Consider the following 72,089-nt stretch of genomic DNA (forward strand, 5'->3'; position numbering starts at 1 on the left):
GCTAAAGCTTGTTAGTAGAGTTTAAAAAAAGTACAAATTAATCATACAATATATATATATATATATATATATATATATATATATATATATATATATATATATATATATATATATATATATATATATATATATATATATATATATATATATATATATATATATATATATATATATATATATATATATATATATATATATATATATATATATATATATATATATATATATATATATATATATAGCATATTGCATAAGTCATGCATGTCTAATATCTCCTTACAGTTGATCCATTCTCCCCGCAAACATCTTAGCTAATCCCTAACAAAGACATATACGTCGTCCATTAAACAATCTTCCATTGATACCTTACCTCATATTTCATTCATTTCATCCCATGCGGGAAAATTTCTTGGATATTCTAATATTTAATCCTCTCATACCTCGAATGTTTGAAACTTGCTATTATTCATACATTTAGGTATGAGAATATTAAATAGGGGCAGTTGTCATCCCCCGAAAGTTTCCCTCCCCTTTTCATATTCTATCTAACTTTTGGTTTATGATTCCATCTATATATTCATGACATCATAGTACATTCATTTTCATTGAGAAACTCAAAATCATATATTCAAGGGCCTTGATTACACAAAGCATAAAAGAGAATCTGAGTCCCCAAGCTAGGGTTCATTGTGATGACCATGCTTGTATTGGAACTCTTCATCTTATAGGTATTCATTATGGAGCATATGGGAAACCCTAATTCATTGGTATTAGATTGCAAGCATCATCAAGGTCATTCAGTCCCCAAAACCCTAACTTACAGTTGTGGCCCTATCATTTCATTTATGGGTGCATTCAAGATTGAAGATCTTCTGGGTCCTTCGGTCATTGATAGGGGATTCATTGGTTTGATTAACAATTCATCAAATCATACTTGTTTATGGTCATATTTCCTTGATTAAGTGCATTCAGTCAAAGTTTTACATGTCCATGTCATTGCTTGATTGGAGTTTATTGGTTCAAGATCAATTCAATAGCACAAGTCATTTGGTTTAAGGGCATTGTGGTCCACATTCAAAGTCTATTTCATCAAGTCATTATTCGTTCCATTCATTCCAGTAAGCCATGTGTTATGTCATTTCATTTCATTTCAAAACACGTCAATACCATTCATTTCAAAACATGTCAATACCATTCATTTCATCATAAAGTATCATTACATATCATTACAATTACATCACAATTGTCCATAATAGATTACACAAAAATACACATTTTTACCTAAGTTGACTTTTGGTCAACTATTGACTTTTTGGTCAACCAATTGACCAAAGTCAACTAATGCACTTTGACCATCCTAAAACCTAATGTCCATTTTTCACTTGAATGTTTCACTTGGTCTTGCCATGATCCAAAACCTCACCATCTTTCTTCAAGTGCAAGTCCCCTTTTCTCATGCCTTGTTCCATCATTCCTTCATGTTTCCATATCCTACAAAAACCAACCAAACCATCATGTTAACAAGTTACAATTCCAACCAATATTACCGTTCATCACATATCAACCATATCCTACAAAGCCATGCCAAGCAATGCATTATCAAGTATTCTTTCACATAGCAAATAACATATATTCATCATCCATGGTAACATTGTCACTATTGCTAAAGATTCAAGCAACGCTTCAACAGCCCATGGCATATCATGTACCAAACAACTAGCACTACAAACCATTCCAAGCACTACAAACCATTCCAAACATTTCAAAATAGCAAAGCATCAAACAATAAGCATGCATGCCATTTAGCCCCAATTCCACAAGATTAAACCATTATTTCAATCCACTTGAATTCATATAACATACATATCATATTCAACTATCCATATCCATAACATAACCGATAGTCTAGTTTCCTAACAGAAGAACTTAGATTCAATTTTAGTAGTTCCTGATTTTGCAGTCATTAATCTTAACAGTGTGAACAAAAAGTTAACAGGGCAATTGATTCTAACTGAACTAACATGTTAGTTTCATAGCAGACTTAACTTCATCTCATAATACAATTAACAAAAACGTGTTGATTGCTAACTTGTAAAAGATTTTCAGTTAACATCTCATAACTTGCTAACATCTAACAGATTAACTTAGATCTAACTAACTTTCTATTAACTAAACCCTAAACTCACATTATCAACTATCTAACAGGAATTTAACTCATAACTGGTTTCTAACATAACTTTAAACACTCACTAACACTTTCTTTTTAACTGAATCACAACTAACAGAGATGTTAACAGAAAATCTAACTGCTAACCGAACTTAGCTAACAAGGATCTAAGAGCGCTAAATCTCTGTTATGTCATAGCCTCTATATAAACATCATTTATCTTCATTTTAGAGAGGGAACTATTTTCACCAATATTCACAATCATCACTCAATCATCACATATTCATTCCCAAAATTCACTCAAGCACTCAACCTCAATCTCACTCATTCTCACCACGAGTCCCTCTTCACTCTTCGATGCTCTCACTGTGTAACAAGAATCATAAAGCTCAGAAGAACAGAGAAGAAGAAGAGAGTAAGTAGAAAGGAAATCAAAACTTATGTGGTTGGAAGTGTAATTCTTATTGCATCTACGTCCTTAAGTCGCTCAAGTAAGTTCATTAAACCTTCTGATTCGCTTCAATTGTCATTACCAGATGATTGTTTAGAGGCGGAGGAGAATTAAACCTATGGCTATGGATCGAGATTGGGCTTTATTGAGATTTAATTTATGATTTATGATTTAGGGTTCTTGAGGTAAACACTTCAGTTTAGACATTAGGGTTCGAATTAGTAGAAATTGAGACAGAATCTGTGTAGAGGATATTGAGAGGAAGAGTTTGATTGTTAGAATTTTTATTTATGGAAATCTTCGCCGCCGAGGGAGCCTGTGGCGCGGCGGAGATGGTGAACTAAGGTGAGAGAGAGGAGATGTGTTTGCTTTTCATGGTCTGAGTTCTTTTGAAGTGATATTCCACATGCATTGAATATGATCCATTAATTGTCAATAAATTGGATTATTCACGTGCATTTAATACATTTATCACGCATATGTTTCACCTATTTGATTCTCCAGGCTAAGTCACCCACACATGGCCATGTCATCTCCTTTATCCACTTCTCAATTGCCTTATGAATTTTGATTGGGCTTTGGTAACCAAGGCCCATGCGCCATTTGCTGCATTGCACCTTTTTTTTTTTAATTCTGCCCCTTTTATTTATTGTTTCTTTCTTGATTTCTTTTTGCATTTTTTTCATAATATTTTTGTGCTATTTTTGTCATTAAGTCTACTATAATTAGGTTATTTTTACCATGGAAATTATAATTTGATTTGAGTATTATGTTATTAATTTCACTTAGACTTTTGTTGATTTTAACTCACACTTTTATTGAGAATTTTACTTTTTACATGATTGTTCATAATTGATCACCTTTGATTTTAATTGTCCATTTGGTCATTAATTCATGTTTAGATAATTTTTTATAATTAGATTTAATATCCATTTAATTCTTAATGTGGTTTGTGATTATTTTATGGAAATTGAAAATGTCATTTCAATTTATATGATGTATGCCTTGTGTAAGTCATTCCATTTTCTATCATATGATTAACCTTCCTTTAGTTGATTAATCCATTTCCATTTGAATTGATTAAGGTCATTGAACATGTTTACGTCTGATGCTTCATTCTCATTTGCTTTATTTCATATTAACTCCATATGTTTGTATGTTTACATGACTTTGAGACTTCAAGTATGGATCCAAGTTACTTTCTCCATCATGATCCCTAGTCATTCATTTGTCTTGTATTGTTCTATGACGTCATGCTACTTGATTGTTTTAGGCATGATGCTTGGGTTGTAATTTGTTTAGTTTCCATTCCTTACCTTTTGTATTGTGTGGGTCACATGTCTCCCCTTCCCATGCAAGTGTAATAATTTAGGTTTACTATTCTTTATAGCTTTCCATGCATGCTAACTAAAAAGATAAAACCAAACAATAAAAAAAAACTTTTTAAAAGACAAAAAAGCACACTTGATCCAACGTCAAGTGTTTTCCAAATCAAATTCAATTCATAATAACGCGAGTGTTTGATCTAACGTCAAGTACCTCATTCCGTTATCCATATCATTCTCATACCATCTCTTCTCAATTTACTTCTATCTCTACCTCCATTCTTTACATATTTTTTCACAATAAATTCCAAACATTTCATCTAATGTCAAGTGCCTTTTCCAAATATTTTCTCAATAAATTGGAATGCAAAAATGGGGTGGACGTACTTGTACACAATATTCACGTACTTGGGTTGTCGGTCGTACCTAGCTTGTGGTCTGATGCTTGACTTCCTCCTCAAAACATCTAACAATAAAACAAGTTCAATCTGGTGCTCTAAGAGAGAAAAAGAGTGGTTAAGATGCCACTGTCTTCTCAACTCCCAATTATTCTAATTGTTGGCCATACTTAGCCAAGGGTTAGATACTTGTCTCCCTCTAAGTACCAATGATTAAAATTGACAAATCCTTTCACAAATCAACACTTCTTTTGGATGAAAAAGAGTGGTTAGGATGCCACTGCCCTCTCAACTCTCAAGTATTCAGATTGTTGGTTATACTTAGCCAAGGGTTAGATGCTTGTCTCAAAGTTTAAAATTAACCCCAACCAATCAAATCATTTTATGCCTTAGGGTATCTTTCAAAACCTTTTCAAAAAAAGCGTGTTACGTTCGTTTTACCGTGAACGAAGCTTAAGCCTCCATGCGTGAGCAAGTAATGTTTAACTGTTAGAATGTGATCCAAGCGCATCCATTCCATCGCAAAACAAACAAACACTTAAAGCTCTCGTTCTCGAGCATACAGGCAAGTTGACTATAGAACACAAACATCAACATTGTTCATAAAAACAACCAAACAAATACTTTGTTTTATGAGCAGAACTACGGAGCTCTGACTTCCTTATTGCACGAATGAGGATACGTAGGCACAAAGGCTCAAATCCTTGGCGAGCACACTAGTTTAAAACTTATTTTCTTTTACCATCTTATTCTTATCTCATTAACTGATAGCAAGTAACATTCAGATAAACAACGTTCATACACATTGATACAAGTTGGTGGTTCTTATCGAGTACGATGGATGTGAGAGATGCTAATACCTTCCCCTTGTATAACCTACTTCTGAATCCGCTCTTGGTTGCGAAGACCATTCTCTTTGGGGTTTCTTGCTATTTCCCTTTCCTTTGGAATAAATAAAATATGGTGGTCACTTTGTATTTTTCGTGGTGTGACACCACCACTCAAATGTTGACATGCGTACTTGCTCTCCCACTATACACAGACAATTGGGAATGTTTGTTTTACTGGAAAGGAATTTAAAAAACCATTGGAAAGGGACCACATAACGCATGATGAGAGGGAATGGAGTCTCCACTGATGCACAAAAGAACAAAACCATATCAACTTTCAAAGTATTTGCTCACCCTAAAAAAGGCCCCTCCTAAAGTGACTTGTAAAAGAAAAAAGAAAAAAATGATTTATGGTTTTACCATCCGAAATGGTGACCTTGCTACATTTTTTCTTCCCTTAACAAACTCCCCTTTCACTCTTCTTCGTCTCCATGCACGACCACTGAACTTTCTTCATTTCTTCACCCATAATCTCCAAATACTTCCTTTTCCTCAGCTCAAATACAACTTCACTAAAACCTTCCTCAAAACCTCCACCAAGTTTACTCATCACTTTTGATATGAACCTTTCTACATAAGACACTCCCAGATCAACACCTACCCTTTACATTCCATTCAACCATGAACCACCATCAAGCCGGTTTCAACCTTACAACACTCTCCCACAACTTAGAATTTCACATCGTTCATTATAACACGTTGATTTACCACCGTGTTTCCCACCATTAATCACCAAAATTAAACACCATGAAATAACACCACACACACTTTCATCTCACCACTATAAATTAACAAGAAAATCATGATAATTATCATACCATCATCATAACCTCAAAACCCCAACCTTCCTCCACCGAAATCACACGATAATCACCAAATCATTACGAACCACAATGATTCGTAACCACCATTTTTTATTTATGATATTGAAAGAGACAGTGAGGATATGAACTGAAGCAGATCGAGAGTGGGAGGGAAGCCTTGTTTTGTTTAATTTTTGTTTGTTTCTGTAGAGCATATAACATGAAAGAGATGAATAGGGTGTGTATCCTACTGCTACTGTTATGTTTTTATTTTTTTGATTTTCCATTTATTTCCATGTGTTTTTTATATATACTTATTCAATGCCATTATTTGAGAGATAAAGGTACATGAGGGAGTGGTTAAGGCTTACGTCTCCTACCCTTATGTCCCGTGTTCAATTCATTGTGCCCTTTTTTATGTTATTTTTGTTGTTTTATTTCCTTTTCTATTTTTCAATGTTTTTCTATATATATATATATATATATATATATATATATATATATATATATATTTATCATGGCTTTATTATATTAGATAGAGGACCAGGGGGAGGGGTTAAGGCTCACGCCTCCCAACCCCCATGTATTGAGTTCAACCCTTGCTCCCCCAATTTTCTCATTTTGTGCTTCTTTTTCCATTTTTTCTACCTTTGTTTTTGTTTTTGTTTCTTTTACTTTTTTTAACCATAAATTGTCATTTTATTTTTATAATTTTGTAACATGTATTTCGTGCTATTGAGAACACATTTACAATTGTATTTTTGTATTTTTTTTCATTCTTTTATTCCGATTACGATTCATTGTAATTATGCAAAAATTGATGATTAATAAAATGTGATACTTGTGGATTTAGTTCCATTTTCTTTGATCCATTTCATTGCTAAACATCGAATTTTAATCTGTGGAACATTTTCATATCGTTATGCCGTCGATTTTTTATCGATACATTGATTGTATTTCGCCATGTTATGACCCTTCGCATACAATGTCTCCTTTGTTATCAATACACACAAATCGGCCTTAAGCACATTACCTAGGTTTTTTGCTTGCATTTCTCAATTTTCATTTTCCTTGCACGCCCTTGCATTATGTGAATCGATTCGCATCCTTGCATCACGATCTGAATCCGTGCATGTTTTATTTCTAGTTTTTTTTTATTTAATTATTATGAACACGTGTTTGTATATATGACTTGTGTGTTGCTATCTCTAATGCACATGGCTTACTCTTGAGCTTCCTTACAATGAGAATATTTTCTTGTGAACTTACACTCATTTACTTACATTTGTTGATTGAGTTTTGATTTAATTATTTCATTATCTCATATCCCATTTGACAAAATGTACCCCTATTCCCATGACGTGTAATATTTTTTATCGCTTTATTTCTTTATTTGATTGCTTGTTTAACTAGTTCTAACACAAGAATAAAATCAACCTCTTCCTTAAAAAAGAACAAAAATAAAAACTCGATCCAACATCGATTATTTTCTCAAATAACAATTCAATCATTTCCAACCTACCATTTCAATCCATTTAAATCCATTCCAACTTTCTCAACCATTTCGTTCAAACTCTTTTGTAGTCGCTCTTCAAATGCTTGATCCAACGTCAAACCATTTTCACAATAAAAATCAAAAGAACTTAATGCTTATTTAACACTTTTCAATAAAGATGGAAACGGAACGGGGTGGATACTACGAGCTCCTGAGACTAATATTCGAGATAGATATCTCACCCATCTTAGCTCTCACCATCATTAAAAACCTTTAATGCGATTCTTTCAAACCTTTTCTTAATCAAATCATGAAACAGCTAAAATATCCAAACTTTTTGCAAATAAGATGGAAAAGGAACGTGGTAGATACCACGAGCTCCAGAGACTAAGATTCAAGATGGATATCTCGCATATTCTAGTTCTCACCATTACCCAGAACACATACAACCAATCAAACTCTTTTCTCGCCGTCGTGTGATTGATCCTTAAACCCTTTTTCTTAAACGAAAGGTACCTTGTCTCGAGACGATGAAAAACAATGTCTCATCCACTTGAACGTGTGAGTAGGATTGCAATGTTTCTCACAAATGTTGATTTGTAAATCCATTCGGCCATGATGCAAACGTCCCCTTCTCCACTTGTTTTGGGTAGCCAACAATGTTTTCGTCAATTGACACAAAGTAGCTTTCTCTAAACTCGACCAAAAAACAAACATTTACTACTCAGAACTATGTAAGCCTTGAGTTCTCTATTGCACCCGGATATACGTAGGAGCAGGATTTGTAAATCTTGTCAGGTCCATTAATAAAAAATTTAGGTTAACTTCCATTTCCTTCGCATATTAATAAAAAATCCAAAAACATTTTCCCTTCTCTTTTGATTATATTCTTATTTCCCTCTTAATAACTCAAGAAGCCTATTATTTATAAGCTAACTCTAACACACACAACTAACCTAGCGGTTTCCGTTGAGTACAACGGACGTGAAGGGTGCTAATACCTTCCCCTTGCGTAATCGACTCCCGAACTCTGATTTGGTTGCGATGACCAACATCATTGTCGTTCTTTCTTGGATTTTATTGATATTTCCCATTTCCTTTTGAGGAATAAATAAAGTTTGGTGGCGACTCTGTTTAGTCCATCATGCGAGCGTGCAATTACGCTTTGTTAAGTTGTGTTCTTATTTTTTTTGAGGTGCAACACATGTTAACATATTATATCTATTACGCGAGCGGGTATAGAGATATATGAAAGTTTCCGGAAGGCACTTCTGCGAGGGCCACTATATAGGACATCTTATCTAAGGCACAAAATACCTTGCAGTACACAAGGCAAAAAAAGAACAAGGGGTTAGATATACCCAATAGTTCGTTTTTACTTCTATTTTGATAATATTTGTATTGTGGTTTATAATTTTCCAACTATGATGTTTGATCATGAATTTTGGATTGATTCTAATATGTGGATTAAAATACATCAGTGTATGGTTTAATTAATAATAAATTTATTTTGGTAATATACTTTGTATAAATGGCGTATAATATACTTTGGATATACTTTGTACAAATCTTTCTATAACAAGAGGCTTGGTAAATATATCAGCCCATTGATGACCAGTATCAATGAATTGTATATTTATCACACCTTTTTGAACATAGTCTCTAAACAAATGATGTTTTATTTCAGTGTGTTTGGTTCTTGAATATTGAATAAGATTTTTTGTCAAATAAATCGCAGCAGTATTATCACAATAAATTGGAATACTGCTTCCACAAATTTGATAGTCTTCTAATTGATATTTCATCCATAGTAGTTTTGTGCGACAACTTAGAACTGAGATGTATTATGCTTATGTTGTAGACAAATCAATAATTGCATGTGTTTTACTAGTCCAGGATATAAGGTTTTCACCTATTAATTGACAGTTTCCACTAGTGGATTTCCTCTCAATTCTATCCTCAGCATAGTTAGTATCACATAATCCAACTAGCTTATAATCTAGGGATTTTTTTTATAAATTAGTCCTAGATTAGTAGTTCCTTTTACATATCTAAAGATTCTCTTAACAATAGTTAAATAAGTCTCTCTATGATCTGACATGAATCTTGCACATAGACATACACTAAATAAAACAATAGGTCTAGAAGTTATTAAGTAAATTAAAGAACCTATAATACCTTTGTACATCTTCTGACACACTTTGGTTCTACTTTCCTCTTTGCTTAGACTGCAGGTAGGATGCAAAGGAGTAGTCATGATCTTGAAATCATCTAGCTTGAATTTTTTCAGAAGCTCCTTTGGGTACTTAGTTTGATGAACATATACTTCATTCTTGCATTGGTTGATTTGAATTCCAAGGAAAAACTTCAGCTTTCCCATCATACTCATTTCAAATTCGGCCTGCATTGACTCAGAAAATTCTTTGCAAAGAGTAACATTAGTAGAACTGAAAATGGTATCATCAATATATACATGGACAATTAAGATGTCATTTTAAAGTTTTTTTCTAAAGAGTGTAGTGTCAACTTGTCCTTTTTGAAAACCATTTTCTAATAGGAAATTACTTAGTCTCTCATACCAATGGGAGCTTGTTTGATGCCATAAAGTGATTTCTTAAGTTTAAAAACATGTTCTAAGTGGATTGAATCCTCAAACCCAAATGGTTGTTTGACATACACTTCTTCAGAAATAACACCAATTAAAAATGCACTCTTAACATCCATTTTATATGAAGTGATATTATGATTAAAATCATAGGATAAAAGTAATTTGATTGGATCTAACCTTGCAACAAGTACAAAGGTTTCAGAGGAAACAATACCTTCTTGCTAACTGTAGGCTTAAGCTACAAGTCTAACTTTATTCCTTACCACTCCACCTTGCTCATTAAGCTTATTTACAAAGACCCATTTTGTTCTAATAATGTTATTCAGATGAGGTTTGGGTACCATATCCCAAACATTATTTCTTTGAAACTGATCCAACTCTTCTTACATTGTCATAATCCAGCCATCATCAAATAGTGATTCATCAACAAAAGTAGGTTCAATCATAGAAATAAGTTATAACATTGTGTGTTCATCTCTGAATGTAGGTCTTCTCTTCAAAGGACTATCTTTATTTACAATGTTTAACTCTTTTGGATGTGAAAACTTGTACTTGAAGGTCTTTTGGGATTGTTGATCGCTCGACTGTGTGAGTCGAGAATGGGATACAAACTGCAAGTGCACAGTTCTATCGCGTAGTTTTAAAAGATATCGATCCCACAGGGACTTATGAATCGATATACCGTTATCTAAGGTTACTACGTAAAGCTAAGGTGAAAAATGTTTGATTGTTTGGGGAAAAACTAAAAGCTAAACTAAGATCTAGATTAAATATTAATAAAACGGATATCGGTATGTAGTTCGTCAAAACTAGGGAATCAAGTCTTTGTCGGTTTCTTGGTTCTAAAATAAATCGTTTCAGTTAACTTTATTGGTTAAAGGTTTTATCTCAAACTCTCGCTCTGTTGAATAAACCATGATTTTATATTAATGTAGCTGTCACTTATAATTAAGTCAAAAACCATATTTTGAAAGCAATAAAGTTGCAGAAACTCTTTTTAAGAAAACACTGACCGTTTTAAACACCCTTATCTCAAACTCTCGCTCTGTTGACTCAGGTTATACAATTAAATCCAAATGCTTAACTCTCGTCCTCACATTCAATCTTTAAAAATACTTTTTGGAAAAGGTCAGCATTTAATTAACTCTAAAACTTGCTCTCGCCCTGATCTAGAATTAATGCCTAACTTACACTGTCCAGTTAAAACCTCAAACTCTCGCTCTATTGATTTTAACTTCTTTATGTCCTTTACTTTTGTAAAAAATCTTGTTATTAAACCTGTAAGTTGAGACCGTAAAAAGATTGATTTCAATTTTAAGTTTAAATAGACCGACTCAGTCTTGATCCCTTATTCTGCTTACTTTACATACCGATATCTAGGCGAATTAGCCAGACATGCTAAATAAACAAGAATACATATCATGCATAAACAGACTCATTCCAGGCAGATAATATAGATAAATAATAAAACAAAATATTAAATAATGATTAAAGAACCTGAATGCGTAATACAATAGTCTTGAACACTCCACCACAAGCCGGTAGGATTTGTTCTTTGATTCTTCAATTAAACAATAAATTAAACCAAGGAAATAAAACTAGAATCTAACGTAAGGTTAGATCCGATAAAAAGTTGCACAATAGTTTCCGGTGTAGAAACTATTATGCGAAAAATATCTAAATGCTAAAAAGGGAAAGGTAAATTGCAAGGGAAAAAGAATGTAGAACTTGCAAAAGAAATAAATAAACAATGTTAAGTTGCTGGAAAAGAAAAAAATAAGCAAAAGCGTAAAAAGAAAGAAAATTGGCAAAGCTTCGGCAATGTGAGCGTGGAAAAAAACCGAGGAACCCTTTTAGGTTTTTGAAGTAGCTATTTATATTGGTGCTGGCAACTGCTTTTCGTTTCCCAAGGTCTTCAACGTGGCTAAATGCACGGCGTGGATATAGGACACAAACTCCTCAACGTCTCTTCAAGTTTTCTGAGGGCGTTACTTGCGCCAAAAAAGTAGTGGAACGGTGTGACGCTCGTCACACCATGTGTGACGTCCGTCACAAGGTTGTTTTGCGTGACGCTCGTCACACACCCTGTGACGTCCGTCACAGGCACAACATTGGTGACTTGTGCGCTTTGGGCTGGGCTTTGGCATTTGGTTCCTTTTCTCTCCTTTTTGCACCTCCTTTTCTTCCATTTTCACTTGTTCTTCAAAATAGACTACCTGAGACAAATAGGAAGAAAATACCACGTAATATCTCATAAAATGCAGTAAACCGAAATAAATAGTCATAGAATTTAATGGAATTAAGTCCTAAAATATGATATAGTTTCGTGTTATCAAAGTCCCCCATACTTAGATCTTTGCTTGTCCTCAAGCAAAATTCAGCATAGAAATCGTTTTCAAAAATTTAGCCAGGCGAAGTTTCAAAACACACATCAATTCGTAATAGGTTGCAAGTGGATTTTGTTTAGAAGCAGCTTGAGTTTAATCTTGGCATCAACAACTACCGTTACAACTTAGATAACCCTATCTTATGCAAATCAGTTCAAGTAACGCCATTATAGCTATCCTAGTTCCTTTACTTTTATTTCACCCGCTTTCATTCTAGCGAAATCACATTAAGCCCTTTATCTTTTCGCGCACATAGTGGAGTAACCGGTTAGTGATTATGATCCGCTTTTAGCTAGAAGTTCTGGTACATAAGTCGGATAACTTCGTTATTCAGTCCATTGCAAATTGTGGGGGATCGAACCGTAGTCCGCCCTACCGAGTTCAGTACCAGATACCTACTGAACCAACTCATAATGGATCTTTCATATTGTGTTTTTGCATGATCTGCAACCTTTAGATTAAATGATCTGGTAAGGATCACCTAATTTAATCAGTGCATTTCCTGATATATTCATATATTTTATGTTACTTTGGGGATCATTCACTTATATTCATCGGCTCTCCACGTAGTTTGCTATTAAGATGGTGCTGACTTCTCGTATAAACTACTCGAGGTTATTATAAAACTAAAAGTTCGAGGAATCGGTATAATAGGTACTTATCCTGATCTAGCATGTTGAGGTTCTCAGAGCGTTGTTATGGTAATGATTTTTTTTTTTGTCTTGATTTCACTCAAGTTTTATAAAGTAAGCAACCTTTATACTTATTGGGTGTGTTAAAAATTTTTTTTTTTTATGGCTCAAGAAAATTGAGGGGAATAGATAATAGAAATTTTTCACATTAGGGACTTAACTTAAAATAAATCTATATTATAATTTTTTTTTTTTTTTCAGATAATAAGAAAGGGAAATAACAATGAAAGGGAAGGTAACATACTTGAAAAATGGAAATGGAAGTAACAAGTTTTCCCCCCCATACTTAAATTAAACATTGTCCCCAATGTTTTAAGGAAATGAAATACAATATGGAAAGGAAAAAGAAACTACAACTAAGGTTGTCTTCCGCCTCTGGTTCTTGGACCTGGTGATCTCTGACGTAAGTCTAAGTTGTCGAACCTGCTAAACAACTCAGTAAACCGCTGGTCGGTTATAGCATTCCTAGCATCCTGTTGCAGTTGCATTTGACGCATCATCTGCAGCATTTCGACATTCTGTGCCTGCATACCATCGATAGCATCCATAATGTCGTCGTTGGTTGCAGGCCTTCTTCGTCGACGACGTTGGGAGGATGGGCCGGTTGCATTACTGGAAGGGTTGAGCGGGACTGACTGTTGTGTAGGCGGATGATCACCTTGTTCCATTTCTTCGAACTCATCTGTTTGCGGGTTTGTTTGTGAAGGCTCGGTGGTTTCAGGAGCGTTTAGATCGTAGAGGTGGCGGTCGGGGTTTGTGACATCAGTGAGGGCAGTATTTGGTAGAACCACGCTTGGGACTGCCTGGTTGTTCACCATAAGATAATATCCTCCGCCTACTCTGTTCTTAATCAAGCGGCTGGATCGACAGTAGCTGATATCCATAGATAGGTGAGGTAGGGATTCTAAAGTTTGGAGTTTATCCCCTAGGTTTAGGCCAAGTGCTATGGTGGTGATTAATCCACCAATTATAAAAGGTTGCCTGCCTCTAGCACATAAGGTGCGGATATGATGAAAGAGAAAGGAGGCGGCGTTTACCTGAGTATCTGGTTCGAAGACGCACTGGAGGAAAAATAGTTCCTTTGAGTTGACCTTGCTGTTGTTTGGCCTTCCAAAAATTGTGTTTTGCAAAATGCGGATAAAGTACCGGATAGTGGGGTTATGTATATGGGAGAGAAGGAGCTCTTCCCAGTTGTAGGTATCTATACCGGAGATTTTCTTAAAAAGGCCAAAAACGCCAACTGTGTTCCAGTTTGAGGTTGGAGGGATTCTGGCGTGCAGCAAACCTTCTGTGGGAAATTGTAGCATGGTACTCAATTGGTTTTGGGTTAAGGAGTACTCGGTGTTGAACATCCGGAAGGTTGCGGTACCGGTTAGAAATTCGTCTTCACCGGCGGGGGTGGTGTAGTCGTATGAACTTAAGAATTCTAAGGTTAGGGATGGGTAGGTGGGTTGATTATGAGTGCAAAGGAAGGTTAGGTTGGCTTGACGGAGCATCCATTCGATACCTTGGAGTAGGCCTAATTGTTGTAAACAGGTTAAATCGGGGTACCTGGTGGAAGCGACGCCTCGCTGTTGGAAACGCTCGAATTGCTCCCTCTGATAATTGTCATCTACGGATCGGAAGATGATATTTCCGAAATTCTGATTTCCCGCCATTGTGATGAATTTTGAAGGGGTGATTTGGAAAGAAAAAAAAAGAAATGTATTTGATAGGAGAGAATTGTTTTGTGGTGAATGAAGGAAGGTTTGGTGGGTATTTATAGGAGGAGAATTTGGAAGGTGGAAAGAAAAAGTGGTTGAAGAGTAATTAAGTGTGGTTAAATGAAAAATGAATGGGGAAGGTAAAAAGTTAAAGGTGTAACGTTCGTCTCCAACGGCTCCTTAACGTTCACTAGTCTGAGGAGTGTTACGCTCGTCACAGGGGTGTGACGCTCGTAACAGGCAATAGGCATGCCGTCCGTCACAAGATGTGTGACGCTCGTCACACATTCCTTTTTGGAAAGGCCTCAGTAGCGCTTCACAGAATTACTTTGGTTGGTGAATTTATTAGTTTTGTTTCGCTTATGATCAGTTTAGTCTGCAGTTTAATTTATTGTGCACGCTTAATCTGCTTTGTATAGTAATAATTCATAGGTAGCAACAGTAGAGCATAATAGCTATTGCATAATAAAATTAAATAAACAGCTTCAATAAAAATGATCATAATGTAATACAGGAAAGGAAAACAATGAAATGAAAGAGAAATAAACATGAATTCAACTAACATTAATAAATAATCTAACTTAAAACTAAATAACTTAGAAAAATAACTAAACTCTATCCCTCTGTACGATCGCTGGCCGGAGGAGCGAAAGAGTTAACATGATGTAGCAACTCGTGGAACTGATTCGTCATACTGCTCATGTATCCTAGAACTTCTTGTCTCATGTTAGTAAATTCTCCTCTGAGGGCGTCTTGTTCTGACATCAAAGCTTCAATGGCGGTGTTATAATCAGTTCCGGGCATATGATGTCGGAGGTCAGGTATGGCTGATTCTTCGGTCGGAACAGGCTGAGGAGGAGGGTCAATATCATAATAGCCGGATGGTGTCTGAGGGTCAGATTCAGCATGAGGGATCTGGTCAACATAATTCTCATAGTCATTACAAATCTCATAATCCTGGATGGATTCAGTGGATCTAGCAGGAGTTGGGGTTTCATTCAGGTTATAGAGCCAGTTCCTTTGGTTATGAACACTAGTCCTAGGATCGGGCATGGTGAATAGGCAGAGAACCTGGTTATCAATAATAAGCTCAAACTCATCAGTCCCTAGGTTTGCTATAAACATAGTGTTGAAGAGGAAAGGTATACTCATAGTAGTAATGCCACCAAAAGGGCTAAGGTCAAGCATAGGCTGACGTAATCCAATAGCATTACCTATCATAGTTATCAAACCGCCTATTCTAATGGGTGCTCTCTCATCCTGGATAAGGTGGTCCAAATTAGCTAACATAAAAGTGGCACCGTTTACTGGACGGTTCTGGGAAGCACAAAATATGATGAAGAGTTCATCACGTGAAACTGAAGTACTATTTGGCTTCTTCCCAAATAAAGTGTGGGTCAGGATCTTATGGAAATAGCGAAAGGCCGGGTTGTGTATGTTTCCAGAGAGAAACTCATGTTCTTCGGGCTCATCATTTCCAGTCAGCCTACCCCAAAAGTGTTCAAGCTCTCTATATTCAAAAAGTTCTTCCTGGCTTACAGTGAATGTATCAAAGGAGGTAGGGAAACCCAAAAGGTTGGTGAAGTCTCTAATATTAAATTGGTACTCCATATTGAACATTCTGAACTGGATAAAACCTCTGCTAATTCCTTTTCCATGGCTGGGTAGATAGATTAATGAGCTAAGGAATTCTAGTGTGAGTCTCCGGTAGGTGGTGAAATGTCTCAGGATAGGGGAGGTCTCCCATCCTATCTGATTCAGCAAATACAGGACACTCTGTCTCAGTCCAAGGGCAGTCATAGCCCAATCATCAGCATATAAACTAGGTAGCATCTCTCTAGCGGCTAGTTCTTCAAACTTTTGTTTCTGAGTCATTCCTCTGAACTTGATACCCATACGATCAATATGTCCCATCTGGTTAGTGTTAGCTAGAGAAAGGAAAACATGAGTTTAAGTCAGGATTTGGCCAAATGCCGAAAGAAGAAAAAATTATTATTGTTATTTATATATATATATATATATATATATATATATATATATATATATATATATATATATATATATATATATATTATTTTTTTTTTTTTTTTTTGAATAAATCAAGAATGAATACTAAACAGAAATTAAAGGAATAATTAAGAAAGAAATAGGGAAATGATAATAATAGAATAATAAAATGACAAATTAATTTGTGGGTTGTCTCCCACTAAGCGCTTTGTTTAAATGTCGCAAGCTCGACAAAGAAACTGTTAAATATAATCTATAGGTCCTGGGGGCGTTTCGTCTAAGTGCAGGATTTGCGAATCCTCGTTGGTTTCCGCAAAGTGATAGTGTTTCAGACGTTGCCCGTTTATGGTGAACGGTTCTGTAGATTTTCCTTTTATTTCTACCGCTCCACTGGGAAAGACTTTAGTGATATGAAAAGGCCCTGACCATCTGGATCGTAGTTTTCCCGGGAATAACTTTAGTCTAGAGTTAAATAAAAGTACTGCGTCGCCTTGCTTGAAGATTTTCCTTGATATACGCTTGTCATGCCATTGTTTTGTTCTTTCTTTATAGATTCTGGCATTTTCATAGGCGTCTCTTCTGAGTTCCTCTAATTCGTTTATGTCAAGGATTCTCTTTTCACCGGCGGCTTTATAATTCAAATTTAAATTTCTAATAGCCCAATAGGCTTTATGTTCTAATTCTACCGGGAGGTGACAGGATTTTCCATAAATGAGCTTAAATGGGGTCGTCCCTATGGGGGTTTTATAAGCAGTTCGGTATGCCCACAAAGCTTCTGGTAATTTCAATGACCAATCTTTCCTTGGCGTGGCGACCGTTTTTTCTAGTATTTGCTTGATTTCTCTGTTAGATACTTCCACTTGTCCACTGGTTTGAGGGTGGTAAGGTGTCGCTATCCTATGTCTTACTCCATATTTAAGTAGTAGTTTTTCGAGTACTTTGGATATAAAGTGCGATCCACCATCACTGACTACTATTCTTGGGATGCCAAATCTCGGAAATATTATATTCTTAAAGAGTCTAGTTACTACTCGGGTGTCGTTTGTTGGGGAAGCTATAGCTTCGATCCATTTTGATACGTAGTCAACTGCCACGAGTATGTATTTGTTACCGAAAGAGGATGGGAAAGGTCCCATGAAGTCTATCCCCCACACGTCAAAAATCTCTACTTCCAAAATACCTTTTTGCGGCATCTCGTCACGTCTAGATATGTTTCCCGTGCGTTGACATCTGTCACATTCCTTAATAGCCGCATGTACGTCCTTCCATATAGTTGGCCAATAAAAGCCAGCTTGTAGGATTTTAGAGCAGGTCTTGGATGTACTTGTGTGTCCACCATAAGGAGCGGAGTGGCAGTGTTGGATTATATTTTCTACCTCTTCTTCGGGTATACATCGACGGAAAATACCATCGGGGCCTCTTTTGAAAAGTAAGGGATCATCCCAGTAATAGTGTTTTATGTCGTAGAAGAATCGTTTCTTCTGCTGGTAAGATAAAGTAGGTGGAACTATTCCGGCAGCTAAATAATTGATTAGATCAGCGTACCATGGTGTGACGGATATAGCTAAGGTGGTTTCTACTCGCATGTCGGAGTTGTTCTCTTCCAAAGTAGCTATAAGTTTGTCATACGAGAAATCATCATTAATTGATGTTCTCTCCGGTTCAAGGTCCTCAAGTCTAGAGAGATGGTCTGCTACTACGTTTTCAGTTCCTTTCTTGTCCTTGATTTCTAAGTCGAATTCTTGTAGCAACAAGATCCATCTTAGGAGTCTAGGTTTAGCGTCCTTTTTTGTTAAAAGGTACCTGATAGCAGCGTGATCGGTGTAAACTATTATTTTGGCTCCTACCAAGTAAGAACGAAATTTATCTAGCGCAAATACCACTGCTAGGAGTTCTTTCTCGGTAGTGGCGTAATTCATTTGCGCTTCATCCAGGGTTCTGCTTGCGTAATATATAACGTGAAGCTTTTTATCCTTTCTTTGTCCTAAAACAGCACCTACAGCATAATCACTGGCATCGCACATTATTTCGAATGGTTCATTCCAGTCTGGTGTCTGCATTATGGGTGCTGAGATCAATGCTTGTTTAAGAGTTTGAAATGCTTTTAAACAGTTATCGTCGAATATGAATTCGGCATCTTTCATCAATAGTCCGGTTAGAGGTTTAGTTATCTTAGAGAAGTCTTTGATGAATCGTCGGTAAAAACCGGCGTGTCCTAAAAAGCTTCGTACTTCCCTCACGGTTCTTGGGGGTTGAAGATTTTCGATTACCTCTATTTTGGCTTTGTCTACTTCAATTCCTCTGTTCGAGATGATGTGTCCTAAAACAATTCCTTCTTGTACCATAAAGTGGCACTTTTCCCAGTTAAGTACTAAGTTTACTTTCACACATCGCTCAAGGACTCTTTCTAGGTTTTCAAGGCATTCTTCGAAACTTTGTCCGTATACAGAAAAGTCATCCATGAATACTTCCATGATGTTTTCGAGAAAGTCGGCGAAAATTGCCATCATGCATCTTTGAAAGGTTGCAGGGGCATTACACAGACCAAACGGCATTCGTCTATAAGCGAAGGTACCAAAAGGGCACGTGAACGTTGTCTTTTCTTGGTCATCAGGGTGAATTGGTATTTGAAAGAAGCCTGAATAACCGTCTAGATAACAGAAATGTGAATGTTTTGCTAATCGTTCTAACATTTGGTCAATGAATGGTAAAGGGAAATGATCTTTTCGGGTTGCTTTGTTTAGTTTCCTATAATCAATGCACATTCTCCATCCTGATTCGATTCGTTTAGTTATAGTTTCTCCTTTTTCGTTTTCAATAACGGTTATGCCTCCTTTCTTTGGTACAACGTGTACAGGGCTAACCCATTTGCTATCGGATATAGGATATATAATACCTGCTTCCAATAACTTGGTTATTTCTTTCTTTACTACCTCACTCAGGATCGGATTTAGTCTTCTCTGGTGTTCCCTAGAGGTTTTACAGTCTTCTTCTAACATGATGCGGTGCATACAAATAGAAGGGCTTATTCCTTTAAGATCGGTGATGTGGTATCCTAGTGCGGTTGGATATTTCCTTAAGATATGTAAGAGTTTTTCTGTTTCGAGTCTTCCTAGATCTGCATTAACTATCACAGGTCGTTCAAGTTCTAAGTCTAGGAATTCATATCTCAGATTTTTGGGAAGTGTTTTCAGGTCAGGGGTTGGTTTGTTAAGACATTGCGTAGGGTCCGGTGTTATTGCTAAACATTGGTTAGATTTGTCCTCTAAAAGATAGTCTGATGATTTGTCTTCTCCTAACTCTGCTTCTTTTATGCATTCATCGATGATATCCATGAAGTAACATGTATCTTCTATTGCAGGTGCTTTCAAGAATTGGGAAAGAATGAATTCAATTTTCTCTTCACCTACTTCGAAGGTGAGTCGTCCTCGTTTTACGTCTATGATTGCACCGGCAGTTGCTAAGAACGGTCTTCCTAGTATAATAGGCGTAGTATCATCTTCTCTAATGTCCATAATTGTAAAGTCAGTGGGAATGTAAAACTGACCTATGCGTACGGGAACGTTTTCAAGGATTCCTACAGGATATTTGATGGAACGATCTGCTAGTTGCACAGACATTTTGGTTGGTCTTAATTCTCCCATTTCCAGTTTCTTACATATGGATAAAGGCATAACGCTAATTCCGGCTCCTAAATCGCATAAAGCTTTGTCGATGACAAATTTTCCTATGTGACAGGGTATAGAGAAACTACCCAGATCCTTGAGTTTAGGAGGCATGTTTTGGATTATAGCGCTACATTCGGCAGGGAGTGTAACAGTTTCGCTATCCTCAAGTTTCCTCTTATTAGAAAGGATTTCTTTTAAGAATTTAGCATATGAGGGCATCTGCGTAATAGCTTCGGTGAACGGAATTGTAACGTTTAATTGTTTAAGGAGGTCAACAAATTTTCTAAATTGGCCCGCATCTTTGGTTTTAACAAGCCTTTGAGGGTAAGGGATAGGTGGTTTGTAAGGTGGTGGAGGTACATAAGGTTCCTTCTTTTCTAGGGTTCCCTTATTACTCTCTTCCTTTTCCTTAGGTTCACTTTCCTCAGTTGATTTCTTAGGGTTTTGGTTTTCTATCCTTGGATCAGACGGTCCTTCCACTTCCGTTCCACTTCTTAATATAATTGCATGAGCTTGGCTTCTCGGATTAGGTTGGGGCTGTCCAGGGAATGTACCAGTTGGGGCAGCAGTAGGTGCTTGTTGTTGAGCTACTTGAGATATTTGTGTTTCCAGCATTTTGTTATGGGTAGCCAAGGCATCTACTTTGCTTGCTAGTTGTTTAAGTTGTTCGCCAGTGTGTATGTTCTGGTTTAAGAAATCTTTATTGGTTTGTTGTTGGGAAGCTATAAAGTTTTCCATCATGATTTCCAAGTTGGATTTTCTAGGGGTATTATTGTTAGGCATGGATGGATTTGGTTTCTGATATCCCGGAGGTATAGATGGGGCTTGATTTGGAGACTGTCCAGGTGCGTACAAAGCATTATTACTCTTATATGAAAAGTTTGGATGGTTCTTCCAATTTGGGTTATAGGTATTCGAATAGGGGCTTCCTTGAGCATAGTTCACTTGCTCTGCTTGGATTCCAGTCAAAAGTTGACAGTCCGTAGGAGCGTGGCCTTGGATTCCACAGACCTCGCAATTCTGAGTTATAGCAACCACGGCGGCTGGAGGTGATACGTTTAAACTTTCAATTTTCTGGACCAAAGCATCCACTTTTGCATTAACGTGATCAAGGTTACTTATCTCGTACATGCCAGTTTTCGTTTGAGGTTTTTCCACCGTTGTTCGTTCGGTTCCCCACTGATAGTGGTTTTGGGCCATGCTCTCGATAAGCTGGTAGGCATCAGCATAAGGTTTGTTCATTAGTGCACCACCTGCAGCGGCGTCTATTGTTAACCTTGTGTTGTATAAGAGACCATTATAAAATGTGTGAATTACTAACCAGTCTTCCAAACCATGGTGTGGGCAAAGTCTCATCATGTCTTTGTATCTTTCCCATGCTTCGAAAAGAGACTCGTTGTCTTTCTGTTTAAATCCGTTTATCTGGGCTCTTAACATAGCTGTTTTGCTTGGCGGAAAGTATCGGGCAAGAAAAACTTTCTTCAACTCGTTCCAGGTGGTGACTGAGTTGGAAGGGAGAGATTGAAGCCATCTTCTAGCGCTATCTCTTAATGAGAAAGGAAAAAGACGAAGTCGAATTGCCTCTGAAGTGACACCATTAGCTTTAACAGTATCGGCGTATTGGACAAATATGGATAAATGAAGGTTTGGATCTTCGGTAAGATTTCCAGAGAATTGGTTCTGTTGCACAGCCTGCAACAGCGAAGGTTTAAGTTCGAAGTTGTTTGCTTCGATTGCGGGCGGAGCAATACTTGAATGCGGCTCATCTTGCGATGGAGCGGCGTAATCTCTAAGAGCACGAGCTGGTTCTGCCATCTCGGTTAAAGAAGGAAGATCTTTGAGATCAGGAAAGTCTATAGGAGGGAGATTGTTTGCAGCACGATATTCCCGAATTCGTCGTAAGACTCGGAGATATAGCTCGATATCGTTGATTCGTAAATAGAGCGGTTCGCCTTATGAGCGAGTGCGTGGCATACAAATCAACGAAAGAAAGAATAGAAGAAAGAGAAACCTTAGTCTCTACAGCGTAACGGAAGAGTTACGATATCGATTAGATAAAAGTCCCCGGCAACGGCGCCAAAAACTTGATCGCTCGACTGTGTGAGTCGAGAATGGGATACAAACTGCAAGTGCACAGTTCTATCGCATAGTTTTAAAAGATATCGATCCCACAGGGACTTATGAATCGATATACCGTTATCTAAGGTTACTACGTAAAGCTAAGGTGAAAAATGTTTGATTGTTTGGGGAAAAACTAAAAGCTAAACTAAGATCTAGATTAAATATTAATAAAACGGATATCGGTATGTAGTTCGTCAAAACTAGGGAATCAAGTCTTTGTCGGTTTCTTGGTTCTAAAATAAATCGTTTCAGTTAACTTTATTGGTTAAAGGTTTTATCTCAAACTCTCGCTCTGTTGAATAAACCATGATTTTATATTAATGTAGCTGTCACTTATAATTAAGTCAAAAACCATATTTTGAAAGCAATAAAGTTGCAGAAACTCTTTTTAAGAAAACACTGACCGTTTTAAACACCCTTATCTCAAACTCTCGCTCTGTTGACTCAGGTTATACAATTAAATCCAAATGCTTAACTCTCGTCCTCACATTCAATCTTTAAAAATACTTTTTGGAAAAGGTCAGCATTTAATTAACTCTAAAACTTGCTCTCGCCCTGATCTAGAATTAATGCCTAACTTACACTGTCCAGTTAAAACCTCAAACTCTCGCTCTATTGATTTTAACTTCTTTATGTCCTTTACTTTTGTAAAAAATCTTGTTATTAAACCTGTAAGTTGAGACCGTAAAAAGATTGATTTCAATTTTAAGTTTAAATAGACCGACTCAGTCTTGATCCCTTATTCTGCTTACTTTACATACCGATATCTAGGCGAATTAGCCAGACATGCTAAATAAACAAGAATACATATCATGCATAAACAGACTCATTCCAGGCAGATAATATAGATAAATAATAAAACAAAATATTAAATAATGATTAAAGAACCTGAATGCGTAATACAATAGTCTTGAACACTCCACCACAAGCCGGTAGGATTTGTTCTTTGATTCTTCAATTAAACAATAAATTAAACCAAGGAAATAAAACTAGAATCTAACGTAAGGTTAGATCCGATAAAAAGTTGCACAATAGTTTCCGGTGTAGAAACTATTATGCGAAAAATATCTAAATGCTAAAAAGGGAAAGGTAAATTGCAAGGGAAAAAGAATGTAGAACTTGCAAAAGAAATAAATAAACAATGTTAAGTTGCTGGAAAAGAAAAAAATAAGCAAAAGCGTAAAAAGAAAGAAAATTGGCAAAGCTTCGGCAATGTGAGCGTGGAAAAAAACCGAGGAACCCTTTTAGGTTTTTGAAGTAGCTATTTATATTGGTGCTGGCAACTGCTTTTCGTTTCCCAAGGTCTTCAACGTGGCTAAATGCACGGCGTGGATATAGGACACAAACTCCTCAACGTCTCTTCAAGTTTTCTGAGGGCGTTACTTGCGCCAAAAAAGTAGTGGAACGGTGTGACGCTCGTCACACCATGTGTGACGTCCGTCACAAGGTTGTTTTGCGTGACGCTCGTCACACACCCTGTGACGTCCGTCACAGGCACAACATTGGTGACTTGTGCGCTTTGGGCTGGGCTTTGGCATTTGGTTCCTTTTCTCTCCTTTTTGCACCTCCTTTTCTTCCATTTTCACTTGTTCTTCAAAATAGACTACCTGAGACAAATAGGAAGAAAATACCACGTAATATCTCATAAAATGCAGTAAACCGAAATAAATAGTCATAGAATTTAATGGAATTAAGTCCTAAAATATGATATAGTTTCGTGTTATCAATTGTGTTGCCTCTTGTGAGCCATTATGAGCTTCTTCAGAAGTTTCTTCCTCTAGACGAGCTTCAGAAGTTGGATCAGCTTCTAAACCATCAGCTTATGGATATTCAACTTCTGAAGGTTTGGTGGCTTCCGAACCACCAGCTTATGAGGTGTCTTCAGATACATGAAATTCTGAAAAACTTTCAACTAGCTCTAACATTTTATTGTCAAGCTCTTTGTCATCAAAATTGATGTGTATTGCTCTTCAACCATTTTAGTTTCAGAGTTATACACTTTGTATGTCATTGAGCGTTCAAATTATCCTAAGAAGACACCCTTTTGATCTTTGGCATTATATTTCTTTAGATAAACTTTGTTGTTTAAGATGTAGCATGCCCATTGAAACTTATGAAAATAAGGAATACTTGGCTTTCTTCCTTTAAAAAGCTCATATGATGTTTTTTTCAAAATAAGTATAATATAGATTATGTTCTGAACATAACATAATGCGTTTACAACTTCTGCCCATAAGTACTTAGGTAAATTATTTTCATGAATCATGGTTCTACCCATTTCTTGTAAAGATATGTTCTTTCTCTCTACAACTCCATTTTTTGTAGAGTTATAGGAGAAGAGAACTCATGAAGAATTCCACATTTTTCACAAAAGATTTCAAATGGCTCATTTTCAAATTTTCCTTCATGATCACTTCTTACTTTTAAATCTTTTTATTCCTTTTCATTTTATACTTGCATGCAGAAGATGTTAAGCACATCATATGATTAATTTTTAGTTATAAGGAATTCGACCCAAGTCCATTTGCTATAGTCATCAACTATGACTAATCTGTATTTCTTCTCATTGATTGATGCAATACCAATTGGATCAAATAAGTCAAAGCAATTGTAAGGGTATGAAGGTAGAGATAATGTTCTTTGTTTTGAAATAAGGTTTATTAATTTTTCCTACTTGTCATGCTCCACAAAGAGCATCTTAGTTGTAATTGAGTTATGGAAAACCTTTGAAAAGTTTTAACTTTCTAAGCTTAGAGACTAATATCTAGTTAGCATGTCCTAACCTTCTGTGCCAAAGCCATTTTTCATCACTCACTAATAGAAGGAAAAGTACCTTCTGATCATCCAATTTAGAGAAATTAATTTTATAGACATTGCCTTTCCTCCTACCTTTGAACACTATGGACTTGTCAAACTTATTCATGACTATACAATTGTTCTTATTAAACATTACTGCATAACAACTGTCACAAAAATGACTAATGCTCAGTAGGTTATGTTTCAGTCCATCTACTTACCAAGCATTATAATAGAAAGGAAGAATTACCAATAGTACTTGTAGCAATGATCCTTCCTTTCTAATTTCCTCCAAATCCCAAAGTTCCTTCCTCTTTCATACTTAGGGTTTGGAACATATACTTTTTTCCTATCATATGTCATGAGAAACCACTGTCCAGGTACCAAGATTGTTGTTTTGCTTCTCCTTTGAAGCATATATGATGCAAAGAAAATTTCAGATTTAGGTATCCATAATCTTATGGGTCTTTTGGGGTTAGTTCTGAAAGTTTGTTTCTTACTTTGTACCTTAGCCTTCATGTAGTAGGGCTTGGGATCATTCAAGACTTTTGGTTTAAAAGTTTTATGTCTTGAATCATCCTTAGCCTTTGGTTGTGAACCCTTTAGAACCTTAGACTTTGATATCTTAAGTTTTGATCTGTTTAGAACCTTTGACTTTAGAGCCATTGGTTCTGGTTTCTTCAAATCCTTTGACTTTGAAGTCTCTGGTTCGGGTTTCTTCATAACCTTTGACTCTATAGTCTTTGGTTCTAACTAGTTCGGAACCTTTACTTTGTCAATAACTGGTACAAAGTGAGAGTATAACCCTTTATGAGTAGAGCTTGGAGAATGAGGATTCACTGGTTTAACTAAAGTTCCAAACCTTTGATTGACAGGTCTTTATGAAAAACCAATGCCTTGTTCTTTACTCCTACTTACACCATAAATCATAGATGCAAGTTTTATCCTAACAAAGCCTTTATGAAAAATTCCCGAATAGCAGCTTCATGCTCATCTGGAGATTTATCAGACACTATTTGAACTTGAGCAATATGATCTTTTTCTAAAACTTTATTTCTAATTTGCAAAGATTTTAATTCACTTGTCACAATGTCATATTTCTTTTTCAAAATTTTCGCGTGTTTGGCTTTGTCTTGACACCGACCCATAAGGTCTTAAGCAAGAGTAATTAAATTAGAACGAGATAGTTTATAAAATTCCTCTTCTTCTTTAGAATCTGTGCCAAAATCTGAGTTAGATTTTGTGTCTGAAGATGTTAGAGCCATCAAAGCTAGATTGGCTTCTTCGTCATCTTTGTCAGATTCTTATTCTTTGTCAAGCTCATCCAATGTTGACATGATACTTTTCTTGACTTTTTTTTAAAGTTGTCATTCTGATAGATTCATTTCTTTGACTTGTCCTTATGAAATTCTAGACAATCATCAATAAAGTGACCAAACTTCTTGTAGTTGAAGCATCCCTTCTGATCATCTTACTTGTCTCTGGAACTTGATCCTCTGAAGCCACTACTTCTGCCAAAGAACTTTTTTGTTCCTTTTAGCCAAATACTAAAATCTCTTGATTATGAAAGCTACATCTTCTTCATCTAAATCTTCTTCAGAACCTCATGCATGAACAACTTCTTCAGTTTCCCATACTTTAGAAGACTTAGCAAGTTAACTAACAGACTTCAAAGCATGAGACTTTGGTTTCTTTGCAGGTTCATATCTTATAAGCTCCATACCATGACTCTGGAGATTTCTTATCAAACTTTCAAGAATTATTTTGTTTAAGTCCTTGGCTTTTTTAATGGCTGTCACCTTTGGTTCATATTTGGCAGGAATACTCCTAAGAATCTTCTTGACATGATCAGAAGTTGTATAGATTTTGTTCGGAACTTGAAGTCTAGATACAAGAACTTGAAACCTTGAGAACATGGTTTCAATATCTTCATCTTCCTTCATTTTGAATAGTTCATACTATTGGACTGAGAGGTTCGCCTTTTCCTCTTTTACTTGTTGATTTCCTCCATAGGTAGCAACCAAGGATTCAAAATTAGTTTTTGTAGTAGGTTTATTGTTTATTTTGAGGTACTTATAATGGGGTAGAGCACCTACTATAATGCTACTCACTTTGTGATGTTTTTTATAGATCTTCTTTTGAGCAGGAGTGAGTCTTTTTCCATCAGCAACTATTCCTACTCCATCAATTGGAATATTAATACCATCTTCAAGAATGTCAACAATTCATCATCAACACCTATGATGTGAGTGTACATCATACTTTTCCACCATTCAAACTCAGTAGAATCTCCACTAAAGGTTGGAGGTTTAAAATTATAGTTATACTTTTTTAGAAGTACTATAATTGAAATTCTTGCAAGCAGATCCCTGATGTCGTACACGATGTCACGACCTCAGGGTAAGCACATTATCACACCACAAACCATAGCAGGATAAACAAAATAATATAATAGTAAATAACGCAATCAAATATTAACCCAGTTCGGTGCAACGTCACCTACATATGGGGGCTACCAAGCCAGGAAGGAAATCCACTATCATAGAATTAGTTTGAAGTCCTAAACAACGTCAGTGTATACAGACTTCTCACCTAATCTCTACTTGTGGACGTTTCTATCTAGGGCATACCTAGATATGAGACCCATCTCACTTCCCTCAACCACACGATAACACACGATAACACACAACAGAAAACCACAATCCACTCTTGCTTAAAAGATTTTGAGGGATTGTTAGTTACAACTTAATACACCAGGTCCAATTCAAGTATCACTGTGATACTCAAATGGCTCACACAAAGCATACACATGAAACCATAATGCTAACAAAATACTGCACTGCTTCAGTGCATTCTTAGGTTTAGAACTCCTCTATAAATAGCAGTGAGAGGCACGGGCTTCAGTATTTGATTTTAAATAGATCTAAGATCTCTGCTCAATCTTCTGAAGATATGATTTCAATCAAATCACATGTTTCCTAAAATGTCTTGATATTGTTACTTCGTAACCAAGTCAAGATACAATATTCTTCAGGTATGAGGAAAATGCACAATAATATACTAGAGCTAAATGTTATGAGAATCTTTAGATAAATCATTTAAGGAGACTAAATCTCACAACCAACTTAAGCTCAATTACGCTGATGTTGAAACAACATGTCAGGACATCTTGTTCCACATCTATCAAATATACTTGTTTTTCCCAAATGCAGCCAATCACAAAATGACAAACCTAACAATCTCCCTCTTTGGCAAACTTTGGCTAAAATAATCTTTTCAACATTCAATTGTAAAAAAATAGAAGGATAGAAACAAGGATGTAAATCAACAAGAAAACATATGACATCCTTTCTCACACAGTCACCTGAGGCAGGCACAACGAACCAACATGCCTCATACTGTAACAAAAACATAAGCACACAAGAAAATAATTCCTTCTTTCTTAGACAAGATGTCAGGAAATTGTTCCTGACATCATGAACACCAGAAACAGATCAGGCGCTCCCCCTGAGTATGAAAACCATAGGATGAGTTACCCCAAGGGTTACTCCCCCTACATACCTGCATATGTTCTCCCTCAAGGAGCAAAAGGGTCAAACAACAATATTCAAACACACCTACTATCCCTTTTTAGCCATAAAGTTGACAAATAAACGACAATAACCATACCAATAATGTAAGTCACACAATATTAAGAGGGTTTACAAACCAAGGAGCACTTATAGAGTGCATAAAATAGAATCCAAGGCACAACCCACAAAAGAAACAAAATCAGAAACAACACACAAAAGATCTAGAGATCAGTAATCTTCATCACTGCTGGTATCTTCCTCATCACTTGCATCAGTCATGTCTTCATTATCTTCTTCCATCATCTTTCACACCACCTTCTTATTCAGAGAGAGCCTCAATCAACATTTCAAGTTTGCTCTTCCTTTCAGTATAGCTTTTTATAGTTTCATCCAAAGTCTTGCAGCTATTTTTCAGCTCAACTAGGATGCTTGTTCTATCAATGGACCATGAAGGAGTCTGTCCAGATGTCATAAAAATGTCTGGGACATTTTTCCTAGTGAACAACCTATAATGAAATGAGAGAGGAGGGTCCCTTTTGCATGTACTATTAAAATTGATTAATATATTGGGGTTCTAACTCAGGATAACTCCACAGATCAAAGAGGGAAAAGCTATTGGCATTTTCACAACATAAGTGGCAACATGCTTCATAGGCTGATAAAAAACATAGGAACCAAAATCAAAATTTGACTTGGTCCCAACAATATAGATGAACTTACCTAGCCCATTAGCTATATTGGAGGTGTGGTTGGTTGGCACCCAATTTGCAGCTTCAATTCTATGGAGAACAACATACTTAACACTCAAAGCACAAGCAAACAATTTCCTTTTCCTTAGCCATTCCTTCACTTGCTTAGTAGTAATCTCTTTGCATATGACATTGTTAGATACTTCAATTTCAGCTTGTTCTTCTTCATTTCTGCCCAAGAACCTGTTGATTATTTCTGGAGAAAAGCCACACATCTTCCTCTAACATACACTTTTATGGATTCCTTGCTCCTTTTGTTGTCACACTCCTTGGAGATGTTCACAATAAACTCTTTGACAAGCATTTCATAACACTTGCCAAATCCTGTTATAGTTTTCATTAAGCCAGCTTCTTGGATCAGAATCAACACCTCTTTACATTCAAAAGCATCCTTCCCTAATTCCCTTTCCATTGCTAACCTTCTTTGTTAAACATATTTCCATTTTTCAACATTTTCAACAAAGTGAAAAGAAATGTTGTCAAGTGAAACTTCAGGAATATTGGTTGGTATCCTCTTCCCAGAGGCTTGCTTTCTAGAAGTAGAGATTATGTCCTGAACATTGTGTTCGACATCATGATCAGATTCACTAGTATCAGAGGGAACTTCCTTCCTTTCCAGGGACTTATTCTTAGATACATGAGTCACCACCTTGCTCCATTTTTTGTGGGACCAACACTAGCTTTGTTTCTGACAGATGTTGAGGGAGTGCTGAAGGATCCAATAACTTGGCCTTTTCTATTCCTCAATCTTTTAGCAATTCCATGAGCTAGTCTTTGTTCAATAGGAATACCATCAGAGTCCAGTTCCTCAATATTAACAATGTCAGTGGGTTGACCAACATGGTTTTTATCTTTGTTACCCAACTCATTAGTTATATATTTAGACCTTTCTTTGGCTTGAGATTTCTCAGTAGATAGAGTAGGTGCATGCATATCAGGATTATCTCTAGGGTTCTCAGCATTGTTATCCGGTTGGGACAAGGATGTGGAGACACCCGACACGACATTTGTCTTGGGGTCAATCCCCAATACTTGAGAGATTAACACACAAATATTCTTATCAACATTGTCTCTGTCATCAATGATCATGCTAGATTTACTCAAGGTAGTAACAGATCTAGGTTTATTGTTGGTTCCAGAACCTTCAACATTTTTTATAACATTTGTCGCTCGGGATAATCTTCATACATATTAACATTAGGTTTAATGCTAATAGGATCAAGATACAGACTAGTCATGGACATGGGTTTCTTCACAACAATTATGGGTTAAGGATCATTCGTATTTCTAGCAGATATGGAGGGAGTGGAATAGATACTTAATTTAGTAGGCTTGCCTTTTCTTGAAGATGAAGTTTTGGCCTTTCTCATGAGAGTTTCATGGACAGGAACGATCGAGGGGGGAACAACATCAATAATGATATCAAATAGATCTATCTCAATGCCAATATTTTTAGGGTTTGATTGATCTTTGAAGGATTTGCTTGGAGTGGAGACAAAAGGTTGTGACATTTTGGAAGTTTTCAGTAGAAAGGAGATGGACAAATGAAGATGTCTGAGAACGAGTTTGAGAGAGAGAATGCAAATGTTAGTGTGAAGGTGACTAGGGTGCAATATTGGGAAAATAAGAAAAAGGTGTAATGATGGACTTTGAGTTTTGTGCAAAGTTAAGTGGAGGGAAGAGAAAATTTGATTTCTTTCTCCTCTTCAGTAATTTCTATAATTCTTCAAGCATGCAAATGCCCAATTAGCCCCTTAGTTTTTCAATTTTATTTGCATCTAGAGCTTTGGTAAAAATGTCTGCTAGTTTCTTTTCAGTAGTTACATGCTTAAGAGTGATAATTTTGTCTCCCACCAGATCTCTAATGAAGTGATGACGGATATCAACGTGCTTAGTTCTGCTGTGCTGAATAGGGTTCTTGGAAATGTTAATAGCATTTAGGTTGTCATAGTACAATGTCATGGCATCTTGCTGGACATTGTATTCTTCTAACATTTGTTTCATCCTAATCAATTGAGAGCAACTACTTCCTGCAGCAATATATTCAGCCTCAGCTGTAGATAAGGACACACTATTTTAAACAATTCATACTTGTTGAAATACAAGAGACTAAGAGACATTTGAATAAACCGTGTGGTAGAGTGAGGACTGCCTCCATTTATAAACACATGTTCAGACCATATATTGTCCGATGTGGGACTCTTAACACACCCCCTCACGCCCAGGACTAGACATTTGGAGCATGGAAATAAATGGTGGTAGCCCGATAACGGAAACCATAGTAGGTGGCCCACTGGATCTTAAACGAGGCTATGATACCATGTTAAGAATGTGTGATTGGGCCTAACTCAACTCTACAAAACTGGTTGGTAGAGTGAGGACTGTCTCTACTTATAAACACATGTTCAGACCATATATTGTCCGATGTTGGACACTTAACAATATTGTTGGACTAAGAGGTCATCTTTTGCCTCTTTTACTTGTTGATTTCCTCCATAGGAAGCAACCAAGGATTCAAAATTAGTTTTTGTAGTAGATTTATTGTTTATTTTGAGGTACTTAGAATGGGGTAGAGCATCTACTATAATGCTACACACTATGTGATGTTTTTTTATAGATCTTCTTTTGAACAGGAGTGAGGATCTTTAAATCAGCAACTATTCCTACTCCATCAACTGGGATATTAATATCATCTTCAAGAATGTCCCACAACTCATCATCAATACCTATGATGTGAGTGTACATCATACTTTTCCACCATTCAAACTCAGTAGAATCTCCACTAAAGGTTGGAGGTTTAGAAGTATAGTTGTTCTTTTTTCAGAAGTACTATAATTGAAAATCTAGCAAGAAGATCCTTGATGTCGTACACAATGTCACGACCTCAAAGTCTTCACATTATCACAACACAAACAATAGTAGGACAAATAAAATAGTATAACAGTAAATAACATAATTAGTTATTAACCCAGTTTGGTGCAACGTCACCTACATATGGGGGCTACCAAGCCAGGAAGGAAATCCACTATCACAGAATTAGTTTGAAGTCCTGAACAACGTCAATGTATACAGACTTCTCACCTAATCTCTACTTGTGGACGTTTCTATCTAGGGCATACCTAGATATGAGACCCCTCTCACTTCCCTCAACCACACGATAACACACAACAAAAAACCACAATCCACTCTTGCTTAAAAGCTTTTGAGGGATTGTTAGTTACAACTTAATACACCAGGTCCAATTCAAGTATCACTGTGATACTCAAATGGCTCACACAAAGCATACACATGAAACCATAATGCTAACAAAATACTGCACTGCTTCAATGCATTCTTAGGTTTAGAACTCCTCTATAAATAGCAGTGAGAGGCACGAGCTTCAGTATTTGATTTTAAATAGATCTAAGATCTCTGCTCAATCTTCTGAAGATATGATTTTAATCAAATCACATGTTTCCTAAAATGTCTTGACATTGTTACTTCGTAACCAAGTCAAGATACGATATTCTTCAGGTACGAGGAAAACGCACAATAATATACTAAAGATAAATGTTCTAAGAATATTTAGATAAATCATTTAAGGAGACTAAATCTCACAACCAACTTAAGCTCGGCTACACTGAATGTTGAAACAACATGTCAGGATATCTTGTTCCACATCTGTCAAATATACTTGCTTTTCCAAAATGCATCCAATCACAAAATGACAAAACTAACAATAATCATAGTTTACAACATTGTTTTTGGGACCAGATATTTTAGACACATCAATTATGTTTTTCTCTCAGCATCTTGTATGTATCACTATTATGTGTTAGAGCACAAACCAGACTATGATACCAACAGAAGGTGAGAAAAACACAAGAAGGGGGGTTGAATTGTGTTAGCCTTTTCTTTCTTTTCTCAAAATCTCTTATCAGATTTTGAACTCAAAGTCTAGAATCTGATACTTAGTTAAGTGTTTGCAGTGGATAAAACAAGTAAGAGTTATATATATATATATATATATATATATATATATATATATATATATAGAGAGAGAGAGAGAGAGAGAGAGAGAGAGAGAGAGAGAGAGAGAGAGAGAGAGAGAGAGAGAGAGAGAGAAACATATTTATCCTGGTTCGTCCCATAAATCGAGAGTAGTCCAGTCCCCTTACACTACCAAGGGATTTCATTATAATCATAACTTATTACAAATGCTCAAGAACACAAACACACGACTTCCAATGCTCAAAGACACAAGTAAGAGACTTCTACTGCTCAAGCACACAACAAGTGACTTCAGATGCTCAAACATACAAGCAAGAGACTTCTTATAATCTAACCTACAAAGAAAAGATTGTATGTTTCTTACACTTGATATACAATCAGAGGTGTACAAAAGTACAACACACTAAGACTCTTTAAGACTTCGGAGTTTCTAAGATATACAGATGATAAGAAATTCTAAGTTAAACTTGTGCTTTTTGTTTGACAGAGTAACAACTCTTTTATTGTCAAAGGTTGGTTAATTTTCTTCTAGGACAAGTCTTTAGCTTCTTATATAGAGAGATAGAAAGGAGTCGTTGAAGAGAAAATCTAGGACAAGTGAGTCTAAGAGAAGCTTGATCAGAGGCGTTGAAATGTTACTTGATGTGGTTAATCCCTTTAAAAAGATATATGAAATCCATTCGCTTCAAGAGGAATTAGTTTTTGCATCCTAGTTGTTTGTGAAGATTTTTTTATTTAAATCTTCACATGATGAAAAGAAGATAAATTTCTCTGAGTCTAAAAGTGACATATCAGAGTCTCCTCGATCCATGTGTAAACTAACCTCAGAGTCTGATAGTGACCTATCCGAGTCTTCTTGATCCTTGCGTTGACTGACATGAGAGTCTGAGCCTTCAGATTCTCAGGTTGTGATCCTTTTGAGTCAGAGTCTTCAAAGATTCACTTTCTTCAGAGTCTAGTCTTTAGAAGTTGACCTTCTTTAGAGTCTAAGTCTTCAGAGTCTGGTCCTGATCTTTTAGATTCAGGATCTTTTAGCTTATCCTTAAATGTTCTTTTTAGTACCAGAACTGACTTTATATCATAATTTTTAGTCTATGGTCCTGCGCACTTGAATATATGTTAGTATACCTAATTGTTCTTTACATACCTTGTTATCATCAAAACCTTAGAGATATGGTACAAACCAATTTTGATCCAACATCTCCAATATCACATAATCGATCATCAATATCTTCATTAACTTCGTGTCTTTCTGACATCGCATTTTGAATTTTATTCACTTCACCATGCCACATCCATAGTGTATAATTTTTACAAGTTCCATCATAACATATGTGATAGAATATTTATTTCTTCGGATTTTTTTATATTCCCGCATACAACACAAGGACAATAAAAGAATCCATTATTGCTGTGAAGATTTTGTTCTGCGTATTCAACCTTTCTCATGCACTGGACCTAATTTATCACCTTTAATCCAACTACAGTCTATAATAAATAATGAAATTTAAACCAAAAGCTTGTAGTATCATTTAACAATACAACAACATGATAAGTTATAAAACAATCTTCATCTTCATATCATTCAAGCACAACAATATATAACATTCCCAACAACATAAAAATAATCTTCATATTACTCAATCATAATAACACAAATGACACACTAATGTTACACACAATATACTAACATTTACATAATATTCTCACATACTAATATGTTGCATACACATATATACAACAACACTCTCACATATATACAACCTACACTCAAACAACATACTAGAGGTTCATACGCACACTACATATGAATATGGTTCAATCAAAACAATATAACATTTAACAACACCCAAACCTAAAACATGAGTGATGATAAAGGTGAAGAAATATATAAAGTACCATAAATTGAAGAAGAAGTTGACCAAGAAACATCTTTCATGTATGCTCGTGCTCGCTTTCGTCGAATATGAAGAAATAGATAAAGTAAACCATGATCATGTAAGTTGAAGAAGAGGATGTTCCAAGTAATGAACGAGAGGTAAGAAGGTGAAATAAATAAACTAAATATGTTTTTCTATCACTTTCGTCTGTTCTTTGATAGGACACTTGTGTTCTGAAGGAAATAAACTAAATATGATATCTTTTAATTATAATGAAACACATTTCACCATGGTAGATAACACCAACCATAGTGAAACATATTAACTTTAGGTGGCACTAACCACAGTTGACAAATACAACTTTGATAAAACTATTTTTATTTTTTATTTAAATTTAGACATTAATGAACATGCTCTTTGTTGTATAGAAAAAAAAATATTGGTATTGTGATTTGAAATCTGTGAGGCTTAACATATCAGCGTGATTACCGGTATGGACCATAGTGATATTTCTTTTAATAAAATTAAAAAAAAATGCAAACATTTAAATAAGAGATATTAGTTCAGTTGATTAATTAACCGAGATAATAAAATGTTATTTTAGTAGTGACAATGTTCTTTTCTTCTAATAGAACATGAATTGGGCCTCTATATAACTATGCCAAAACTTATTTTAACAACTTCACCGCAAACTTATTTAAGCATATCACATCGTAAAGTAGACCTCTCTTCAACAACATTCAGCTCGACAACATTGTGTACTTAAGAATTCAGTCCAACTAACATCAGGTTCCTTAGTCAATATGTTGATAACATTCAATGATATTATATATGTAAATGTTGCACCTACTGAATACAAACAAGTAAAGAATTTAGATTAAAATATATTGTAAGATGCCTAGGACAACAACAATAATGGATGGGAAAAAATTATTCATAAGATAACACTTACCGCATGAAATATTCTTTCTTTTACGAGTTTAATTTTGATACACTATTACGTGAAAAAAGTTATACCATCAACAAATCACTATCAATCATAAACGTAATTTTAGAATTTGTTATGATTAAATTCGAATGTTTTTAATGATTTAAAAATAGAAATAAATTAAAATCTTATTTTATTATAGTAAAATATAAATCAACAATATTTTGATTTTTTTATAGAAATATTTTGATATTGTTATAATAATATATAGCTTCTTTATGTTTTTTAGGGGTCATGCATATGGTGATTATACATAAATTTGAAGTAGGAAGAATGCAACATTTGTATGAATTCAATAAAAAATGAACTTGACCACAAACATCATGCGCATGATGTCCTACCAACTTCTAGGTGTACCAATAAAGTCTAATATTTCTAACTAAGAATAAAAAAATAAAAGGAAAAAATATATATGAACTCATAAAGATTGTGATCCATTAAGATATAAAAATATATGAAAGAAAAATAATTTTAATCCCTTTAGTCCTAAACATGCTATATATAAAGAAGTTAATCATAGTTGAAAACAAGTCATGAATTCATTTCAATAATCACTAAACACCTTTTAAAAAAGCCATTAGAAAGAAAAGTCTTTCATCATATGAAGTGATTGATGTTAGAAAATGGTATTGACCATACTTGCCCTAACCTTACTCCTAATAACATTGGCCTCTAAAATCATAAGAGATTGGCATTTAGAAAAATATCCTTCTTTACATAAGAAAAAACACCTTCCTCCTGGTCCACCAAGGTGGCCTATTGTTGGTAACCTTCTTCAATTAGGAAAACTCCCTCATAGAGACTTAGCATCTTTATGTGATAAATATGGACCCTTAGTTTATTTAAAATTAGGAAACGTTGATGCTATTACTACTAATGACCCTGATATTATACGTGAAATACTTCTTTCTCAAGATGAAGTTTTCGCTTCTCGTCCACGCACTCTTGCTGCAATTCATCTAGCATATGGATGTGGTGATGTTGCATTGGCTCCATTAGGACCTCATTGGAAACGTATGAGAAGAATTTGCATGGAACACTTGTTAACAACAAAGAGACTTGAATCATTCTCAAAACATCGTCAAGAGGAAGCTCAACATCTTATTAAGGATGTTTTGGCGATGGCCGAATCAGAAAAGGAGATTAATTTAAGAGAAGTTTTAGGTGGTTTTTCGATGAATAATGTGACTAGAATGTTATTAGGGAAACAATATTTTGGCTCTAAATCTGCTGGTCCACAAGAGGCTATAGAGTTTATGCATATAACTCATGAATTATTTTGGTTATTAGGTGTGATATATTTAGGTGACTACTTGCCTATGTGGAGATGGATTGATCCTCATGGTTGTGAAAAGAAAATGAGAGAAGTAGAAAAAAGAGTAGATGACTTTCACTCCAAAATTATTGAAGAACATAGAAAGGCAAGGGAAAGTAACAAGGAAATAGGAAATTGTGATGAAGATCTTGATTTTGTGGATGTTTTATTGTCTTTACCAGGTGAAGATGGAAAAAAGCATATGGATGATATTGAGATAAAAGCTTTGATTCAGGTATTGTCTTTTTTAGGGTTCATTTTTTATCTTACAAACAAAAATTTACTTTCTAGATTCATTGAATAACTGATAGTTAGGGTTTATATAAATATAACATAGTTATTAAATCTTTAGGATATGATAGCGGCTGCAACAGACACTTCAGCAGTTACTAATGAATGGGCGATGGCAGAGGTGATCAAACATCCACACGTCCTTCACAAAATCCAACAAGAACTTGATGCAGTGGTTGGCCCTAATAGAATGGTGATGGAATCTGATTTGCCTTGTCTTAACTACTTACGATGTGTTGTACGCGAAACTTTTCGCATGCATCCAGCAGGACCATTCCTCATTCCACATGAATCACTTCGTCCTACAATTATCAACGGATATTACATTCCTGAAAAGACGCGTGTATTCATCAATACTCATGGATTGGGTCGAAACACCAAGATTTGGGACAATGTGGAGGAGTTTAGGCCGGAGAGGCACTTTTTGGATAATGGGAGCCGAGTTGAGATTAGTCATGGAGGTGATTTCAAGATATTGCCTTTTAGTGCTGGAAAACGCAAATGTCCTGGTGCACCACTTGGAGTTACGTTGGTTTTGATGGCTTTGGCTCGACTATTTCATTGCTTTGATTGGGAACCACCTAAGGGTTTGAATCATCAAGATATTGATACTCAAGAAGTTTATGGAATGACTATGCCTAAAGTTCAACCGTTGATTGTTGTTGCCAAGCCACGCTTGGCTAGACATATGTATGATTGAATATAATGTGGTTTAAATTTTAGTGGAAAATGTACGGAAAAATAATTATGTAGGATTAAACTCACTAATTCAGTGTTATTTCAAATTATATATAATTAATCCTATGACTAAAAATATAAAAAATAAAATATAAAACTATTAAAAAATTAAAGAGACATTTGATATCAATTTTCTACTACTTTGTAGGTTGTGAGTTATCTTTCTCTCTTTTATCATTCATGAAACCTATTAACTTTGTCTCTTCCAATAGTTTTTTTTCACGGTTCCCAATAGTCATTGCCTCACAATTGTCCATTTTTTTAACTTTAGATTGTGTCTTTTATATCTCTTTCTTAATACGAGGGACAAAAGTATAGAATATAAATCTATATTAACAATGTACCAAAACACAATTATCTTTGGTGATTTCATCTTATTTCAAAAATTCAAAAATAATGAGTTATACCTTATTATGATTGATGCATTTAATATAATGTAAGTAATGGTAAGATAATCTCATAACACCTATGATGAGGTGATGAGGTAATGAAGGGACACTTCTAGTTTAATAAGGAGAATTATAATATCTCCAAAAATAAAAAAATAAAAATTGTTGTCACTTTTCCCATCCATTTCTAAATGGAGATAATATAATCTTTTTACAAGTTTCATTAAAAAATATAAGGGGGTAGAGGTAGCAAATAATTGAAAAAGAAAACAAGAGTCTCTTACCATAAGACTCTCTCCACTTCCAATTTAAAAAAAACTAATAACGAAGATAAATTTAAAGAGGAACATCAACAATTATCTTGTTTTTTATTTTTTAAATTAAAAAAATACTTGTTAAATTTGTAATTCTTTGTATCGAAGTCGAAATAGAATCATCTTGTAACCAATGAGTGGTTATTTCATCTGAGTGAAGGGTGAAGAATAAGAGGTGTGATCAATCAAAAGATTGATTCTTGTTCATCAAGATTGATTATGTTAACTTCAAGATTAGAGTTTTCTCAAAATCTGATATCTAGAGCACTGATTGTGTGTTCTTTGGGACACATTGAATTATGATCAATCATCCGAACGAGCATTTTCTATTGAACATTCCAATCTTGAATGGTAAGAATTATGAAAATTGTTGTAAGCAGATGAAGGTTGTTTTATGTTGTTCGAATCTTTGGGATCTTATGAAGAATGGAGTAACACAAATTAGAGAGAATTCTATGAATGAATATAAGACTACACATAAAGATTTGAAGAAGAAAGATTACAAGGCTCTCTTTTTTAATCCATCAATGTGTTGATCCAGACAACTTTGAGAAAGTTGGTGATGTAGATTTAGCAAAGGAAGCATGGGACATCCTGGAGAAATCATTTGGAGGCGCTGAGAAAGTGAAGGAGGTGAGGTTACAAACTTACATAAGAATGTATGAATTGCTTTAGATGGAAGATAATAAAAGTGTGACTGATTTCTTCACCAGAGTAACGAAATTGGTGAATTAAATTAAAACTTGTGGAGAAATGTTAACATCATAATCTGTAGTGTCAAAGATTTTAAGGTCATTGGCTCCACAGTCCGATCATGCGGTAGTAGCCATAGAAGAATCAAAATATTTGTCAAGTATAAAAAAAGAAGAGCTTCAAGGGACTCTTGAATCTCATAAATAAAGAATTGCTGAAAGAGCTGCAAACAAGTCGAAGACTGATATGGCTTTGCAAGCTCAGTCGACTAAGAAAGACAAAGGAAGATGGAATGGTAACAAGGGCAAAGAAGTTACAATAATTCGAATGGTAGAGGAAACCATAAAGAGGGTAATTCATCAAATCAAAGACAATCCTCTAACCAAGGCAATCACAGAGGTGGTGGTGCTACAATTATAAAAAATATGGCCATTATGCAAGTGAATGTCAAAGAGACAAGAAAAATCAAGAAAGTGATGTAAGGCTTGCAGAAGATGAAGTGATGTTAATGGTCACAACAAAAGAAAAAGAAAGATTCAAAGATCAATGGTATCTCGACTCAGGCTTTTCTTCACACAAGACTGGAAGAAAATAATGGTTTGTCAACATCAGTACCTCGTTAAAGAATAAGGTAAAATTTGCAAACAACAATACCATATCAGCTAAAGGTACTGGTGATGTTCTGATAAGGAGAAAGAATGGTAAACGACTAGTAATTTATAATGACTTATATATACTTGGCATGCAGAGTAAGCTGCTAAGTATAGGTCAACTGATTGAAAGGAATTACAAAGTGTTGATCAAAGATAGAATGATGAAAGTGATCGACTCAAGTAACATGTTAATCTTGAAGGCTCATATGTCTCATAATAGAACCTTCAGGATTGAACTTGATGTGTTGGAACACAAGTGCCTAGCGACTGTATCTACTAGAGATGAATGGTTATGGATATTGACTTAGTCACTTGAATTTCAATGAAATTATAAATCTGAAGAGGAAGAACATGGTTTCAGGCCTACCAGAAACCCATATTCCATATGAAGTATGTGAAGCATGTGTTTAAGCAAAGCAACATAAGAAAAACTTTAGCAAGGATGCGAGAAGAAAGTTGAAATCCACTATCGACATAATCTACTCAGATGTGTATGGTCCTCTTCAGGTAGATTCACTTGGAGGTAATAAGTACTTTGTTACATTTATTGATGATTATAGAAGAAATTTATGGACCTACTTAATCAAAAATAAAAATGATGTGACTGATGTTTTCACCAAGTTAAAAGCATGGTTGAAAGACATAGTGGGTACAAGATTAAAGTTCTAAGGACAAATAAAGATGAAGAGTACGTGTCAAATGATTTTGATGCACTGTGTATAAAAGAAGAAATTATTTCACCATACACTCCTCAACAAAATGGCATTGCTAAAAGAAAGAACACAACCATTATGAATATGGTGAGAAGTATGTTAAAAGGACAGACTTGTAGTAAATGCGTTTATTCAGAAAGAAGGAATCGACTATGATGAAGTCTTTGCACCAGTAGCTAGAATCAAAATAATCAGGTTGGTTGTTGGTCTAGCCAATATGCATAACTGGTATATATGTCAGATGGACGTGAAATGTGCATTCTTGAATGTCCCACTAAATGAAGAGGTGTATGTGACACAACCAATCGGTCTTGTGAAATATGACTGAGAAAGGAAAGTATATAGGTTGCATAAAGCTCAGTGCAGACTGAAACAAGCTCCAAGAGCTTGGAATAAGAAAATAGACGACTTTCTAAGAGAGAAAGAGTTTGAGAAGTTTTCGACAAAGTATGGTGTGTATGTCAGGAGAAGCAGGAGTGAGTTTCTTATACTAGGTCTCTATGTGGATGACTTGTTGATAATAGACAGTTGCAAGAAGGAGATTGAAGACTTCAAACATGACTTAAGTAAGAAGTTTGAAATGTCAGACTTGGGAAATCTCTCATACTTCCTTGGCATCAAATTCTACAAGAATAATAGAGACTTGATGATACATCAAATAAGATATGTAGGCGAAATACTCAAGAGATTTGAGATGCAAGATTGCAACCCATCTTCGATTCCAGGTGAGCCTAGATTGCAACTGTCAAAAGACTCAGATGAAGATGATGTAAATCTAACATAGTACAGAAGACTCAGTGGATCACTTCAATACCTCTGTCACATAAGACCTTATTTAGCTTATTGTGTATGCATGGTCAGTATATTCATGCAGAAGTCGAAGATATCTTATATTGCAGCCACCAAGAGGATACTAAGGTATCTCAAAGAAACACTCGACTATCGTATTTTGTTTCCTTCAGTCAATGAAGTAAAAGAATGAAAACTTATGGGCTACACTGGCTCTAGTTTATGTGGTGATGCTGAAGATAGAAAATTGACAACAAGATATATGTTCATGTTAGGTGGTCTGTTAGTGGCATTGAGTTCAAGAAAGGAACCGGTGGTAGCTTTATCATCATGTGAGGATGAATACATAACATATTTACTATATGCATTCCAAGCAACATGGATGATGAATCTAGTCAAAGAAATTACAGGAAAGAATCATGGAGAAATGACCATGAAGATTGACAACATGTTAGCTGTTAACATGGATAAGAATCTGATAGCACATAGAAGAAGCAAACACATCGAAATGAGGTTTCATTACCTAAGAGAACATGTAGCGAATGGAAAGTTCAGTCTAGAGTATTACAGATCAAAGAATCAAATTGCAGATATAATGGTGAAGGTTGTACAGGTCGAATTATTCAAGAGATTAAGAATAATGATGAATATAGATAGCTTAGACACAATGAGATATGTGGTGTGTTAAACTTGTAACTCTTTGTGTCGAAGTCGAAATAGAATGTTTGTATTTGACGGGTGCCAAAATTAGTTGTGTCAAAGAGAGTCTGTATTTGTTGTAATTGACAGAAAGTCAAATACAACTTGTTGAAGCATGTAGTCGAAACATGTAGTTGTCGAAGGAGTCAAGAGAGTCGAAATATATTAAGTTAGCTTATTTTAAGTTGAGTTAGTTATTTTGTAATTACTTTGAATGCAAGTAATCTCTTATACAAATATATAGAAGCTCTATTTTTTTGTAATCAAGTGTAAGAAAGCATTGTATAGTTTTGAAGTCAAAATCAAAATTAACACACATTATCAAACACTTAGAGTGCATTTTGCACAATAACATTACATTGAGCATCTTCTTCCAGAATTTCTCTTTTCTCTCACTTTCAATTGCATCGTTTTTCTTCTTTCAATTCTATGTGTAGTATAGAATCATCTTACAATCAATGAGTGATTGTTTCATCCGAGTGAAAGATGAAGAACGAGAGGTGTGATCAATCAAAAGATTGATTTTTGTTTATCAAAATTGATTCGACTAACTTTGAGATTTGAGTTTTTCTAACAATACTGAATGCTTATCTTAAGAAAAACTATTTCAAAAATAATATTAGGTTGCACTTAGATTTGAGAGAATTTATAAAAATAATTTATTATATATTAATAACGTTATCAACATTTTCAATAAATTATTCAAAATATCTTATAATTTATATGATAATTTTATGGTATTTTTTCTTTAATTAAAGAAATAGTTGATATGTTTCTCTTGTAAAAAAATACAATTTATATATTATTTACGACAGTCAATCATTAAGTGTACCGATTGTTAGAAATTTCAGAAAGATTAAAGGGATCCAGACTTGAATTATGAACGCAACACTTTCCTTATAGTATTTCAAGCACTCTTGATTTTCTTAGAGTTCTGATGCAGGAATACCCAGGATAATTCAGCCTTATCGAGTTTGCATAAGACCGGCGAAAACCCGAATGCAGCGAAGAGCGTCTGGAATTATTTAGAGGATTTTCGGATTTTGTGTGTTGTATTCTGAATCCGGATTTATGCTTTTATAGGCCATGTTGATATTGTTTCACAAGGTAGCGACCCTTGGTGAAGCAATGTCCTTTTCCAATAATCATAATGGTTGGCCTGCAGCGTGTTTCACCAACAGTTGCATGATTTCGCCTTTGCAACATCTCATGAAGAGTTACAATCTCCGAATTCAAAATTCAAAATTCAAAATTCAAAATTTATGAAGGGTTATCTCATGCATTTATTAGCATCAACTCACTTCCACCATTTGTCATTTTGGAACACACTTGTATTTAATAAATTACAACAATCCCCCACTTGTTCTAATAATGACAAATCCAATTCCAGAATATAGAAAGCAAAAAGTGTTAATACAGTTAGGTATCTTTCGATTTGAACTTAACCTTAGTAAAGACAACGTAAAGCCTAATCGGAACGTTAGGTAGCTATGCTTTGAACCATTATCCCATGTGATCAGACCGGCGTTGCTATACACACATCTTTAGAGGTTCTTCGCCTACATATCTCTCCTAGCACTATTTATGGCCATGTGCTTTTCCTGTTTTCATGAATTTTTTTATGAGAGAAACTCCAACTCTCACCTTAAGACGGCACCATCTTGAAGTTCATATAGGTGAAGTTCAATTCGTATCTATTTCTTTAGATACGTATCCTCCTTGATATAGAACTTCATTAAGAGTTTCTTTGAAAACTCAACCCTCAGTTTGTAATCGTCAACATTATCGCGGAATGTTGCATAACCTTCTGAATCAACGACTTGTTGTTACCCATTGAATCTTAGGTTAAGATGTGTTAACTTCAGATTGGGTTTCTATCATTGTCGGAACCCTTATTCAAGGAGTTTTAATCCCATACCTTTCGAGGTAGTCTTTACTAAATCTCTGGCCAGTGGTTTAGTAAATGGATCAGCCAAATTATAGCTTGTTTGTATATGTGTTAGTGAAATGATCCCATCCTTTATCATTTTTCTCACGAGAGAGTGTCTAAGACCTATGTGTCTAGACTTTCCATTGTACACTTCACTGAACGCTCTAGCCAGGGTGGCTTGACTATCACAATGTATCAATACTTTTGAAACATTGTCTTTAGCTAACGGAACCTCCAATAAGAGGTCCCTCAACCATTCTGCTTCTTGTCCAGCAGACGCAAGAGCCACAAACTCTGATTCCATGGTTGAGAGAGTAATGCATGTTTGTTTCTTGCTTTTCCAAGAAATCGCACCTCCAGCTAATGTGAATATCCACCCAGTTGTAGATTTATAATCTCCAACACTTGATATCCAACTTGTGTCGGTATATCCTTCTAGTACGGCAGGAAACTTACCATAATGAAGGCCAAGATTTTTGGTCTTTAACAAATATCCGAAAATCCTAGTTATGGCCTTCCAATGTTCATCATTTGGATTGCTAGTCTACTCATCTTACTAACTGCAAAAGCTATGTCAGGTCTGGTGCATTGCATTAAGTACATTAGACATCCAATTGCACTTGCATATTCCAGTTGTGCCACGGTTCTCCCATTGTTCTTTTGAAGTTTGACACAAGGATCGAATGGAGTGTTTACTTCCTTAAAGTTTAGGTGTTTGAACTTTTCCAACATTTTCTTAATATAATGTGTTTGATTAAGTTCATAACCCCCACTATTTCGTTTTACTTTGATCCCTAGTATAGTGTCAACTAGTCCAAGATCTTTCATCTTGAATGTGGAAGTCAAAAATTTCTTTGTTTCTAATATTCCATTAATTTCATTGATGATAATCAACATGTCATCAACATATAGACATAGAAATATCACAACATTTCCGCGCACTTTTGTGTACAAGCATTTGTTGCAAGAGTTTGGAACAAACCCATTTGCTACTAGTCTAGGAATGCTGTTTTAACATCCATTTGATGAACAATAAGGTTATTCAAGGAATGCTGTGCAAACACGATTCTAATTGTCGTAGTTTTTGCTACCGGTGCATATGTGTCAAAATAATCGACACCTTCCTTTTGTCTAAATCCTTTTGCTACTAGTCTAGCCTTGTAGGTGTTTAATGTACCGTTAGTATGATACTTTTTTCTAAACACCCACTTGCATCCAATGGGTCTTGATACCTTCGGAAGATCAACTAGTTCTCAAGTATGATTTGACATAATTGAATCCATTTCATCTTGGATAGCATCTTTCCAAAAAGAAGCGTCCCTAAAAGCCACTACTTCCTTATATATTTTAGGATCATCTTCTACTTGAAGAATAATAGGAATTTTATGAACATCATTCTTGCTATTTCCTTCAACTAAATAAAGAGAAATGAGTTGGGAATTGATTTCATCTGGTCCCAGATCCTTAGTTTTTCGTGCCCTTTTGCTTCTCCTTGGTTCTGATTGTGTTTCAACAATTCGTGTCGAATCTTTGTCACAAGATTCTTCAATTGTGGGATTTTCAGGTCCCTTATCCTTTGTGATGAGATTTTCAAAGAATTCCACATCTCTGGATTCAACAATTACATTAGACTCTAGATTTAGAAGTCTGTATGCTTTGCTATTTGATGCATATCCTATGAAGGCACATCTGATTCCTCGAGGACCCAATTTTGTCCTTTTGGGATCCATGTTCTTGTAATAAGCTACACACCCCCACACTCTGAAATAACCAATACTTGGTGGTCTTCCTTTCCATTTCTCATATGGAGAAATACCAGTTGTTTTTAAAGGAATCCTGTTCATTATGTGACATGCGGACAATAGTACTTCACCCCATAAATTAAATGGTAATTCTGAATGCATTAACATAGCATTTATCATCTCTTGATATGTTCTAATTTTTCTTTTGGCCATTCCATTTTGTTGTGGTGTGCGGGGCGCAGAACATTCGTGTATGATGCCATATTCTTCACAATATGCATCAAATTCTGCTGAGAAATATTCTCCACCTCTATCGCTCCTAAGTACTTTTATAGTTGTACTTAATTGATTTTCTACTTCTGCTTTATATGTCTTAAAGGCATTGAAAACATCATTTTTATGCTTTAAGAGATATACATGTGTGAACCTAGAGCAATCATCGATAAACATTATACAATAACGGTTTCCCCCACGGGTCAACATACCATTAAATTCACACAAATCAGAGTGCACAAGATCTAGCACGTTTGTTTTTCTTTCAACACTTTTGAAAGGTTTCTTTATCATTTTTGATTTAACACATATTTCACATTTTCCGAAATCATGAATGTTGCATGATATCAAACCGGATTTAATTAGTCTATTCATAGTACTAATACCAATATGTGCCAATCTAGAGTGCCATAAGGAAATAGATTCAAGCATATAAGCAGAATTAGAAATTTCATTAATAATATTGCCGGTAGTGCAAAGTTTGATAATTCCTTCAGCGGAATATCCTTTTCCTACAAATATACCATTACGGGTCAATATTAATTTGCCCGATTCATATACAGATTTAATACCCGGTTTTCCTAATAAGTCCCCACTAACAAGGTTTCTATTCATATCAGGAACATGAAGCACATTAACAAGAGTGTCTTTCTTTCCGGAAGTGAAGTTGAGTTCGACGGATCGTGTTCCAACGACTTTAGATCGCACTTCATTTCCCATTTGCACTTCTTGTCCATCATTGACTTCGGTATAGGTTTTGAATGCTGTTTTATCATAAGATACATGCACAGTTGCACATGTGTCATACCACCATCCTTGCACTTTGCCTTTGATTGCCATAATTTCGCTTACCGTAGCGATTATGTCGTCATCGACATGAACAACATTGACCTCATTTTTGGACTTATTGTGCCTGCAATCTCGAGCATAATGTCTGGGTTTGCCACATACATAACAACCATTTTTAGTACCTTTTGGTCCGCCAGAATTTTTGAACTTGTTGTGTTCTTTCCTTGGGCCGAGATGGTTTTTCATGCCATCATATTTTTTCTTTCCTTTAGCGACAACAACATTTGCTTTAGCAAATCCAGCAGACTCAGTTTTTTCTCGATCCTTCGTTTCCTCCTCGATACGAAGGTGTTTCTGAAGTTTCTCCAAAGAAAAGTCCTCAGAACTATGCAACAATTCTTTCTGTATCCTTTCCACGAAGGTGGCAATTTTGCTATTATTGCACCGACTTGGAATGCTTCAGGAATGTCAATTTTCACGGCTTTTATTTTATTCACGAGAACCTGTAACTTGTGTACTTGTACAAGAATCGGCTTGGAATCCAACATCTTAAAATCAAAGTATTTAGATATTAAAAACTTTTTCATACCTTCTTCTTTGGTCTTGAATTTGAATTCGAGTGTGTTCCAGATTTCCTTTGCGGATGCAGTATTGGTGTAGAGATCATAGAGACGATCAGATAACGTGTTCAAGATGTGTCCACGACAAAGCAGTTCATCTTCTTTTCGTTTCCTTCTCTCCTTTTTTACTTCATCAGTGTCATTCTCAGTTGGTTCTGGAATTGCCTCCATATCAGGATCCAAGACATATTGAATTTTCAGGGCGGTCAGGAGAAATGTCATTTTGTCTTGCCAGCGGGTATAGTTTGTTCTATCGAAACGATCTAACTTAACAAGGTCCTGGTTCATCAGTTTGATGCTTGAAACAGAAGCGTCGGTGACCATGATTTGAACTACTATAAGACTGTTAGAAATTTCGGAAAGATTAAAGGGATCCAGGCTTGAATCGTGAACGCAACACTTTCCTTATAGTACTTCAAGCACTCTCGATTGTCTTAGAGTTCTGATGCAGGAATACCCAGGATAATTCAGCCTTATCGAGTTTGCGCAAGATCGGCGAAAACCCGAATACAGCGAAGAGCGTCTGGAATTATTTAGAGGATTTTAGGATTTTGTGTGTTGTATTCTGAATCCGGATTTGCTTTTATAGGCCATGTTGATATTGTTTCACAAGGTAGCGACCCTTGGTGAAGCAATGTCCTTTTCCAATAATCATAATGGTTGGCCTGCAACATGTTTCACCAACAGTTGCATGGTTTCGCCTTTGCAACATCTCATGAAGAGTTACAATCTCCGAATTCAAAATTCAAAATTCAAAATTTATGAAGAGTTATCTCATGCATTTATTAGCATTAACTCACTTCCACCATTTGTCATTTTGGAACACACTTGTATTTAATAAATTACAACACCGATTACTTGTGTTATTATATTTTTACAAGACTTTTTGTCTAGGAAGAATTCCAATAAACTCTTTTTCAAATACTCAAAGTGTCAAAATCTGGATGGACTAAACCTTGTGTTTTATATGTAGAGTTTGTATGGTATAAATGTGTGCACACAAGAATATCATTTGATAACTATATCGATGTTGGTGAGTAAGAGTCCCAGTGAGTGGTTTTCCATCTGATCATTATGTGCCTTCTTTTGATTGATGTGAGAAAGGCTATCATATTAATTCTAATTAGCTTCATACGTGACAAAGGCTATCAATGTACTTAATTATAATAATAGGTTTTAATAGTCACTTATTTGGCTATTATCACATTTAAGAGACGTGTTTGGACATATTGAGATCATATGATAAATGCACATAAATGTCGATTGTCCTGCCTAGGACGGTCATCGTCACGTCCAATCCTGGAAAAATGGTTGTGTTCTATTTAACACCATAACCCGACTTAACTTGATTCCCCATAATGTATGCATGGTCAGACCAACCGACCACAAAGATTTTTCAAGATGTACGCAACTTTCTAAGCATGATTCCCAAAAGGGTGAGATGTTTAAGGGACAACCATAAAAAATTCAACCATATTATTCGACCAAACATTGATTCTCGGGATGTACATAACTCCCAAGCATGAGGTCCAATGAAGAGAGATGTTTAAGGGACAATCATTAGGGTAATTCGACTAGACATAATTCTCGGGATGTACACTTAAGAACATCATTTGATATTATTCGACCAGACACAATTAAGAGTTTAATTATTTTTTAATTTTGTTTCCTTATCTTAAAGTTAAACAAAGTGTTTTGAAATCCTCCACTCATATGCATATACAAACCTTCATGTTAGAATGACTTTGATTCATTGAAAATGTTTGCATAAGATCTTTTTGTGTTATTGTTGACAATTTGTTACTTGATACAACATGATGAGCTTGTTATATATAGTCATCATGTAAGATTTGATAGGTAGTTACACCATATAAGAGTTAGTTCGTTATTCTAACTAACTTTCTTAACCCTCTATAACTAACTTATCTCACTATTCTAATTACATCAAAATATACTAAGAATATTACTCCAATACCCCCTTTCCACAAGCTCATGTTTGAAGCATGGGTGAAACTTTAAGCTTGGACTTAAAATCTTGGAATACGGCATGAGAGAGAGAGAGGTTTGATGAGAGTACCCACAACCTGTGTTGTTCCTGGTATATGATGGAAGTTGAGTTTGTTGGATATAACTATTTTGTGCACAAAATGAATATCTAATTCAACGTGCTTAGTTCTTTCATGGAGCACTAGATTATGAGATACCATAGTCGCATTTATGTTTTCATATAGGAGATTTGGAACATGATATGGGACATGTAGTTCAGTTATCAAAGATTTTAGACATAACAACTCATAAGTAGTGTGTGCTAGTGCATAATATTTTGAATCAATTCTTGAGTGCGCAACTAAGGACTGCTTCTTGGAGCTCCACATGATTAGATTACGACCAAGGTATACACAATATCCTAATGTGGACCATCTATCATCCAAATCACTTGCCAAATTCGAGTCACTATATGCTCAAAGAGAGACTTTCTACAAAGGATCAATTGGACTTAATAGCAAACCATGTTGTGTTATGCTACTTAAATAGCAAAGGATGCGTTTTACTGCACTCCAATGAGATTTGAATGGTTTAGCCATAAACTGACATTTATTAACACTGAATTCAAGTCATGTTAAGGTCACATATTAGAGAGCACAAAAAATTGACCTACATAGGGACAAATTAGTTATGACATCTCTGCCATGCTTACTCAATTTGCAGTGGGTGAACATTGGAGTATTGACACTATTAGCATCAACCATGTTTGACTTGACCAACAAGTATTTTATGTACTTGGTTTGTGTGAGAGTTAAGGACTCATTGAGCTTCTCATGGACTTTAATATCATGTAAATACTTTGGCTTGCCAAGTTTCTTGAGGGAAACTTTAAGATGAAGCTTAGGAATCAGATCATGAATTAGCTTGGAAGAGGTCCATGTGATCAAGATGCTATTTACATATGCCAATTCATACAAGGTTATATTCTTATGTTGATAAATGAATAGGTAATGGTCACACTTGCTTGAGGAAAATCCAAAATGGATCAGTGCTTGATGAAGTTTCTCGTACCAAGCCCTAGGTGCTTGCTTAAGTCCATAAATTGCTTTCTCCGGCTTGCAAACAAGTGAAGCATTGGTGTCTACAAAGCTTGGAGGTTATTGAATATAAACTTCCTATTGGAGATATCCATTTAAGAATGCATTGTTAATATCAACCTGTTGAATCTCCCACTTGTGTGTAAAGGATAAGAATATGATGACCCTGATGGTGGTAGGCTTGACTATTATTGGTGCCATATGGATTTTCTTTTACTTTAAAGGACCTACTTGGATCAAATTGTTTGTATGTGTGATTGAAATGCATCTAGGATCCATGTTTCATTCTTCATAAGAGATTTGTATTCTGACTGAATAGCATTGAACAACACAAGTTGAGACAATGCATGTTTAGTAGTTGTGGGTTCTGAGTGCACATGGAATGATTTTGGCTTAGACTTGCCTATTTTGGATCTTGTTAGCATTGGATAATTGTTGATAATAAGAGTGGAAGTTGGAGGTTAATTGTGAAATGAGGGTGATAAGGAATTTGTAGTGTGAGATATGATTTGAGTTGTGGAGGTTGTACTTTATTGAGATGCCTTGTAATATAAGTTACTTACATAACCAAAGTTGATATTAGTAGTTGCAGAACTTGGACCTTGGCTGGTTATACTTATGTTTAGCTTGGTAAATTGAGCTTTCTCAGTTGGCTCAGTGTGAGGTTCGTAGGATATAGTAGGTTTAGGGTTATGACCAGTTGGTAAAGTCTGATTTGTGGAGTGTGGTACACGATGTGCATGATGGGAGTTGACAAATTCATGTTGATAACTTGACTATATGGGGTTGGACTCAAAAGCTATATCATTTGATAAGACATATTGTGTGTGGTTGGGTAAATATTGTTGAGAGTTAGGACACATAGGCAGAGATAAAGATAAAGTGTGTTTGTCTTGACTGGAAAAATATGTGGTTGACTTAGATTGTAGGATAGAGTAGGGAAATTCGACTTCATTGTAAACTACATCCTTTGAGATGAAAACTCGGCCACTTTTGTCTATGCATTTGTGACCCTTGTATGTTGAAGAGACTTCCAAGTAGACACGATTGGAGATTTTAAAGTGTAGTATATGTTGATTGTAAGCCTCAAGTGAGGATAACAGGAACAACCAAACACATTTAGGGTCTTATACTATAATTTATTGTTGTGCAAGGTAATGTATGGTGAGGCAAAATTTGGTAAAGATGGTGTAGGAAGTATGTTTATTAGATATATAACAGTAGTAAAACTATGATCCCAAGATCAATAGGTAATGAGGCATGTGCTAGCAGAGTTAGTACCATTTCCACAATTTGCCCATGCTTCCTTTCAACTATCCCGTTTTCATGGGAGGTATATGGACATGTAAGTATGTGCATTATGCCAAGATCATTGAGATATCTTTCGAATGGCCTAAACTCACCCCCAAAATCTGATTGAATTTCCTTTATTTGAGCATTGAATTGTGTTTTGACATAGCTTTGAAAGAGCTTGAATGCATTGAGAGCATCACTTTTATGCTTTAGCATGTAAGTTCAAGTGTACCTTGTAGAAGCATTAACAAAGGAGACATAATAAGAGTAGGCACCTCTAGATGGAGCAGGTGATGGCCCCCATAGGTCAGTATGAATTAACTTTAAAACACTACTTTTTTATGAGTTAGAGGAGAATGAATTCTATAAGACTTGCCTAGACAACAAGCATGACAAAAGATATCATATTTCTTATTATTCAAAGGAATTTTACATAATGCAAGAACATGACTAACTACTTTGGAATGATCATGTCCTAACCTATAATTCCAAAGAAAATTATTATTGAAAAGAGTAACATCACTAGTTGTCCTAAGATTAGTAGTGGTATTATTGACAATTGAAAGGAACTTTTGACATTTAGCAGAAAGGAACTATGTGAGGTTTCAAATGCAAGATTGTTAAAGTAACACAACCCGTCTTCATCTGGAAACCCTTCAAAGAGTACCAATCTAGATTCTTGTAATTTAGCAAAGCATTTGTTAACATGGAACTCAAAGTATACTTTTTATCTCTAGTAAACTGAGAAACAAATAAAATATTTCCAGTAATGATAAATACATGTAGTAGATTATTCATAACAAGAATGGTCATTTCCAACTAAAATTTTATTAGGGTAGGCATAAGAATGGTCATTTTGTAAATTTCAAAGACAAAAGGTGATATGATGTGAAACACCCGATTCTGTAAACCAAGCATGACACTCTAGTCCTTGTGCTACTTGAATAATATCCTAATGAGATAATAGTGCAATGGTCTGAGTAGAATTGACAACTTTACTTGTCAAATTCACATGACTTTGATTAGTTCCAATTGAATTAGAAGCTTGTGCTTGAGTCTTTTCTAGTGCATGCACAAAGTACTCATCAAATCTATGCAAACAATCCATGAATGCATGCCCGTATTTGTTGCAAAGTTGACATGTAGGTCTATTTTATATAGTGTTATTTTATGTACCACGACTCCTGCATCTAAAGCCATGAGCTCGACCCTGAAAGTGCTAAAAAGATACAGATCCACCTACATACCTACAAGAGAAATTGTTAGGAACAACTTGGGTTATGTTTGTCATTACACTTGGTCTAATACACTCTTAGCGGTACTTGTCTAGCTGAGCTTCTTGAACATAGAAGAATGCTTCCACTTTATAGATGTTTGTAGGTTCCACTTTTCCATAAATCATCATGATGAATGGATTATATTCTTCAGGTAGTCCTTGGAAAATCGCATCAGCTTGATCTCTTTTAGAGATTGGATCAACAATGACAAGTAATAACTCTGCAATAGCCCTAATTATAAGTACATGCTATGAGATAAATGAAGGTGAGAAAAACAAGAAAGGGGGGTTTGAATTGTTTGAAAAATAAGCGCTTTTGCAAAATGAAATCACACAATGATTTTATACTGGTTCGCTTATAACACAAAGCTACTCCAGTCCACCCGGCCAAGGTGATTTCGCCTTCAACAAGGACTTAATCCACTAATCTTGAAAGATTACAAACAACCCCTAAGAGAAAAGAAAATCTCTTAGTCCTCTCAAGTCTACAGACTACAAAGAGTCACTTGAGGAAATCAAATAAAAATAGATACAAGATGTGTAATCTAGAATGCTTCTAAGAAAGCAAATATTACAAACTTAAGAACAAATTTTTCACTTGATAAGCAAAAGCTTAGTGAAAATCTTTGAAGAACAAAGATGTTTTTCTTGAGCGTGATTTGATTTCAGTATAGTTTTGGCTAGTGATTTCTTCGTGTTTACTGAATGAGATTTCTTCTCTATTTATAGGAGTTGAAGTAGAGTTGAAGTAGCGTTGAAATCTGTTGGATATTGAGATGTAATTACGCCATTCCATTAATAGCTTCTGCAGTAGACTTTTTCACTTAGAAGTGACTACTTACCACAATTAGTATCTTCTTTCTTGGAAGTGGAGATTAACGTCTCTTTCTAATTGAGGAAATCCATTTGCAGAACTTTAACTTGGCTTAAACGTTACTTCATCATGATTAACAATTCTGATTAGAGTCTTTGTGTATCTGGAGAATTCTTGCTTCTGATGTCGCTGATAACTTCCAGAGTTTACAGAAGACATTTGTTCAGAGTCAGAGCTTCTAGACTTTACTTCATGTTCAGATGCTTCTGATACTTTGTAGTTTTGTCCAGAGTCAGAGCTTCTTGAAACGAGATTCCTCTTTAGATGCTTCTGATACTTGAGATTTTGCATCTGATCTTGTTTTGCATCTGATGACATCATCAGATTTATTTCTTCTTTCTTTAGAACCCTGCACACTTAGAAACTTTTCGTTAGGGTACCACTTTTGGTTTCATCCTTTGTTATCATCAAAATCATGGAATCTATTGTAGAACTATTTTTGTTCTTACAATCTCCCCCTTTTTGATGATGACAAAACAAATAAAAATTATCAGATGAAACATGAAAAAATATTAGATCAGATAGACAAAAGCTCCCCCTGAGTTAGTACTAGGGAGTTCAGAAGTTCTTACCAGAGCTTTCCAAGTAATTAGGTTTCTGAAAACTTTCTGCAAATGCTTAACTTTAAAGTTAGAGTTATTTAATCAGAGCTATTATTTAATCAGAGCTATTTATATCAGAACTAATTCTATAATTGTTGCAGAATGCTTAAGGTTTTAGACATAATTTTCATCAGAGCTATTTAATAATTTCTCCCCCTTTTTGGCATAATCAAAAAGGCATAAAAATAAAAAGAATAATAGAGAGAAAAACACTTCATTAAAAAAAGCACAAAGGCAAACAGCAGTCAAAATTAACAGATTCAAAGTAAATCAGAGCTAAAAAAGAAAAGAACAGAAGCAGAAACACTAGGCAAACAAAAGAGATCCTAAGTGCCTAAGGGTTTGGAGGAGGAGGAAGTCTCTGTAGTAGCATAGCAAACATATTCTGGAGGTTTTCATTCAGAGCGTCTTGCTTGTCCATCCTTGCCCGGAGCTCACTCTGATCTTGCTTGATCTCTTGCTGATCTTGCTTGATCTCCTTCAGAGTGTTAAGAATCAGAGGGATCGCAGAGGAAGACTCCCCCTGAATCAGAGCCTGCTGAGTTTCAGCTTCAGCAGCAGCTTGGGCTTCTGCATCTGCCTTAGCCTTGGCTTCAGCTTCCTGAATTCTCAGAAGTTCTGCTTCCTTTGCCAGGCGTTCTTCTTCCAATCTCTTAGCTTCTTCTTCAGCTTCCTTAGCCAATCTTTCTTCTTCTAATCTCTTGGCCTCAGCTTCCCTAGCCAGTCTCTCTTCCTCTAATCTTTTGGCCTCAGCTTCTCTAGCCAGTCTCTCTTGGAGTCTTTCCTCAGAGTCTCTGATGTAGCCATTTCTGACTTGTTCAGAGATACTCTTCAGCCTATAAGACTCAGAGGTCATCCAACTAATAACTCTGTTCCAGTGTGTCCTAACAGATTTAGGATCATCACTGACTTCAGAATTTTTAGCCAGAGACTTGATCTTCTGGACTGAAGCTTCTGCAACCTGTATAATGGCCTCCTCAAGGGTAGGTGTGATAATTTTAGGTTCAGGTTCAGGTGAATGAGGTGGAGAGTTTTGAGGGCTGAGATTTAGAGGTTGAGGTTCAGTTTCTGGTTCTGGCTGGGGTTCAGATTCTGCTTCTGGTTGAAGTTCAGAATCTGGGTCTGGTTGAAGACTGGGGGATGAAGCATAGAGTGGGTTTACATCTAATGGGTCAGAGTCTGGGCTAGGTACAGCGGGAATTAATGGTGGAGTGATATAAGGTTCAGATGGGCGAATTACAGATGGTTGAGTTTCAGAGGGTGTGGTGGTTGTTTGTGGTGGAAGGGAAGTTTGATTTTCAGAGGTAATGGTGGTTGTTTGTTGTGGAATAGAAGTTCGGAGGGGTGAGGTTACTTCAGTTTGTGTTTGAGTTTGTGGGGCGAAATTTTTAGCATAAATTTCAGCTATTGTTGGGGAGTTTGGGTCAGAGTGTTCTTGATCAGAGGACTCATGATCAGAAGACTCTTGGTTAGAAGAAGGAGAAAGGTAAGGGGGTGATTCATACTCAGAGGATGAAGAGGAGCTGTGGTGATATAGTTGGTTAGGGTCAGAGGTTGTTGTGAAATTGCGGGCAATTTTTAGAACAGGTGGAGGTTGAGAGGTTCTGGTGATTGAGGGTGGTATTTCAGAGGTGGTATATATTGGTTGAGAGGAGAGAGGGTTAGAGGAAGCCATTACAGATTCAGAAGAGACAGGAGGAATGGACTTACCAGAGGAGACATTCAGAGGTGCTGAAGCTTTGGTGCCAGAGGTTTCTCCAATTCTGGCTTTCTTTGCCTTCCTTGCTTCCTCAGCTATCTTCTTCTCAGAAAGGCCTCTTTTGTATCTGACCAGATCTTCTACAGAGTCCAGACAGTCTTCAAGGCGGAAATCAGAGATATCAATGCCTTCATCCAGACGATCCTGAAGGTAGATAGCAATGGCGTCTCTGGGTTCGTTCTTGAAGAACCTTTCAAGGCCATGAGGCATCTTCCTCTGATCCTTCAGAGCTTCCCAGGTCACATTCATAGTGGGCTTGACTCTGATGTCCTTGATGATTCCCATACTCCTCAGATTTCTGGCATTCAGAGGCTTTCCAACGTCAATTGCCAGATCATCCATGCATCTGGTCTTCTCCAGAGCATCTACCAGCCCATGCTCAATGAAGATGTCAGAGAGCAATCTTCCCAGAGGAATGTAGGATCTGGGCTTCATATTGTTCCTTGTTTCTCTGACTGAATCCCTCAGATATCTGAAGAGAAGAACAGGGAGGTTGATTGGAATACCCTTCTGAATACAGTAGAGGATGCACTTCTGATCAGCATTTATATAATCTGAAGAGTTGGAGGCTGGACGATGATGGATTGTTCCCAGAATAATCTTCAACCAAACTCGGAGGTTCTGATGAAGCTCCTTGTTCTTAGATGGGTTTCCTTCAACGTTTGCTTTGAAGATAGTAGGGTTAATGACTTCTGTGATGCGCTTGGACCTTGGAGGAATGTTGTAAATCCTTTTACCTCCAGCTCTTTCCATATTCAGCAAAGAAGCAATAGACGCTTCTGTGATAATGATCTTCACACCCAGAACAAAAGAAACGATGAACTCATCATCAGCATCTGCACATCTCCAGAATTCTTTCACCAGAAGAGGATAGATTGGACCATACAATCTGTTGAAGTAGGTTTCCCAACCTTGCTTGCGAAGATCTTCAGTTAAATCAACGCCATTTCTTTTCAAATTCTCAAAGTCCACAAGTGATTCACACAGTACATCCAAACCTTCAAAGGGAGTAGAAAGATGAATGTGTTGTTCACGTTCCAAAATGTGAGGTTCTTTGTAAACTGGGGTCGTGGTAACATCTACAACCATGGGTGTTTGAGTGTTTGAGGTTTGGGGGTTAGAAGCAGCTTCCATTTGTTGGGAGAAGTTAAAAACAGCTTGTTCTTGAGGATTCATGACGAAGATTGAAGAAGAAAAATGAAGAACTGAGAAGGTTGCAGAGAAAACTTCGAGAGAGGGTTTAGGGTTTAAGAGTGAGTGAGAGTGATAAGTGTGTGAAATGTGAGAAAAGTGTTTATATACTAAGGGTAAAAACACATGCAAAACGACACACATACCAGCGTTAGCACAAAAACCAAAATAGCACGTTTGGGGGAAAAATGATTACAGCTCATTAATGAATGTCTAATCCCAACAGTAAGCACACTGCTCAAGAAGATTTCAAGCGTTCTGACCTTTGATTTCTTTTGACAGCTGTCTAGAAGTTCTAGGGTTAGACGCATGTTCCCCACGTGTTGATGTTTCTGATCTTCAGGAATACCAAAGGATTTCTGAAGATTTGTAACTCAGATATCTTCTTAACTTGGTAGAAGTATCAGAGTCAGAGGCAGAAGTATATTTGTTTTTATCAGAGTCTCATTTTACATGTTCAGAGCCAAATTTTACTCAGGACAAATTTTAATGTTCAGATTTTCTAAGATGAAACGAAATCTATCTTCAGCTAGAGGCTTAGTAAAGATATCTGCCCATTGATGTTCTGTATCAATGAACTTCAGCGTTACTATCCCTTTCTGAACATAGTCTCTAATAAAATGATGTTTTATTTCTATGTGTTTGGCTCTGGAATGTAAAATGGGATTCTTACTTAAACAAATAGCAGCAGTATTATCACAAAGGATAGGAATGTTACTCTCAAAGATTTGTAGATCTTCTAGCTGATGTTTCATCCAGAGCATCTGAGTTGTGCACAGTGATGCTGAGATATATTCTGCTTCTGCAGTTGATAGAGCGATAGTTGACTGTCTTTTGCTAGCCCAGGAGATTAGATTGTTTCCCAGAAGCTGGCAATTTCCAGATGTACTTTTTCGTTCTATTCTATCTCCTGCATAATCTGCATCACAATAACCAGAAAGCCTATACTCTGATGTTTTCTCATACATCAGGCCCAGGTTAGGGGTTCCTTTCAGATACTTAAGAATTCTCTTAACAGCTGTTAAATGAGATTCTCTAGGATCTGATTGGAATCTGGCACAAAGACAGACGCTAAAGAGAATATCAGGACGAGTAGCAGTCAGATAGAGAAGAGAGCCTATCATACCTCGATAGAGCTTCTGACAAACCTTGTTGCTTACCTCTTCCTTCTCCAGAATGCAAGTTGGATGCATGGGAGTCTTTGCAGAATTGCATTCAGACATATCAAACTTTTTTAGAACGTCTTTAATGTACTTGCTTTGATGAATGTACGTGACTTCTGGAGTTTGATTGATTTGAATTCCCAGAAAGAACTTTAGTTCTTGCATTAGACTCATTTCAAATTCTGCCTGCATTAACTTAGAAAATTCTTGGCAAACAGAGATATTAGCAGAACCAAAAATAATGTCATCAACATAAATTTGGCATATCATGAGATCATTTTTATGATTTTTACAGAAGAGTGTAGAATCAACTTTCCCTCTGATAAAATTTTGTTCCAGAAGAAAATTACTTAAGCGTTCATACCAAGCTCTGGGAGCTTGTTTAAGTCCATATAAGGATTTCTTAAGTTTGAAAACATGTTCTGGAAAATTTGAGTTTTCAAAACCAGGAGGTTGATTTACATACACTTCTTCTGAAATATAACCATTTAGAAATGCACTCTTGACATCCATTTGGTATAATTTTATAGAGTGATTAATAGCAAATGATACAAGAAGACGAATAGACTCTAACCTTGCGACTGGAGCAAAAGTTTCATTATAATCAATACCTTCTTGTTGACTATAACCTTGAGCTACCAGTCGTGCTTTGTTTCTGACAACTTCTCCTTTCTCGTTCAGTTTGTTTCTGAAAACCCATCTGGTTCCAATGACATGAGTGCCTCTGGGTTTAGGAACAAGATCCCAGACATCATTCTTGGAGAATTGATCTAACTCTTCTTGCATAGCTGCCACCCAATCATTATCTTGAAGAGCTTCATCACAGGACGTAGGCTCAATCAGAGACACTAGTCCCAGAGGAATATCTTCAGAAGTTCTGAAGGTAGATCTGGTTCTAACAGGTTCATCTTTGTTTCCCAGAATCAAATCTTCAGATACGTTGCTACGACTCTTGACTTTCCTTGGAATTTCTGGAGATTTAATTTCTTCAGAGTCTGGAGTGACAGTTGCTTCTGGAGTTTTCTCAGATTCTACCAGAGTGATCTCTAAATCTGCAAACTTTTCAACTAGCTTTGACTTTTCAGGGTCAAGCTTATCATCAAATCTAACATGAATTGATTCCTCCACAATTTTGGTTTCTGTGTTGTATACTCTGTAGCCTTTAGAGCGTTCTGAGTATCCTAACATAATACCTTTCTGTGCTTTGGAATCAAACTTGTTCAGATGTTCTTTAGTATTTAATATAAAGCAAATGCATCCAAAAGGATGAAAATAAGAAATGTTGGGTTTTCTTCCCTTACACAGTTCATAGGGAGTCTTATCCAGAATAGGTCTAATGGAGATTCTATTCTGAATGTAACACGCTGTATTTACAGCTTCTGCCCAGAAGTGCTTTGCTACATTTGTTTCATTGATCATGGTTCTGGCCATTTCTTGGAGTGTCCTATTCTTCCTCTCTACAACTCCATTTTGTTGTGGAGTTCTAGGGCAGGAGAAATCATGGGATATTCCATTTGAATCAAATAGTTCTTCAAAATCTTTATTTTCAAATTCTCCACCATGATCACTTCTGACTCTAATAATTTTGGAGTCAAATTCTTTTTGCACTTTAGAACAGAAACTGGTGAATACAGAGTGAGACTCACTCTTGTGCTTTAGGAATTTTACCCATGTCCAGCGGCTGTAATCATCAACGATTACTAGTCCATACTTCTTTCCATTGACTGATGCTGTTTTCACAGGACCAAATAAGTCAATGTGAAGAAGCTCCAGAGGCTTGGAGGTAGAAACAACATTTTTCTTTTTAAAAGATGTTTTTGAAAACTTTCCTTTCTGACAAGCTTCACACAGAGCATCTGAAGAAAACTTCAGTTTAGGTAAGCCTCTGACTAACTCAAGTTTAGTTAGCTGAGAAAGTTTCCTCATGCTAATGTGGCCTAAGCGTCTATGCCATACCCATTGCTCTTCGTGAACTGACATTAAACATTTAACATTTTGATCTTTTAAATCAGAAAGATTTATTTTATAAATGTTGTTTTTCCTCTTGCCTGTGAAAAGGACAGAGCCATCGTTCTGATTAATGGCTTTACACGTTTTTTGATTAAAGATTACATCATAACCGTTATCACTTAATTGACTTATGGATAACAAGTTATGCATTAATCCTTCTACATAAAGAACATCAGATATAGAGGGAAGAGTACCATTACCAATAGTTCCGGAGCCTCTGATCCTTCCTTTCTGATCTCCTCCGAAGCCTACAAAGCCAGCGTCTTTAAGTTCCAGGCTTTGGAACATAGACTTTCTTCCCGTCATATGTCGCGAGCATCCAGAGTCCAGGTACCATGACTGGTGTCTGAACTTTGCTGCATAGGATATCTGCAACATAGATAATCTTATCTTTCGGTACCCAGAATCTCTTGGGTCCTTTCAGATTAGTTTTCCCAGAGTTTCTTACAACTTTGGGTCTTCTAGCATTTTTAAATTTGTGTTCTTGTGTGTGTGTGTAGTGGTATGAGAAAGGCGATTTAATTTGGTTACTGGTAGAAGTTTTATCAGAATCAGAATCATACCCAATTCCCCTTTTATTATTCTGACCTACTCCATAAATCATGGATGCCATAATACTCCTATTTATCCCATTCTTCAGAAATTGTTGAAAGGCTTCTTCATACTTATAAATAATTTCATTTGAAGTTTGTGGTGCTTGAGACAACACTTCTTCTAATTTTAAGCTTTTTGTTTTAGCTCCATCTCTTTCTAACGTTAAAGATTTGATTGTATCTTCATGTGCTAGAATTGTTGTCTCAAGTTCACTACATTCTTCAGATTTTGCTTTAAGAAGACCTTTAATGCTTTTAACTTTTTGTTTTAATTTCTGAAGAGAGGTAAGAGTTTCTGATAAACATGATTCTAAGTCAGATCTAGAAAGTTCAGAAAATACCTCTTCAGATTCTTCATCTGAGCTGCTGGATGTGGTAGCCATAAATGCTACGTTGGCTTGTTCATCAGAGTCAGATTCTGATGATTCTGAATCACTATCGTCCCAGGTGGCCATTAATCCTTTCTTTGTTCTGAAGGCATTTTTCTTGAAGCTTTCCTTCTTAGAGTTATCTTTCTTCAGCTTGGGGCATTCATTTCTATAATGACCTGTTTCTTTACATTCAAAACAGGTAATATCTTTATTAGGTTTACCTTTTGAAGTTGACTCTGATCTATCCCCTCTGGGTCTTGATCTTCTGAAGTTGTTGTTGTTCCTTCTTTTCCAGAGTTGCTTAACTCTTCTGGTTAGTAAGGACAGTTCTTCTTCATCATCAGAGTCTTCAGGTTCAGAGTCGTCAGTATCTGCAGTTTCTGCCTGGAGAGCTTTGGTTCTGTCTGACTTCCGTCTTTCAGGTCTGGACTTCAGCGCCACTGACTTGTTCCTTTTCTGAGGCTCATCCTCCTCTAGTTCTATCTCATGGCTTCTGAGAGAACTAACAAGTTCTTCAAGGCTGATACTGTTCAGATCCTTTGATAACTTCAGAGCAGTAACCATAGGTCTCCATTTCTTTGGCAGACTTCTGACAATCTTCTTAACATGATCTGCAGTTGTGTATCCCTTGTCTAGCACTTTAAGACCTGCAATAAGAGTTTGGAATCTGGAAAACATAGCTTCTATAGCTTCGTCATCTTCCATCTTGAAGGCTTCATATTTCTGGATCAACGCCAGAGCCTTCGTCTCCTTGACTTGGGAGTTTCCTTCATGGGTCATCCTCAGAGAGTCAAGTATATCTTTAGCCGTCTCTCTGTTGGTGATCTTTTCGTATTCGTTGTATGATATAGCATTTAGAAGTATTGTTCTGGCCTTGTGATGATTTTTGAACTCACGTTTCTGATCTTCTGACATTTTGCTTCTGGGAACTTCAGCTCCATTTAAGGTTGGAGGTTTGTATCCATCTGTGACAATGTCCCAGAGGTCAGCATCATAACCCAGAAAGAAACTTTCGATTCTATCTTTCCAGTAATCAAACTTTTCTCCATCAAAAACAGGAGGCTTGGCATTGTAAGAATCTTTCTCATTTGAGTGGGCCATTTGTTTTTCTCGCACTGGATCTCTCTACACGGTTAAGTGTTTGATTTGAAAATCAATAACAGAGCCGGAGCTCTGATACCAATTGAAGGTGAGAAAAACAAGAAAGGGGGGTTTGAATTGTTTGAAAAATAAGCGCTTTTGCAAAATGAAATCACACAATGATTTTATACTGGTTCGCTTATAACACAAAGCTACTCCAGTCCACCCGGCCAAGGTGATTTCGCCTTCAACAAGGACTTAATCCACTAATCTTGAAAGATTACAAACAACCCCTAAGAGAAAAGAAAATCTCTTAGTCCTCTCAAGTCTACAGACTACAAAGAGTCACTTGAGGAAATCAAATAAAAATAGATACAAGATGTGTAATCTAGAATGCTTCTAAGAAAGCAAATATTACAAACTTAAGAACAAATTTTTCACTTGATAAGCAAAAGCTTAGTGAAAATCTTTGAAGAACAAAGATGTTTTTCTTGAGCGTGATTTGATTTCAGTATAGTTTTGGCTAGTGATTTCTTCGTGTTTACTGAATGAGATTTCTTCTCTATTTATAGGAGTTGAAGTAGAGTTGAAGTAGCGTTGAAATCTGTTGGATATTGAGATGTAATTACGCCATTCCATTAATAGCTTCTGCAGTAGACTTTTTCACTTAGAAGTGACTACTTACCACAATTAGTATCTTCTTTCTTGGAAGTGGAGATTAACGTCTCTTTCTAATTGAGGAAATCCATTTGCAGAACTTTAACTTGGCTTAAACGTTACTTCATCATGATTAACAATTCTGATTAGAGTCTTTGTGTATCTGGAGAATTCTTGCTTCTGATGTCGCTGATAACTTCCAGAGTTTACAGAAGACATTTGTTCAGAGTCAGAGCTTCTAGACTTTACTTCATGTTCAGATGCTTCTGATACTTTGTAGTTTTGTCCAGAGTCAGAGCTTCTTGAAACGAGATTCCTCTTTAGATGCTTCTGATACTTGAGATTTTGCATCTGATCTTGTTTTGCATCTGATGACATCATCAGATTTATTTCTTCTTTCTTTAGAACCCTGCACACTTAGAAACTTTTCGTTAGGGTACCACTTTTGGTTTCATCCTTTGTTATCATCAAAATCATGGAATCTATTGTAGAACTATTTTTGTTCTTACAATAAACATATTACCTTTCTTTATTGTTTTCAGTTCGGATCTTAGATGATAAACTCTTGCCTTCATCTGCGAGTGGAAGTGCTTATGCACTTTATCCCATATCTCATATGCATGCTTACATAACAGAATTATTAGTAAGACATATTCATATTTTAGATAGCATCTAGGTGAATAGAGTTTGGCCTTGAATAATATAAGACTCATATTCTTCAGAGATAATATTGGCTAAACTATCACTATCTATTTTGAACATGAAAGAAATTTGTGGATTCACCAAAACTTTGTGAAGCCTGTGTTACAAGATCACACCTTTAACCCGTTGATTCCACATGAGAACATTATTCTCTTGGACTTTGATGGAGAGATTCAATGCAAACGTGTTACCCGAGATTGAGTGCACCATTGTAGATGATATTTCTTACGAAGATCTGACCACATGTTATGTGTCTTACAACATACTTTCTTGATTCACCATTGATGCTTCTTGGAAGTTTAATGCTGAAATTGATTATGTAGAGGAAACAAACAAAGTGCAACTCCTTCAAAAATGTAGAAAAGCAACACAAGACCAAGGATGAAGATGAACAATTGCGAGCGAAAGAAGGGACCTTCTTAGACGAATGATACCATGTTATAATGAACTTTGATTCATTGAGAGTGTTTGCACAAGATCTTCGTGTGTTACTGATGATAGTCTATTACTTGATATAATGGGAGGAAATTGCTATATATAGTCATCATGCAAGATTTTCTAGATCCTCCCCCACACTTAAATAACACAATGTCCTCATTGTTCAAATGGAAGGGTCGGAAATATGGTAGTATATAATGTGATTAGCCATTACGATGTCTAATATTAGGCTCAAAAAAACATCTGAATGGAGTAAATTTGTTGAAAATTTTGATTGAATTTCTCATTGGCTACATCCATGAAGTCGTGGAAATCCACGCGCAAAGTGGTGAACTCGCCTCTAAGGCGAGCAACTTCCATATGTAAGGCGTTAATTTCAGCAGTTTAATTGGTAAGGGGAGTAACATGAGCAGCAGGAGTAAATGAAGCAGCATCAGAGAGAAGGACATCAAAGTTATCATAGATTTGAGGTGTTCCAGGTGGAGAGGGTGATCCATTTTGACCTTCTAAGTTATAAAGCCAAATGTCTTGGTTGTGCACACTCGTATTTTCATGGTTTGTTAAAGTAAAAAGTTTTATTACCTCATTGTTAATCAGAAATTCAAACTCACCAGGACCTAAGTTTCTTATGATGTCGCGGTTAAAACAAAGTGAATGTTCATAGGTTGGATTCCGCCTAGAGGATTGATTCTAGTAAAAGGGTATCTAAGACCTATAACATCAACAATCATGGTGACTAGGCCTCCTACAATGATAGGTCTGTGTGCATCATGTGTAATCTGATTCAGGTTGGCTAGCATAAATGTTGCAACATTAACATGCTTGGACTCGGAAGCACAAACTAAAATGAATAGATCATCTCTGGAAACAAAAGTGATGTTTTCCTCTCTTTCGAATATGGTGTGAGCTAGGATTTTGTGAAAGTACCAAATAACCGGATTGTGGATGTTCACAGAAAAATGTTATTAGGCTCAGGGGGTGGTTTCCAGTAATACTACCCCAAAAGTAGTCAAGCTGAAGTTCTATAAGAACCTCTTCTTGTCTAATAGTAAAAACATATGTGCCATTATGAAATCCTAAAAGTTCAGCTAGTTCACGGTGGTTATAACGGTAGTCAATACCAAACAACCTAAAAGTGATAAGTACTCTGTTAAGTCCTATTCCTCAGGTAGAGTCATAGGAAAGTGAGCTCAAAAACTCGAGGGTCAAGCTACGCTAAGAGCTAAATCGTCTACTCACAACCAAATTGTCCCAACCTAACTAGTTAAGCAAATACATAACACTATCTCTGATTCCTAGTTTAGTCATGCTAGATCTATCAAGGTAAATGGTCAGTTTCATCTCTCTCTGAGCAAGAATTTCAAAGCGCCGCCTCTGGGCTCTTATCTTGAAAGTGATATCCATAGTGTCTACTTGTTGCATCTCTAGTTAGTAAGATCAATTAGCTTATGCTATGTTAGCATGAAAGTAGACATAAATTAAGTTAGTAGTGCTCAATACAAAAGAATATACTGCGTAACACTCAGGGGGAAACTAAGAAAAATTAAAAATTAAAAATCTAAAATCCTAAAATTTAAAAATTTAAAAATTTGTTGGGTTACCTCCCACGCAGTGCTTCATTTAATGTCGGGAGCTCGACATTAATTATAAGTCTATTCTTGTGAAAGAGTGGACATCTCTTCTAATTTGTATCTGAAATAGTAATCCATATTTTCTATATTGTGATAATGCTTAAGGCACTACCCATTTACAATGAATGTCTATTTTGATTTACTTTTTATTTCTATGGCTCCACTTTGAAATACTTTCGTAACGTCGAAAGGGCCGGACCATCTAGAATGAAGTTTTCCTGGGAAAAGTTTCAGTCTAGAGTTAAAGAGAAGTACTACGTCTCCTTTATTGAACTCTTTCCTTGATATACGTTTATCATGCCACTATTTAGTTCTCTCTTTATGGATTCGGGCATTCTCATAGGCATCTAGTATAAGTTCTTCTAATTCATGGATATCTAAAATCATTTCTCGCCTGCGGCAATATAGTTCAAGTTGAGGGTCTTAATGGCCTAATAAGCTTTAGGTTCTAGTTCTACCGGCAGATGACATGATTTACCATAAACTAGTTTAAATGGTGTGGTTCCTATCGGAGTCTTGTAAGCTGTTCTATAAGCCCACAAAGCTTCATAAAGTTTTGAAGACCAATCTTTCTTAAAGGTTGTAACAGTTTTCTCTAATATTTTCTTAATTTCTTGATTAGAAATCTCTACTTGACCACTCCTTTGAGGGTGGTAAGGTGTCGCTACTCGGTGTCAGACTCCATATTTGAGCAGCAGTCTTTCAAAGATATTTGAATGAAATGGGGGTCACCGTCGCTAATTACAAGTCTCGACACACCGAATCTAGGAAAAAATTTATTTTAAAAGAGTTTAATCATTACTCGTGCATCATTTGTAGGAGAGGCTACAACCTCAATCCATTTTGATACGTAATCGACATCAACGAGTATGTATTTATTACCGAAAGAAGATGGGAAAAGACCCATAAAATTTATACCCCAAACATTAAAGACTTCTACTTCTAAGATACCTTTCAGTGGCATCTCATCGCGTATAGAGATATTTCCAGTACATTGGCACCGATCGCAATTTATAACCGCAATGTGGACATCTTTCCATAGATTAGGTCAAAAGAGGCCAAATTGTAAGATCTTTTCACAAGTCTTTGAAGTGTTTGATGCCCTCCATAAGGTGCAGAATGGCAATGAGATATGATATTGTCTACTTCTTCTTCGGGGACACATCGACGGGAGATACCATTGGCGCCTCTTTTCAAAAGAAGGGGCTCATCCCAATAGTAATGTTTTAGATTATGAAAGAATTTCTTCTTTTGTTGGTAGGTTAGTTCTGGTGAAAGTACTTTGGTTGCTAGGTAGTTGAAAAAATCAGCGTACGATGGTAATGTGGTTTTGGTATAAACTGCTTCCACAACTTCATTAGTTTTTGTATCATTATAAGTTAAAGAGCATTCGGTTATGTTATTTCCTAATTTGGCTACAAGTCAATCATATGGGAAATCGTCATTGATAGGCACCTGTTCAGGCTTCATATCCTCAATTATAGACAGGTGGTCAGCTACTACATTTTCGGTGCCTTTCTTGTCTTTAATTTCTAAGTCGAAATCATGTAGGAGCATAGTCCATTTTAAGAGTCTTGGTTTAGCGTCCTTATTACTTAATAAGTACCTAATTGCGGCGTGAAGTATAGACAATTATTTTTGATCCTACTAAGTAAGAACGAAATTTATCTGACGTGAACATGACGGCTAGGAGTTCTTTTTTTGTTGTGGCGTAGTTCATTTGCGCATGGTCTAAGGCTCTACTTGCGTAATAAATTGCATGAAGCCTTTTGTCTTTTCTTTGTCCTAAGACTGGGCCTACAGCATAGTCACTAGCATCACACATTATTTCAAACGGTCTACTCCATTCAGGTGGTTGCATAATAGGTGCGGTAATAAGAGCATTTTTCAAATGTTCGAACACTTCTAAGAATTTTTCATCGAAGAGAATTCAACGTCTTTCATTAATAATCCAGTTAGTGGTTTGGTTATTTTAGAGAAATCCTTAATGAATCATCGATAGAAATCGGCGTGTCCTAAAAAACTATGTATTTCTCTAACGGTTTTCGGAGGTTGAAGGTTTTCTATGATTTATATTTTAGCTTTATCTACTTCAATACCTTTATCAGACACAATGTGCCCAGGTACGATTCCTTGTCGGACCATGAAATGGCATTTTTCCCAATTCAGTACAAGATTAACTTTCACGCATCTTTCAAGTATCATTTCTAGGTTCGATAAATATCCTTCAAAACTCTGTCCACAAACAGAAAAGTCATCCATAAATACTTCCCTTATATCGTCTATAAAATCAACAAAGATCGACATCATGCATCTTTGAAATGTTGCGGGAGCATTACATAGTCCAAATTGAATTCGTCGGTAGGCGAATGTACCATAAGGACATGTGAATATAGTCTTTTATGGGTCATCAGGGTGAATAGGAATTTGAAAAAAATCCCGAATAACCATCTAAATAGCAGAAGTGAGAATGTTTAGCCAATCGTTCAAGCATTTGATCGATAAAAGGTAGAGTAAAATGATCCTTACGAGTGACTTTATTTAATTTCATATAGTCAATGCACATTCTCCATCCAGTTTGAATACGTTTTGCTACTGATTCGCCCTTTTCGGTACTAACAACTGTAACACCTCCCTTTTTAGGCACGACATGCACTGGGCTGACCCATTGATTGTCGAATATATGGTATATAATTCCTGCTTCTAATAGCTTTTGTAACTCTCTTTTGACGACATCACTCATGATGGGATTGATTCTCCTCTAGTGTTCTTTATAGGTTTTGCAACCTTCTTTTAGCATAATGCGATGCATACATATATAGGGACTTATTCCTTTAAGATCTGAGATGTTATAACCTAGAGCTATAGGGTATTTTCTTAAGACATGTAGTAATTTCTCGGTTTCTATATATCCTAAGTCTGCATTGACTATTACCGGTCTTTCAAGCTCTATGTCTAGGAATTCATACCTTAAATCTTTGGGTAATGTTTTTAGTGCTACACATTCCCTTAAATCGTCATCTACGTATGGCTCATGCCAATTATCCTCTTCAAATATAGGAGGTGCTAGAATCTTCAGTACTTCAGTATACTTATATTGTTCCATCCCCATTTCTCTAATGCATTCGTCGATAACATTTAGGAAATAACATGAATCTTCTATAGCTGGTGCTTTTAAGAACTGTGATAGAATAAACTCAACTTTTTCTTCACCAACCTCAAAGGTTAGATTTCCTTTCTTCACATCTATGATAGCTCCAGTAGTGGAAAAAAGGGTCTTCCTAAAATGATAGGTATGTTGGAGTCCTCCTTTATGTCCATTATTATAAAGTCGGAGGGAATATAGAATTGACCTATATGAACGAGAACATTCTCTAGCATACCTAGTGGAAATTTAACAAAAGAGTCAGCTAGTTGAAGAGACATTCTCGTCGGTCTTACTTCTCCTAATTTGAGTTTTTCACATATGTATAAGGGCATTAAACTAACATTGTCTTCTAAGTCGCATAGAGCTTTGTCTATGACAAACTTTCCGATTATGCAAGGTATGGAAAAACTACATGGATATTTTAGCTTAGGAGGCATGTTATTTTGGATTATAGCGCCACACTCAATAGTAAGTGTAACAGTCTCATTATCCTAGAGCTTTTTCTTATTAGATAAGATATCTTTAAGGAACTTAGCATATGAGGACATTTTTGTAATAGCTTATGTAAAAGGTATAGTGATATTCATTTGTTTCAGAAGTTCTATGAATTTCTAAAATTGCCCTTCATTTTTAGACTTAGCAAGTCTTTGAGGATAAGGTATAGATGCTTTGTTTGGTGGCGGGGGCATATAAGGTTTTTCTTTCTCTACGGACTTTTCGTTTTTGTCTTCCTCTCCTTTATGCTTTTGTTCTTCTGGTTGATCATCGCTTGTTACTGTTTCAGTTGCTTTACCAGAGCTTTGATACATGGATGGATTTTGAAGTCTTGGGTTAACTGGTCCATCTAATTCTGTCCCACTTTGTAGTGTGATAGTGTTAGCATGACCTTTTGGATTTGGTTGAGGTTGACTAGGAAATGCTTCAGCTAGGGCTGCTGGAGCTGCTTGTTGTTGTTGGGCTACTTGAGAAATTTGGGTTTCTAACATTTTGTTATGGGTAGCCATATCATCAAGCTTACTCGACATCTATTTCATCAGCTCACTCGTGTGAGCATTTTGATTAGCGAAATATTTGTTTTGTTGAACTTAGACGTTCATAAAGTTTTCTATCATGAGTTCGAGATTTGACTTTCTAGGTGCTTGTGGAGCAGTGGGGGCTGCTTTCTGATAACCTGGAGGTACAACAGGTGCTAGGTTTGGTGCAAACAAAGCATTGTTGTTTTTATAAGAAAAGTTTGGATGATTTCTCCTGCCAGGATTGTAGATGTTGGAATATGGGTTTCCTTGGGCGTAGTTTACTTGGTCGGTAGGAATACCAGCCAATAATTGACATTCAGCATTAGTATGCCCAGGGGTTCCGCATAATTCACAGTTGGGTGCCACAACAGCTACAACAGTTGTCGGGGTTACGGTTAAGTTCTCAATCTTTTGAGTAAGAGCATCCACTTTAGCATTGATGTGGTCTATGCCATTGACTTCGTGCATTCCGTTCTTCGTAGTTGGTTTTACTGTAGAAGTTCTCTCACCTCCCCATTGGAAATGGTTTTGTACCATGTTTTCAATGAGTTGATAGGCGTCTTC

At 36.0% G+C, this 72,089-nt stretch overlaps 2 protein-coding genes, 1 long non-coding RNA gene and 1 pseudogene across 4 annotated transcripts in view; 2 read left to right on the forward strand and 2 right to left on the reverse strand.

The window, feature by feature from the left end:
• Nucleotides 1-1,169: 1,169 nt before the first annotated feature.
• LOC127126543 (uncharacterized) lies at nt 1,170-3,100 on the reverse strand. 2 transcript variants are annotated; one of them, XR_007805021.1, is made up of 2 exons: nt 2,674-3,100; nt 1,170-1,491 (listed from the first exon to the last, which is right to left on the reverse strand). It is a non-coding gene; the product is annotated as an uncharacterized LOC127126543 (long non-coding RNA). The 2 variants fall into 2 exon arrangements; XR_007805023.1 differs by having other exon boundaries at nt 2,606-3,100.
• Nucleotides 3,101-21,924: 18,824 nt separating this feature from the next.
• LOC127133796 (uncharacterized) lies at nt 21,925-22,024 on the forward strand (annotated as a pseudogene).
• A 15,188-nt stretch (nt 22,025-37,212) lies between these two features.
• Nucleotides 37,213-39,018, forward strand: LOC127126544 (cytochrome P450 703A2). The gene is made up of 2 exons (XM_051055484.1): nt 37,213-38,240; nt 38,358-39,018. Exons 1-2 carry the CDS (start codon nt 37,314-37,316, stop codon nt 38,994-38,996), a joined length of 1,566 nt encoding a protein of 521 aa, XP_050911441.1. The 5' UTR covers nt 37,213-37,313; the 3' UTR covers nt 38,997-39,018.
• Nucleotides 39,019-71,594: 32,576 nt separating this feature from the next.
• LOC127130612 (uncharacterized) overlaps nt 71,595-72,089 on the reverse strand; it is a 543-nt gene continuing 48 nt past the window's right edge. The window contains exon 1 of the mRNA XM_051059589.1: nt 71,595-72,089. This exon is cut by the window's right edge and continues 48 nt beyond it. Coding sequence (XP_050915546.1) covers nt 71,595-72,089 — 495 coding nt within the window.

This window comes from Lathyrus oleraceus, chromosome 3 (genome assembly GCF_024323335.1).
Source record: "Lathyrus oleraceus cultivar Zhongwan6 chromosome 3, CAAS_Psat_ZW6_1.0, whole genome shotgun sequence".
NCBI lineage: Eukaryota > Viridiplantae > Streptophyta > Magnoliopsida > Fabales > Fabaceae > Lathyrus > Lathyrus oleraceus.

Excerpts from the sequence above, each read along its gene's own strand:
- LOC127126544 (XM_051055484.1), top strand. The coding sequence starts at position 37,314 with ATGGTATTGACCATACTTGCCCTAACCTTACTCCTAATAACATTGGCC. Across the intron at positions 38,241-38,357 it reads AGATAAAAGCTTTGATTCAG|GATATGATAGCGGCTGCAAC; the intron begins GTATTGTCTTTT and ends TTAAATCTTTAG.